The 72,089-nt window shown below is 44.7% G+C and overlaps 1 protein-coding gene across 1 annotated transcript; it reads left to right on the top strand.

Moving 5' to 3' along the window:
* Positions 1-12,476: 12,476 nt before the first annotated feature.
* Positions 12,477-60,234, top strand: grinaa (glutamate receptor, ionotropic, N-methyl D-aspartate-associated protein 1a (glutamate binding); the record flags this gene model as incomplete). The annotated part of the gene is made up of 6 exons (XM_084327053.1): positions 12,477-12,777; positions 34,396-34,511; positions 45,359-45,559; positions 46,080-46,208; positions 50,650-50,793; positions 60,097-60,234. 6 exons carry the CDS (start codon positions 12,477-12,479, stop codon positions 60,232-60,234), a joined length of 1,029 nt encoding a protein of 342 aa, XP_084183179.1.
* Positions 60,235-72,089: the final 11,855 nt, after the last annotated feature.

Raw genomic sequence — 72,089 nt, 5'->3', positions numbered from 1 at the left:
TGTTTACCGTTGAGTGCAGGAGGTGGCGGGGGGAGCGCCTCGATACGAGGGCCATTTCATGTATGCATGAGGAAGGATAATAATGATAATCTAGCGTTGATTTCAGGAAGATGCGATAATCAGGGTGTATTAGACCCATAGCTATAATATAAGATATATTTTAAGCATGTAGATTTTGATTGGGATGCACTGCAGTCTGGGAAAATGCTCGGTTATCCTCGCGCAACCCAGATCACCAACAGATTCATCAACATTTTGTTCACAGGACTTATTTAACCCCTAGACGATTTAATCTAATGGGTCTCAGACCTGACTCGATGTACCTTGTGTCCAAACGGTGCCACAGGAAAATGTGCTGGTAATGCCCTCCTGTTGAGATTGTTTGGGAAAATGTTACCTCTCAGCTCTCAGATATTTTCTCTCTGACCATACCTATATCTCCTTCTGTATTGTTATTGAATGATGTCTCAATTACCGACCTCTACACATGTGAAAAGACTAATTTTGGCCGGCCTCACAGCCGCAAAAAAATGTATTGCCTCACGTTGGATTCACCCAGACAAACTGCCCGAAGGTATGGATTATCACCTATCTTGATGTGATCTATCTGGAGATATCCACTGCACGTGTTATAGGGGTTAATTAATCTAATATCGCGATTTTGGTTGGCTGCTGTGGCAAAGTTAAAAGAACGCATATACATTTGGAAATTTTGATTATTGGGATTGGGAATTTATTAAATATTATAATTTTTTTGGATCGGGAAAGATCGGTATCGGTAGATACTCAAAATCACATGATCGGGATCGGATCGGGAGCAAAACAATTTGATCGGGACATCCCTAATTTTCACTATTCCTTTTTTTTTATCCACTTTTTCTCCCATTTTTCTATATTTTCTCCCATCCCAATTTCGTATCATCCAATTCAACCCTCCCCTGTCACGAACGCTGTTTCTTGCCTCCCACAAGCCGGCTGCAATGTGGACTAAGTCATACATAGCACAAGTCCCCTCCGGTACTTGAGGTAACAGCAGTCGCATCTTTTCACCTGCGCAGCTCGATCTCTCAGTGGCGAGGAGTAACGCGTGGGAGGCTCACGCTGCCCCCGACACTTCCTGATTCTACTGCGCAGGCGCACCAACCGACCTGTAGGAGTCGCTGTCCACAACGCCCGATCCCCACCCATCAGTTTCCCACCCCCTAATACGGCCAATGTGTATTAGTACGGACGACCAGCTAAACTGAAAGCAAATGTGGAGCGCTGGGCTCGAACAGGCAAGCCCAGCGTCTCCAGATTTCGTGGCGAGCGCCTTGCCCACTACGCCACGTAGCCGCCCCAATTTTCACTATTCCTAATCCAGAAGAGCTCTCTCTCTTTCTCTCTGCCTCTCTCTCTCTCTCTGAGCCTGTCGTAGCGGCCATCCCCTCCCCCTCTAACCCTGCTCTTAGTGACAACGGCAGAGAGAACTTAACGCTAAAAAATGCTACAAGTGCACAAGTCTTTTGCACGCAATCTTTCAAAACTCCTGCCGAAATTGCATCACATACAGTTTTACCGTTTCTTGTTGACCAAAGGCTTTCTGTTCGTCATCTTGGCTCAAGCTGAACTTAAACGCACCACTGTGAAGGAAAGGGATGCATGCGCTGGTTTTGGACAAGACAAAACGAGAGCATCATTACAAAACACAATAGTTTTATCTCAATTATCTTGTTTTTCATAATTGTTGGAAGACAAAATTGTAATTGAAAATAAAATTTGATTAAACACCCAGCCTATCCTGTACCCATGATCCTGTGCGAGGCTGAGTTTGTGCAGAAAGAATGTTAATAGGCCACAGTAACTTTTACAGTAGCACTCCGAGTGATTCTTCCTGATGTGGAAGACAATTCAGAATGTTTCCTTTCTAAAGAGGCCAGACTCATGTGCTAATAAATGGTTCAAGAATAGCTTTCAAATTACTTTGGGTATGCAATGGACAGCCGTTTTATGCTATATTTGCAGGACTTAAGAGGTTAATATGCTGATATTAACCTCTTAACAGGCACCCGGAAAAGTGTCCATTTTCTTTACTTGAACTTGAGGACTGCATCATTTTTTTGCAAAGCTTAGCTTTATACTTTATACTTATAGCACATGCATGAGCCTGGTCTCTTTTGAAAGATCACAGTCTGAATAGGGATGGGTACCAAATTAGGTACTTTTAAAGGTACCTACCGAATCACGTGAGATCCGTCTGTGCCAGATTTCGGTACTGTTAAAACAAAATCTTAATTTTTTTTAAACTATTTTTTTCTTCACGTCAACGTTCACACGCACAATATACGCTTACCTAGGATTTGACTTGATTCAACAACAAAGCAGTCGGGGCAATGGCAAGCCGAAAACGGTCGAAAGTGTGGTTATTTGAAGTTTGGATATTTTTTTTTACAACTGAGGTCGGTAGATTACACATTTTAGAGACGTTGGGTACCGGTACCGTATCGGTTCAAATGTGAACGGTACCCATCCCTAATTCTGAATCACTTTTAGTGATTTGGAGCTATAAATGGAGCTATAAAAGTGCATTTTTACAAAGTTGTGAGTTCTCTTATTTGGATTTCTTACCAGACTATAGGCCTATAAGATAGGTAATATTAAAACTGCGTTGTGTTCTGGTGTACTGTCAAGAATCAGGCAGGACTGGATATCAGGTTGTTTATTCACCCTGTTAACCCAAATAACACAGGAATTAATGTCTTGTCTTATCCCTTTTGGCCACAAGATGGCGCCTTGGTTCTTAGATTCTCTTAACAACAAGAGAGAAACTGGCGCGAGAGGGAAACACGCTCAGAAATGAGACGCGAGGGGAAATACGTCACTTCGGCAGGAAGTGACGATGTTTCAAAACAAAAGACTTTTGATAATAAAATAATAATAATAAACAAAACAATGAAAAAAGGGTGTTTTGGCGAAATTCACAAGAAGGACATATTAACCTGTTACATTCACCCCCCCCGAATTTCCCCAAAATCACCTAGCACCAAAGCTGCACTTCAACACTAAGGACGCGCATAAGACACCGCTCAATTCTACCCCTCTGGATCAGTCAACACAAAGATCTAATCTCTGAGTTCAGTTGAAAAAACTATCCGTAAACCAGATTAAAAGGCGTTACAGGTTGATCAAACCCCCAACCCTTCAAGAACATAGAGGTGCAGTCTACACCCCATTACACCCGATCCCCAGGCACTCATATGCGACAGCGTCCTATCGGTCCCATTTATAAATATGTGTATGAAGTGACTCTAAAGCTTTATGCCACACCATGCCTTGCGAGGCGGCAACAGACCCCAATTAACAGGTTTCTGAACCATGTTCTCTATGAGCCTATTGACTGGCTTGACCATCCTCCCCGCCCTTGTGACTACCCCACCCGCAATCGGAACTTGGACAGAATCATGCTCGGGCAACCCTGAGAGTGGTCTGTCATGTCGGCTGCTAAAGGTTTGAGATAGGTCGGGCTGAGGGCTGTCACGTCTGTGTTCAGAGGTCTGTGGCATGTCCGAGTCGACAACAGGAACAGTCTGTGTCTCTTCAGAGTCAAGTGGACAACTGGCCAGAGTGGAGGCTGTGTCAGTCAGTGCGTCATCCACGTGATCAGACGGAGGCGAGTCAATGACATCTGCCACTGTGCTTCCATCCTCATTTCGGTCTGAGTCAGACAGGACCCACGATGATGTCCGCTCCCTAGAAGACTCGTCGTCCAAGCCACTGAGATCACCAGCATCGGATGAGATGTCTGAATACTGATCCTCCAGTCGATCCCGAACAGGGAGGAAACTGACATCCAACAGCAGGTTCCTGTGGACGACCTTCTGCCGGCCTGAGACATCACAGATTTTGTATATATGAATCTTGGGGTTTTTCTCGACAACAGTGTACACCACAGGCTCCCACTTATCAGCTAGCTTCCTCTTGCCCCGTTCTCCCTTGTTGGCCAGCAGCACACGATCCCCAACTTGTAGACTGACGCCCTTGACCTTATTGTACTGACCAGCCTGGTGCGCTTGCTCTTTGGCGGTGTGCTGTTGAGCGATTCTGGCAGCCTCAGACAGGTAAGTCTGGAGGGTCTTAGAGTAGCTGCTAAAATCCACCACAACGGGATCATGCAGGGCAGACCTGAATACAACGTCCACCGGAAGCCTCGGCACACGCCCAAACATCAGGTGGAACGGCACATAGCCAGTGGTCTCATGGACGGTCGCGTTGTAGGCAAAGGTCAGCGTCTGGATCTGTTGAGGCCATTCTTGCTTGGCTCTGAGAGGGAGTGCTCGCAACATATTTCCCAGGGTGCGATTGAACCGCTCTGTGCCCCCGTTGCCCATGGGGTGATAGGCGGTGGTATGAGACTTGGCCACACCAGACAACTGCAGCAGCTCGGACACCAGTTCACTCTCAAAGTTGGCACCCTGGTCTGAGTGAATGCGCTCAGGGAACCCGTAGGTACAGAAAACACCGTCCCACAGCTTCCTGGCAATCTGTTTGGCCGTCTGGTTTCTGCATGGGAAGGCATGTGCCATTTTCGTGAAGTGATCAGTTATCACAAGCACGTCAACAGAGTTCTTGTTCTTGTCTTCCGCTGACCAGAAGTCGATGCAGACGAGTTCCATGGGAGCTGAGGTCTTTATGCTCTCCAACGGGGCTCGTGCTGCAGGTTCTGGAGTCTTAGCAAGCACACACCTCTCACAGCACCGAACATACTCCTTCACATCCCTCTCCATGTTAGGCCAGAAGAAACGTTGCCTTGCCAGATGGAGGGTTCTGGCCCGACCTTGGTGTCCTGCCAAATCATGCACTCCCTCCAACGCCTTGTCCATCAGACTTGCCGGCAGCACCAACTGAAGTATTTTTATCTTGCTTACTGGGTCTCTTGTCTCCCTGTACAAGACACTGTCTCGGACCTTGAGCTTCTCCCAATGTTTCAGCACAGCCAGTGACCTTGCATCTATACCACTTCTCTCCCGCCTGGAAGGACGTCGCTTGCGGACAACGAATGGCAGCACACCGGCGATGGCAGAATCTTGAAGCTGGTGATCCTCCAGCTCACGTAAGGTGAATGAAGGCAAGGTGTCTTGACCAGCAGGTTGCAGCTGCTGTACCTGGTGAACGAGGCAAGTAGCCCTGTTCTCTGCAGTAGCCGTCCAGTCACTGTGATGCAGCAGGGCAGCCCTTACTTCAGAGGAGCCGCAGGAACCAGCCATGTCCGGTGCGGACTCAGATCCCTGGACCACCTGAACATGCTGGATGCTAAGCCTGAAAGCATCCTGCACTCTGCCAGCTTCTTCACCCTCTGCTTCATGCACCAAGCTACTGTAGGGTTCCTGAATGAGACGCCTGCTGATGGGAGAAGTGAAGGGGTCACGGCTGAGTGCGCCTGCAACAACATTCTTTGGACCTGGGATGTATTTCAAGTCGAAGTTGTAGGCCGACAACTTGTCCACCCATCGCTGTTCATAGGCGTCAAGCTTGGGCTTCGTCAGTATGTGGGTGAGTGGGTTGTTGTCAGTCCACACCGTGAAGCCGTGCCCTTTCAGCCAGTGACTGAACTTCTCCGTAACGCTCCACTTCAAAGCCAAGAATTCAAGACGATAGGCGGGATATCTCTGCTGCGACTTGCTGAGGCTTTTGCTGGCAAAGGCGATGGGGCGTGCCTTATGCTCTCCAGCGGGTAGCTGTGACAAGACTGCCCCTAGTCCGTCCAGAGATGCATCGACAGACAAGATGAAGGGCCTCGAAAAGTCTGGATGAGCCAGCACAGCACAGCTGAGGAGCTCCCTCTTGAGCCTATGAAAGGCTTCCTCACATGCAGGACTCCAGTCTGCTGCGGTCAACTTCCTGAACATGCCGGCACTCCTTCCACCACGGCCCTTCCTCTTCTGGCCCCCTGTCAGGGCAAACAGAGGCTTGGCGATGGCGGAGCATCCAGGGATGAAGCTCTGGTAGAAAAATACCATGCCCAAGAAGGACCTAAGCCTCTTCACGGAGGGAGTGCAGCCATCCTCCATTATGGCCTCCCTTGGCATGTTAGAAATCACATCCACCTTTGTTGGGTCCACAGCAACACCACTCCGGTCGATTACGTGACCAAGGAACTTGACTGACTCCCGCAGAAGATGACATTTCTTTGGACTCAGCTTGAGATTACTGCCCCTCAGCTTCTGGAAGACCACTCGCAGCCTGCTAAGGGCTTCCTCTTCGGTGGGGCCAAATACAAGGAGGTCATCCAGGTAGCAGAGCAAACTGGTGAAGTTGAGACTGCCAAAGATATCCAACATCATCCGCATAAAGGAAGCTGGACTGTTGCAGAGTCCCTGTGGCATTCTGTTGTATTCGTACAGGCCAATCGGTGTCGTGAAGGCAGTGTACTTTTTGTCTTCTTCGCACATGGGGACGTTGTAAAACCCGGAGGTTAGGTCCATTGTGCTGAAGAAGGCATTGCCTCCGAGAGCTGCCAGACAGTCGGCTTGGTGAGGAAGCGGATGGGCATCCTTCAGAGTCCGAGCATTCAGCCATCTGAAATCTGTACAAATCCTCAGCCCACCATCCTTCTTCCAGACCATGACGAGGGGAGATGCATATTCGCTGATGGATTTGCGGATGATGTCCATCTCCTCCATCCCTGTGAGCACCTGCCGGAGATGTTCATAGTGGGCAGGGGGCACTCTCCTGTATGGCATGCGGAACGGCCGGTCATCTGTCAGGCGGATGCGATGCACAAACCCCTCTGCTTTGCCGCAGTCAAGTGAGTGCCTGGAGAATATATCCTGGTACTCTTCGACAAGCTCAACAAGCTCCTTCTTAGAATGGAAGCTGGCGTGGCACGAGTCGATGTCGAGGGCACTCAATCCGAGGGTGGAGAGCCTGTCCCTGAGGTCGGTATCTGTGGCAGCCGGCCTGATACCCTGTCCTGGCCTTCCTGCCTCCATCGTGCAGGAGCCCTGCTGGATGTCTAGGTCTTCCACCGCAAGGCAAGGTGAGACATCTGCGACCTTGGAGTTGCGTTTCAGGGTGATTGGTCTGGGTGAGAGGTTGATCATCCTCACAGGCACCCACCGATCTCCCCACATTGGCGTGATAACCCGCCCAACAAGCACGTCTCTCGGTCTGGCCTTAGAGGTGCAAGGCTCCACGATGACCGTGCTTCCTGGAGACACTGGCACATTGCTGGGCAGCCTGCCCCACACCAGGTATTCGCGTTGAGGGAGCAGCGTGATGGCATGGGGTAACTTCACAGTGCCGATCCTGTCGGGGGCCTCGTCTCCCCTCCATCTGGTGGTACATGACATCATATCCAAGAACTGCTCATGATCAGGCGGCGAATGCTTGCCTGCCGCAGATATGAGTTTCCAGTAGGTGTCACTACCTTTCATGACACTCATTAGGTGCTTGAGAACGTTTGATCCGATGATGAGGTCATCGCGCTGACCTGGGACCACTAGAACAGGGACGAAGCATTTCACTCCGTAGATGGTCAGTGTTAAGTCATATATGTATTTGGGGTGGGTCTGTTTTCCTCCACAGCCAACCAGCATAATCCTTCCTGCTGACTGAGGTTCTCCCACTAGGGCCCCAGCTTCTCTGAGCTTACATTCTGCCTCCTCATTCAGGGTGCAAGCCATGGATCCTGAATCAATCATGCCCTTCAGTCCAACTCTGTCATTCACTGTGACCTGAGTGTAGAACAATTCACTGAAAGCTGGCACCTCTGCTGATTTTTGAACCACGACTTCGCATTCTGGCATGGCTGAACAGGTGTTAACATAGAGAAGCTCGAGACTTGACTCATCTTCACTGAGGGTCTGCTGTCCACCCCCCACACTGCCCCTCTCTGAGTGTGGGTGTTCTAGTTTCCCGAAGGCTGATCCCGACTGGGGTCGCCCTGACCTGACTGCCTCTGTCCACGCCTGTTGCAGTCTCTCTTCCAATGACCTGGAGTGAAGCATGAGAGGCACAGATTCTCTCTCCTGCAGTGCATGAGCGTGGAGTGGCCGGTATCACCGCAGACCCGGCAGTTCCTCGTCTGAAAAGGACCCGGAGCAAACTGTCTTGGCGGGGCCGGTGCCGGTACATGGGCTGCCACCTGCACATTCTGCTGTGTCATCATGCGACCCAAGAGGCTGAATAGAGCACGCATGCCATCTACGTCGGCCTCTGCAGTGAGGCCCGGAGCCGGCTGGCGATGACCTGGCTCAAAACCAGGTTGAGCAGTGGCCACTGGTACCGGGTGAGGGGCGATTAGCACCTGGGGAAGTTGTGGAGTGAGAGCGGCTGTTGGAGCCGGAATGAACTGGGCTGCTGTGGGCGAAAGCTGTGGGGTTAGTGCTGAGACCGATGCCACATCGTATGCTGCCGCAGTTGAGACAGCTGAGAGATGTGAAGCTGTGCTGACATGCACTGGCGGTGGTCTCCATGTGCTGTGGTATGGCCGTCTGGGTGTGGCTCAGTACATGTATCTGCGGGGCTTGAGAACGGCCTTGCGATGACCTGAGCTCACGCTGGTGGCTGTCGATGCGCTCCTGAACCTCGCTGGTCGACCATTCTTCAGCCGCTCTGATGCTGAGCCTGTTAAAAAGGACCGGGTCTGGACAGTACTTGATGAACATCATCGACACTTCACGTCCTGGATCCTCCACACTACGCCCCTGCCTCTTTAGACACTCGTCTGCAATATCAATGGCATTGTTCAGTCTCACCCAGTACTCCATCACTCCCTCCCGCTGCAGTGGCTTGATATTATAAAAGTCAGCCATGGGCATGGATGAGTAGGATAGCTCACCGAAGTGCTGCTTCAGAATGTCAAAGATCAGGTCGGGAGTCTTAATGGGGTCGAGTGTGGGGTTGTGTCGTAGCGTAATTCTCACTACATCTTTCGCCCCCCCCATTAGCTTAGACAGTATCTCTTGTGACTGTTGGTGTTTCGGTGTGTTTTTCTTTATAAGATATACCCCCATTACTTCCACCCACTCACGAACGGAGTATTTATCACTGCCATCGCCCCTGAAAATTGGTGGCTCCTTAACATCGGACTGCATGACGAGCTTTACACCTGACAAATTCAACTCAGGGGCTCTCTGCTCCGATTTAGGGCTCTCTGCTGACATGGACCTATTAACACCCCTGTCACCCTGTAACTGGGTCGCAATCGACTGACCAATCTGACTGGCCAACTCTGAGATGAGAGCACTCAACTCTACGTGAGAAGCTGTTTGTGGGCTTGGTAATTCATACCGGGGGACCTGGCCACCAGTGGAACAAAACCGTGGGGTTTGCAACCCACCCGCCCTAGGCGTTTGGCCTTCATCTACATGAGAAGCTGTTTGTGGGCTTGGCAATTCATACCGGGGGACCTGGTCACCAGTGGAACAAAACCGTGGGGTTTGCAACCCACCCACCCTAGGCGTTTGGCCTTCATCACCCAAAAACCAACCTCTCCCAAAGCCCACCCCAGATAAACTCTCTCCTTCAGAGACCCCAGCCCCTTCTGAGTTAGCTGCTGGTTCCATGCCAATTGAGAAATTCAAAGAACTATACAAAAATAAAAATCATACGTACATAAGTATATATATATATAGTCACACAATATCCAATAATCCAATGTTCCTATTTGACACTTTAAAGTAATTATTCTCCTTTTTTTTCCAGCCTTTTCTCCTTTTTTTTTTTTGTATAAAACCTTATCTAACAAAGTATTTGGTTTATTCTATTCGACACTTTGAAGTAATTATTCCCCTTTCTTCAGTTGTCAATCTTTTCTCCTTTCTCCTTTTTTTTTTTTTTTTTTTTTTTTTTTAAACCTTATTCAAAATGCCCCACACGGCCAAGAGTGACCAACTTGAAACGAAGGCGATCTTCAGCTTCCCTCGGCGATCGAGATGACATCGATTGGCAGATGAATCCGAAGGTTGACGGCACCAATGTAACCCGATGGTTTAGCTTGCGTTGTGTTCTGGTGTACTGTCAAGAATCAGGCAGGACTGGATATCAGGTTGTTTATTCACCCTGTTAACCCAAATAACACAGGAATTAATGTCTTGTCTTATCCCTTTTGGCCACAAGATGGCGCCTTGGTTCTTAGATTCTCTTAACAACAAGAGAGAAACTGGCACGAGAGGGAAATGAATGAATGAATGAAAAACTTTATTAACAGATTGCAGAATGGGTACAGTGCAGTACAGCTCAATACATACAATTGTTAAGGGGATGCAGACCAGAGAAAGACTTTCGTCTTGTTTCCACCAGGGTCCCCCATTTCCAATTCATCGTACGAGCGAAACACGCTCAGAAATGAGACGCGAGGGGAAATACGTCACTTCGGCAGGAAGTGACGATGTTTCAAAACAAAAGACTTTTGATAATAAAATAATAATAATAAACAAAACAATGAAAAAAGGGTGTTTTGGCGAAATTCACAAGAAGGACATATTAACCTGTTACACTGGATTTGGACAAGACAAAACGAGAGCATCATTACAAAACACAATAGTTTTATCTCAATTATCTTGTTTTTCATAATTGTTGGAAGACAAAATTGTAATTGAAAATAAAATTTGATTAAACACCCAGCCTATCCTGTACCCATGATCCTGTGCGAGGCTGAGTTTGTGCAGAAAGAATGTTAATAGGCCACAGTAACTTTTACAGTAGCACTCCGAGTGATTCTTCCTGATGTGGAAGACAATTCAGAATGTTTCCTTTCTAAAGAGGCCAGACTCATGTGCTAATAAATGGTTCAAGAATAGCTTTCAAATTACTTTGGGTATGCAATGGACAGCCGTTTTATGCTATATTTGCAGGACTGTTAAGAGGTTAATATGCTGATATTAACCTCTTAACAGGCACCCGGAAAAGTGTCCATTTTCTTTACTTGAACTTGAGGACTGCATCATTTTTTTGCAAAGCTTAGCTTTATACTTTATACTTATAGCACATGCATGAGCCTGGTCTCTTTTGAAAGATCACAGTCTGAATAGGGATGGGTACCGAATTAGGTACTTTTAAAGGTACCTACCGAATCACGTGAGATCCGTCTGTGCCAGATTTCGGTACTGTTAAAAAAAAAATCTTAATTTTTTTTAAACTATTTTTTTCTTCACGTCAACGTTCACACGCACAATATACGCTTACCTAGGATTTGACTTGATTCAACAACAAAGCAGTCGGGGCAATGGCAAGCCGAAAACGGTCGAAAGTGTGGTTATTTGAAGTTTGGATATTTTTTTTTACAACTGAGGTCGGTAGATTACACATTTTAGAGACGTTGGGTACCGGTACCGTATCGGTTCAAATGTGAACGGTACCCATCCCTAATTCTGAATCACTTTTAGTGATTTGGAGCTATAAATGGAGCTATAAAAGTACATTTTTACAAAGTTGTGAGTTCTCTTATTTGGATTTCTTACCAGACTATAGGCCTATAAGATAGGTAATATTAAAACAGTTGAGTAGGCGTGTGTGGTGCATGAGTGCATGTGTTGAGTTTGAGCAACTTATAAGCGCATAGGGGAATGCTATGACATTACCTGCAGCCCAGATATGCGGCAGCAGCAAGCGAGCCAGGACGCTGTAGAGTGTGAAGCAGGGTGTAGACTCGTGCTCAGCGAACCTACCCTGGGGTAATTAAAGGCTAATTAAAACTAAAACAAAAAAGCTTACCCGGGCTATTATAGCAGAGTTAGGGGGGACTTTTTCCATCCAAAACCAGCTTACTTGTAGCAGGGGTTAAGAGCATAATTCTGTAATGGCAACGTAGCCAATAATCTTTGATTGAAGGTACCGTAGTGTTGGAGCAGAGCTTCTCGGACCGGACAGCGGACTGCCCTTGTGTTCACCCCCCCCCCCCCTTCTCTTCTCTCCTGCAGTTTCATCACTTGTCACCGTTCTAATCAGGCAGATGCAGCTTTTGTCTCTTTGCCAGTTTGGCCAAGGCGGTGGTGTAGTGTTGCTGCTGCTGCTACTGCTTAACTTGAATGTCTCGTGTCACAGACCGCTACTGTTCTGTTTTCCTGTGCGGTGAGAGAAACCTTTACCATAGCGGTGTCATGATGACAATGTTAAAGAATTGAGATGTGTTATGATTTGCAGTAACCCAGTGTTTCAGCCAAAAGAAATTCTCATTCATTACAACATTTGCATCTCCCAGCCCTAGCCGTACACTAGGTATAATAATAATAATGAATAATTACTTGCATTTATATAGCGCTTTTCTAGACACTCAAAGCGCTTTACAATGTAGGGTGGAAATGGCCTCCTTCACCACCACTGGTAGCACCCAACCTTGGGCTACGCAGGCTCAATGGCTACCATACACTGGCACCCCCGGCACACATCACACCACACAATGGCTGAACAGGTATGGTAATATTGTGCCGCCCGTCTACTTAATTCCTCTTTCTCTGTGTTCCACAGATTGCCTGTAGGAGCGCAGTCGCCACACCATGTCCCAGGACAAGACCGGCTTCCCCGTCATGGGGGAGAGCAACCCCCTCCACAACAACGTCTACGGACCCCCGCAGCCTGGCTTCGGCGCGCCCCCTCCCAACTACACTCAGGCCCCGCCGACGGGACCCTACCCGGCGGCGACTGGATACGGAGTACAGCCCAGCTTCCCCAAGGCGGGCCCCGGGTTCGCCGCCCCAGGTCCTTACCCCCAGACGACGCCCGACCCTCAGATGCCCGACCCTCAGGCGCCCTACCAGCAGGGGGCGCCACAGCCAGGCTTCCCACAGGACCAAATCGGTGAGTCAGTAGTAGAGCTGTCCCCCAAGTCTATTTTTGGGATTCGAACATTCGCCGGGGAGTTTTCCGAACGGACGTTTGAACCATCGTTTTTTAATCATGCACAAAATGTTCGCCTAAATACTTGTTGAATTGATTGATTTATTGAAAACTTTATTTAACAGATTGCAGAATGGGTACAATACAGTACGGCTCAATACACACAATTGTTAAGTGGATGCAGACCAGAGAAAGACTTTCGTCTTGTTTACATATATACATTTGAGGGGGAAGAAACTGTACATTGGAGGGGGTTGGGTGGGGGGGGGTTGGATATTTACAGGGGCCAGTTTCGAATTGCAGCCTCCCGTAGGTGCTCTTTGAGAGCGGTTGTTCTCGTTCAATACTGTCGAGTCTTGACTTTAGGCACATAGCGCACATTTCTGCGGTTATTAAGAGTAGTAGTACCTACTTACTGGTCACGGGAGGCTTCAATAACGTTTGGATGATAATCCATTTTGAGAATACATTTGTTGAAACAACATATTTGTTGGCCGACGGCTCCTGCTATCTTTTTTTTTTATCAACTTTTTCTCCCCATTTTTCTATTTTTCTCCCGTCCCCAATTTCGTATTGTCCAATTCTACCCTCCCCTGTCTCGAACGTTGTTAGGCCATGCCTCCCACAAGCCGGCTGCAATGTGGACGAAGCCTTGCATCACGTGTCCCCTCCGGTACTCGAGGAGGCAGCCGTAGCATCTTTTCACCTGCACAGCGCGATCTCTCAGCGGCGAGGGTCTGCGTGGGAGGGACACGCCGCCCTCGTCACTTCCTGATTCTACTGCGCAGGCGCACCAACCGACCTGTAGGAGTCGCTGTCCACAACGTCCGATCCCCACCCACCAGCTTCCCACCCCCTAACACTGCCAATTGTATTAGTATGAACGACCAGCCAAGCTGGTAGCAACGCCGAGAGCTGGGCTCGAACCCAGCATCTCCTGCGTTGGTGGCGAGCGCCTTGCCCACTGCGCCACCTAGCCGCCCCGGCTCCTGCTATCTTAATGTTAGCAAGCTAAAGGGCTGCGCTCTGCATATCTTAATTAACCTGCATAACATACCTGTGTAACGTTAAGCAACTTGTGTTCCGCTGGGAAAGCATCAGCATCACTGCATATACACTTTGTTTACAGTTTTTCTCAATTGCTTTGGTGCATTTCTCTGATCAGAATTAAAGTTCTCATAACTGTTAGTTCAACCTCAACAACATTTTGTAATTTGTGCACATCATAGTAGCAGTTTCTCATTCCTCCGAACAAATTGCAAATGCTTTTGGACATGCATCAATTGCTTTCATACAATTCTCTGCTGTTTTATAACATTATCATTTGCTTAGGTCATGTCAGTCAAAATGAACTATACTTATGACTGCTGAATAGTCATTCCCTATCAAACTAATAGTCCTCATTTCATTGCTTGAGTCATTACATACAAATATGTTGAACTAGTTGTCAAAATCTGTCAAGCAAATTTTATACATTTCTTTATAATTTTTCCCCTGAATGGAGCTGGATGCCAGGGAATCGCTGCACACATTCATATATGTTGATGAGGCGGGTTTCAATCTGGCAAAAGGTAGAAGGCGTGGAAGGAATCGCATTGGACAGAGAGCAACCACTGATGTCCCAGGCCAACCAGGAGGGAATATCACAATGTGTGCAGCCATCTCAGAAAACGGCATCCTCACCCATATGCCCCGCATTGGTCCATACAACACACAACATCTGCTGACTTTTTTTAGACACTCTTTACAAGGACATAATCCCTGAGAATGAGAGGGATCTAAATGGCGACCATCTGACCAAGTACGTTGTTGTATGGGATAATGTGCATTTTCACCACGCAATTCTGGTCACACAGTGGTTTGCAGCACATGAAAGGATGCTGGTGGAATATCTCCCTCCCTACTCCCCATTCCTGAATCCAATAGCCAGACAGACAGGAACATCTGGCTATAGTGGTTAACACTGTCGCCTCACAGCAAGAAGGTCCAGGGTTCGATTCCCGCTTGGGGACCAGGTTTCCATGATGCCAGTTACCCAGGTGGGGTATCTCCCAGGCCTTTCTGTGTGGAGTTTGCATGTTCTCCCCGTGCTCGCAAGGGTTTCCCCCCGATAAGATAAACCCAATGGAAAAACATGCACAACAACAAGATTGCTAACGCTGTGGTGTCCTTGACGAAGACGGACAGGAGCACTTGGATTGGTCCCCTGGCGCGGCTCACGTTGACGCCTGTCTGCTCCCGGCTGCCCTTGGGGGGGAAGGACGACGGGATGGGTTAATCGCAGATACGAATTGCATGCATGCATCGCATGTGTGCCAATTGATGACCTCGGAGCAGGTCCTAAATTATTATATTATTATTATTATGTGAATTAATGATTTACAGTACTGTGTATGTTGTATGTTCCAATTCAGTTCCAATATGTACTGCAATATTGTTTACAGTTGTGCACAGCTCTACCCAAAGGCCAAAGGGTGTTTCTTATGTTTGTTGTAAATTAGTTTGTATTTTTCTTTTGCACAATGCTGTGAACAAATTAAAATTGCAAAGAGCATATGCATTAAAAATGTGAAACATACGTGTCTTGTACTCATTTACCTCACTAAATACAGCAATGTGTAACTGTAGATTTCAAATGGCTGTGCAAATAGTGTATAGTGCTGTCTTGAGCATTTTCAGAAAGTGTCACCAAGATCTGACTTTTTTTGCATTGGAAAACACTTACAGAGTGAACTGTCATAACGAAAACATGGCAAAGCCATTTGACTATCTTGTTCATAAACAATGGTGTCAGGACTTTTCATTTTGATGACAGTGACACTTTCATTGACATGAATACTTGCTTTTGAGGAATGAATTATCCATTTTGAGCAAGTGACACACTTCTGCAGGTTATCACCTAGGTTTTGCAGTTTGTACTAATTGTTTTGAGAAATGCACTAACAGTTATGAGAACTTTAATTCTTTTTTTTTATAACTTTCTTTTTATTGTTTTTCACAACAAGCAAACAATCACAAACAACAAGACATAACAAAAACACAATCCCGGGCTGCATTATTAGTGTCACTTTACAAAAATATACTTTTCACATGCTGAGTTCTCAATTCTCTTACTTTCCCTATAGGTATGGCGAATATTCTTTAGGGTGGACGGTATAAACGGTATACGGTATAAACGGTATGAATTTGCTCTACGGTATGGATTTTGACTATACCGTATAACCGGTAGTGCAGCTCTAAAATAGCAATGACGTCATGTAACCACAGCGCGACTATTTCACTCGCATTTGCCCCTAAAAATAGATAGAATTAGTCATAGATAATAGATATGTGCGAACTAGAAAAAGTTATTTAGGAGGCTTCGCGCAGTGGGCGTGCCAGCCCCTCCCGCACGCATGTAAACACGGGTCTACTAGTAGTCTAGTGGGACGGGACGTCTCCCTGAGCTAACGTTAGCTTAGCTACCATTACAAAATGACCCAGTCAACTATTCACTTTTAGTTTAATACATGATGAGGCATTGTCTAACCGAACGGTATCTAGTCGGCCAGCTACCGATAGCTCCTGACATCAACAAACGCTCCATCAAGTCTAGTAGAGTAGACGTGTATGATAGCTCCGTTAGCCGTTAGCTCACGTTAACGCAAATTAGTTCACCGTTCAAAACGAAATGTCCCATTGAACTAAATAATTCACTGAGGCGTTGTATTAACGTTATATATCCGGCTAGCAGTAGCTACAGATAGCTCCTGATATCAATGTCTTATAACACTGATTCGATGCGTATTCGAGCTGAGGGCTTGCTAACGTTATAGTACCAATACAATAGGGTCCAGGTGCAGCGCCGGAGAATCCTGGCCGTAGCTCTGCTCGAGGCTACTAGAGTATAGGTCCAGGTGCAGCTCTGGATAATCCTGGCCGTAGCTGGAGGCTACTAGAGTACACACAGACAGTGGAGCTTGTTGCGTGGTGGCGATGTCTCGCAGATAATACAAGTACAAGTCTAATTATATAATATATATATTTTATAAAAAAAAAAAAAAAATTATATAAAATAAAAATTTTTTTTTATCAAAAACGATGATACCGTGATATATACCGTTACCGTCTATGCTTCAAATTATACCGTGATATAAATTTTAGACCATACCGTCCACCCCTGAACTATACATCAATACATCATCCACTGGTTGTCGTCATTAACATATAAAAGTCCCACTTTTCCCAGTACTTCAAACCTTTCTCTTCCTGTAATCTGAGAGTAAAAGTAAGTCTTTCCATTGTGTATATTTCGCCTATAATGGCCAACCATTTTTCTTTTGTTGGAGGTTCTTGTTGATACCAGAGACGCGTGATCGCTTTCTTACTTGCTGCTAAAAATATTTTCATCAAATATCTGTCTCCTACCAATTCGTCAGGTAAGTTACCCAGGTACAAATAGGAGAAGGTCTCCGGTATCTTAAAATTCAATATAACCTGCATGGTGGAGTGAACATCTTGCCAATAACGTTGAATTCCTGGACAATTCCAAAAGATATTAGAGTGGTTTGCCTCCCTCTGGCCGCACTGTCTCCAACATGGTTGCTCTATGCCTACTTGTCGGGATTTGATTTTGGGAGTTATGAAGAATCTAGTCAAGTTTTTCCAGCAGAATTCTCTCCATGTTTTTGAATTAGTCGAGCTACATTGAGTTCTGCACATGTTCTCCCATTCGTCTTCGGTTATTTCAATGTTTGATTCCTTTTCCCAATTTGTCTTAATGTAACTTGTGGAGTCAGTTCTGGCCTGAACAAAGCTATTATACAATTTTGACACAGTTTTACTCATCTTGTCCCTGTATGCCTGAATGAATATCTGAATAACACTGTCTATTGGGGTATTGGGCTCAGACACCTTTACCTCTTTTAGAAAGTACTGGCGTAGTTGTAGGTATCTGAAGAAGTCGTGTTTATCCAAACCGTATGTATCTTTCAAGGTTTGAAAGCTCACAAGTTCTCCATTCTCTACCATTGTGCTGAATGAGGTAATACCTCGGAGAGCCCATTCCTTAAATGTTTGATCATACATTCTTGGTTTAAATCCTAAATCGAAGGCAAACCACCTCAAGATCTTAATCCTTTTTTCTAACTTGAATTGTTTCACAATTTTGAACCATGTCTGTAGGGTGTGTACAATAAATGGGTTTAAGTTTCTATATAGGGTCTTGGCCTGCTGTCTATCACCAATTACTGTCTGGAGTGGTATATCAAGTGATTTCACTTCAATGTCCTTCCACTTCGCTTCGTAGTCCCTTTCACACCAACAGACCAAAGGTCTTATTTGCGCTGCATAGTAATACTCCTTCAGATTTGGGAGGGACATGCCTCCCTTCTCTTTAGGGAGTTGGAGTGTCCGGAACCTAATTCTCGGTTTTTTCCCGCTCCATATGAATCTAGAAATCATCCTGTCCCACTCGTTAAACTGTTTAGCAGGGATTTCCACCGGCAAGGACTGGAAAAGATATAGTAGTCTAGGGACTACGTTCATTTTTACTCAGTCTATTCTGGAGGTGAAATCCAGGGGGGCTAATGACCATCTTTCTATATCTTTTTTAATTTGTGTGTTTAGGGGCTGGTAATTTGCTTCATACAATTTTGTTAAGTCCTTAGTCAGCCTTACTCCCAGATATTTTATGGACTTCATGTTCCAATTTAAATTGTAGTTTTCTTTTATTTCTCTTGGGGGGGTATAGTTATATGTAAGTATCTGTGTTTTTCCTATATTTAGTTTGTATCCCGAATGTTGACCATAGGTTTCAATAAGGTCCATTAGTCTAGGGAGGCTCAGACTGGGGTTTTTTAAGTAAATTAAGACATCATCCGCGTATAATGCTATCTTATGCTCTGTTTCTTTTATATTAATACCCGTTATATTGGGGTCTTCCCTAATTGCTTGGGCTAGCGGTTCAATGAAAATCGCGAACAGGGCGGGGCTACATGGACAACCTTGGCGTGTACCGCGTTCTAGGGCGATCGGATTTGTTAACCGACCGTTTACTTTTATTCTCGCTGTGGGTCTTGTATATAGTGTTTTAAAACACCTAATTGCATCTTCCTTGAATCCTAACCTTTCTAGTACCAAGAATAAATAGTCCCAGCTCACACAATCAAACGCTTTTTCCGCGTCGAGACTTAATAAGGCCGAATAAACGTTGGTTTGTTTAATCTGATTCATAATATGTAGTGTTCGTCTTAAGTTATCCTGGGTTTGGCGACCAGATATAAATCCAGTTTGGTCCGTGCTTATTAGGTCTGGCAAAAACTGTTCTAATCTTTTTGTGATAATGGAGGCGTACAGCTTATAATCCAAATTAAGGATCGATATTGGTCTAAACAAACTACATAATTCCTTATCTTTACCCTCCTTGGGAAGTACTGTTATAGTCGCCTCCCTCCAGGAGGGAGGGGGGATGCCCTCTAAGAGTGTAGTTAAATGAGGCCACCAGCAATGGCATGATCTCCTGGCGAAAAGCTTTGTACCATTCTGCTGGAAGACCGTCACTACCTGGCGACTTGTTAGTTTTAAGATTAGATATTGTCCTGTCTAACTCCTCTATAGTGATTTCTGCAGTCATAATTTTGTTCTGCATTTTGCCAATTGAGGGCAGGTCAAGAGATCTCAGGAATGCAATAGTGGCTTCACTATCTATTTGTGCTGGTTGTGTATATAGGTTTTTGTAGTATGATTCAAAGGCCTTCTCTATATCTCCCAAATTACTGGACACTACTCCAGTTAAGGGATCTTTAATCTTATTAATTGTATTTTGTGTCTGTTGCTTTCGCAACCTTCTGGCCAATAATCTAGTAGCCTTTGGGCCTGATTCATAATATGTTTGACGTAAAAATCTAGATTTTTTCTCAATGTCATCTTTATAGACTTCGTCAATCAATTTTCTTGTTTCCCTAATTTTCTGTAGCAGCTGACTAGTTGGAGTATTTTTATGCTGTTGCTCTATAGATGTCAATTTTTGGGTTAGATCCTGATATTTGCGTTCTTTCGTCTTCTTCAGTGTTGCTGTGATGGCAATCATTTTCCCCCTTAGCACAGCTTTTGCGGCATCCCAAACAATCACTGGATTAACCTCACCATTGTCATTAATCTCTATATATGTTTTTAATTCGGTCCTAATACTTTCAACAATTGTTTTGTTGTTCAATATTCCTGTGTTAAGCCTAAGAGAACTTTAATTCTGATCAGAGAAATGCACCAAAGCAATTGAGAAAAACTAAACGTCCATTCGGAAACATTGTATTATGAAATTAGACGGGTGAGCCTGTGAGTCACTCAACTCTTTTTTGCATGATTGATTCATTTCCTGATAATGTATGACGGTGACCCCTCCTCATCCCGACTAGACTGTGTTGTTGTGACCTGTGTTCGCGGCTTCGCGCGTGTTTTTCGAATGATTGTAACCACAACATAGACAGTACTGTGATATTCTGATATATATATATCACATTCTGATATATATTTTTTGTGTAAAAGAAAAACTAAAGCGGAGGTTCGATTGCCAACGTAATGAACGAAGGTCCAAACGTTCGGGCTCAGCCCTAGTCAGTAAATGGACAGATGTCGGATAGGGACAGCGATGCAGTCGTGCACACGCGGTTACACGCCGTGTTAGTAGATCACCACTGAGGCAGAAGTACGCGCAATCGCGCACGGATGTGTACTCGCGTGTACGCGCAGTCGCGCACACAAAAATGCGCTGTACCCATTTGTTGTGAGCTGCACTCGACTCGTCGCATGTACCTGGCTACCTGCATAAGCATAACAATAGCGCACGGAATGCAACCCATTTCATGGTATTCACATTCACAGGTTTGGTGTGAATGGTGCTCTGCCTGAGTCAGACCATCGTTCACACACCAAACCTGAGGGGGAGGGGGCAGGGAGCTCTGTGTCTATCCTATCCAACCACTACACTACAGTAAAATACTTATGCACAAAAGTCATTCCATGCAGCACTGTAGAATGTGAAATGGGATTCAGCGCCATGAATCAAATGATCACCAATAATTTTCAAGTAAACACAAATTGTCTGATTATTTTAAGTTTGCTTTTGTGTTTGTGTGTAAAACAATTTCTTTAATTGAATTAACTTAAACTAAAAGTAAATACAAACTAAATGAACAATGTAACTTACATTGTTAATTTAGTTTGTATTTACTTTTCTAGTAATTTGAGTTGATTCAATTAAAGAAATTGTCATTGTTTGTTTTTCAACCATATCTGTTGACAATATAATTTCTTTATATATTGAAGGCTACATCCTGCTACCTTTTTCAGCTTCTCTATTTCAAGACAATATATAAAAAAAAAAAAAAAAAAATCTGTTCTGTGCGCATGCGCGTGCACGCCCGTACCCGCGCGTGCACGTGGCATGTGGGCAGTTCCCATATTACGACTGCACCACTGGTCCGGATGATACCGGTATGGGATTGACCAATCTCAAGCCCCGCCCTCTTCTTGATAATGGTTGGGGCCAGTTAGAAAATAGACTCAACCTTTTTCATTTAGTTTCATGTATGAAATCTTGATCATGTCGTCATTGTCAATTTGAAATGTGTCACAACTAGGGCTGGGTATCGATCAAATTGCTTTTATACTATCGAGTATCAAAAAATATTGTATAGAATTTTGTATTGAATGACACTCGAGTGTCATTCGATACCAGATTTCGATACCTAAGTAGTTAATCTCATTGGTGTCAGTGAGCCAATAGGCATTATGGATTTTCCACTGCATAGTGTCCTCACGCTGTACAGTACAGCATGCTTTTCCATTGTCTTTTGTCCACGCCTCAGCCGTTTGGGTACAACTTAAAGCAGGCTGGCATGGCACCACCCAAGTATCTGATACCGGCCCCCTTTGCAGCTACATTATGCAATCAGAGATGTAGTGGAGGAGGGTAACCCCACCTAAACTCAGTTCCCCACCTGTTTTATTTGTGAAATAATGTATGTAACCTTTTTTTATCAATTTTTTTTATTATTACTTACATGAAAACAAGACAACACAATAACCACAATAACAATACACAGAACTTCACAGGGAGATAACAGAAACAATAATAATACAGAAATAACAAATTATATAAAAAAAAAAAAAAAGAATTTAAACTTAAAGGGGTACTATCTCATAAATGGCCTTTCCCAGTATTCAGCACCGTTTCCCGGCCGTGTGGCCCTATATTAATAAAACTTATGTCTCTAATTCTCATAAAGGCGTATTCTTCCAATTCACCTCACAACATTCACCCTCACCGAACTGAGTCATCTCAAAATGTGCATATCAGTGATGTCAGAGATTTCCCAGCAAAAAAGGAGGAGGTAGGGACCGCACTCGGAATATCGTTGTTTTTATTTTCAAGTTGTTATAGCGCACAAAACGTTTTCAGCCATCCGGCCTTCATCTGTGATTTCCCAGCTGCATAACAATGTGGCAGTTGCCACCGGGCCACACAGTGGTTGGAGCCCAGCCTCAGAACGGCCTAAGGTCCTGAGGTAGAAAAACGCTGCTTTTGAGTACCCGAATAGAAATACAAAACAATGAACCTTCTTGAAAAACAAAAACCTACAGAGGTGTTCCATAGACTCACAGGAACCGTGTAAAAGTGCCCAAATAGTGAAGAAATAGCAAAATAAAATCCCCCCAGTTAAAGTCAAGAGGACAACACAAAAGACAAGACAGACAAGACAATAAAATCCCCCCAGTTAAAGTCAAGAGGACAACACAAAAGACAAGACAGACAAGACATTTCCTCCTCCCCCTCCCACGAGACCGCCGGACTCCCCCGGACAAGCACCCCAACCCCGCTCAGCCGCACACGGCGGTTCTGACCTTTTCAGCTGCTGCGACCCACAGTTCAATCCCAGCCTGCCCCACCCCAATCACCCGCGCCGTGGATATCTCAAGATAAATCACATCCAACAGTGTTAGGGACCAGTTAATCACTGTGAGCTTCTCAGGCTCCTTCCATCTCAATGCTATTAGCTTCTTCGCTGCTGTGACGCCTGCTAGGATAACCCTTTTTTGTTGTACGGACGTGGGTAGTGTTGTTATATCGTTCAGGAGTAGCGGAACAGCTGTGAATGGGATTGTTAAGCCATTTGTCTGTTATTGATCTCCAGAAGCGGGCTACTGGTGGGCAATCCCAATATATGCATATAAGTGCCAGTGGCCCTTTGAGAGCACAAAGTGCACCGAGAGTCGGTTACCAGTCCCATAGCAAATAGCTTCCTAGGTGTAAGATAGGTCCTATGAATATAATTCAAATTAATCTGCTGGTCACCAACACCGGGAGACACTAGGATTCGCCTGTTCGAATCCAGCTCCCGGCGTTGCTATCAGCTTGGCTGGCCTCTCACACTGATACAATTGGCTGTATCAGGGGGTGGGAAAGCTGAAGGGTGGGTCCTGGGCGTTGTGGACAGCGACCCCTACAGTTCGGTCGGGGCGCCTGCTCAGCGAAGGTTGGAACTGAGGAGAGATAGTGTGGCCTCCCACACGCTACACTCTCCCCGGTGAGAACCTGCGCGGCCAGGTTGGCCTGCCCCAGGCTGCACATGCGTCGGAGGAAAGCATGTGACAGTCTCCGGTCTCCCGGACCAACAGTAGGGGAAAGTACGCGACAACCAGGAAGGGTGGGAAAAAGGAGGGGAAGAAAGATAAAAAAAATTAAAAATGAATCTGCTGGTGATTGGGGTTGCGGGAGGACAATGCCACATTTGTCCAAACCTCCCTCATCCCAGTCAAACTCGCGGTCCAACTCCGGGATATCCCCACGCCAAATTGTATCCAATGATTCTGTAATGGGAATTATTAAAGGACAAACGATGAGCCGTTTACATTAATCATTCTGAGTCATTCATAATAATAAAAAGGTTTATTCAATAAAGAAAGGTTATGACAGCGTGGCCACGCTGCCAGGCCAGTCACCCGCCAGAGACAGACATGTTAACCCACTAGCGTCTGACAGGGGACTGACCCAGAGCCTTGGTCAGACATACAATTGAATACATGAAATGACGTAGAAGAAAACAAAATGGCTGGTTAGAGAAATTAATAATACGACTATGTTATGGCTAAGCCTGGAAGGAAAACAGCTCCATCTTACAGTTCCCATGACCTTGGGTTATGGCTCTATGGCAACTTCGTTATGACTGAGAGAATATCAGAGTAATCTTAAAGAGACATACACACATTAACCAGTAAATCTGGTCGGACTGAAACTCAAGCTGTATGACATGATAAAATAACAGAGACTCATAATGACATGATAATATATTCCACGACAGTTCCCTCCTCTTGATAATTATTAATCACAATCATTATCATTTCATAAAGACAACAAAAAATATTATCATTCAAACACAGATTATAATAACCAAGCAAAAACTATTTTTATTATCTAAAAAACAGTCACTAGAGGGAGAACGAAATCCACACATCAATGAATGATGACGGATGACAGGTAAACAGGTTATCTCCAGCAAAACCCCTGTCTCGATGGTCGGGATTTCACAACACAGTGTCCCGGCTCTGGGCGCTCAAGGCCATACTTCACCCACCACCAAGCTGAAAAATTGAAATCACAAAAGAAAAAACAGGGCAGTACCTTGCAAGATAGACTGCGCTCACGAAATATAACACTGGGTGCATTACTAGAAGACAAAAAACATTCTCACAAAACTCATAGCGAAAACAGAATACACGTGACTGCATTCTCACAGAGGCCGGGAGATAGCCAAAACAAAACTACAATTTGCAAACAAACATCTCCATTCTTTAACAAAGTTCAGTACATCGTTACTTAATATTTCCGAGACAATGTAATGTGATGTGGGTCAGACTTGCCTCTTAATCAGTTGTTGAATCTTAGGCAGGTCCCCCCTCTCCTCGCACCAAACACCCCCGGGCCGATCCAGTCTGATGGTTCCCTCGTCGTTGCAGATGGTCTCTCGCACTGCCCCTGGTTCGTTTTCACAACTGAAAACAGGCTAACTGTCTTATCCTCCGACGTTAAAAGCTTGTTGATGAATCGCAGTTAGGATTGAACTGTCTCTTAGTTCTTTATCTTCTACCAATGATTCGGCCAGTGATGGCCCAGCTGTGGTCAGCTGTTGGGCAGTGTCTGATGTAGCTCATAGCTGCGTCGTCGTGTCCAGCTGCAGGCCAGAGCAGGCTGGCATATACCTCTCCGGGCACAGCTTCCTCTCACTGGGCAGTAGTAGGGCCGGCGGGCATTGGTTTGGCACAGAGATGGAGGACCCCCCCCTGAGAAACTACAAAGGAGAGGGGTACATACATAGGTGTATGTGGGAGAGAAGAGACAAAGGAAAGATGTGAGTGGCTGGCTGTATATCTCACTATTCCAATCTCTTTTTTTTTTTTTTTTTTTTTCTCTCAGCCACGCTTAAAAAACATTTGCCCGTTATCACACATTATAGACAGTTACACACTAAAACGGTAGAAAGGGTCCACTCCAGGCTTGAAGTTAGGACATTCTATAGTACCTCAACTTCAGCTCCAACGAGCAGGGCAGATTCCCTAAGTCATGACAACAAAAAACAACGTCTCTAAGAGTCTCGTCGGCAAACGGGTCATAATGATTTCTGCAGGTCACATGAAATTAGATGATCGCCGTTGCTAGCAGCTACTAAACATGCAAGTACTGAACAGGTCAAAACAGACTGAATGGCAAATGACGGTAGGTCTGAAAAACATAGGTAAATTCTCCCGACTCACAGTCCCGCGTTCCCGCCTCTTGTGAGAAAAAAACCTTATAGTACAGACAAACAAAAATGGAATTAACCCTCAGAGCACTGCCTCCCCTGTCCATGACCCCATGAGAAAGTACCCTTATACCCTAGTTCTAAAGATAATCAACCCCTGTGGAACATACTGACTCTTTTTCCCTTTACGGCAGGATCACCTATTCACAGCGTTCCAAAGGGCCCTTTAAAACCCCAAAACAAATCCTCTCTCAGGATCACCCTTAAACACAGCTATCTCCCTCTACTAACAACAGCCCTCATTTACAATCCCACAGCGCAGTCCAATTCCTGCCCCTATGTGAAAAAGCCAAATACAGAGCCTGCAGAGCGAAACTAGCGCTATATATAATTTTGAAGCCCAAAAAACCCCCACCCCTCTTCTTCGGGATGCAGACTTGAACTCAACATATTTTATTATACTCATGGTAGGCCCCCGCACCCCGTCTATAAGGCACAAGCCTAATCCCTGCCTAATACATTCGGGACGTACCAAGATTGAGAAACTATAGAAAAAACCATCGCCAGTCTACCAAGCACAGTAATACACCAATACAATGAAAAAATAACCACTGCAGAGCACATAGTAATATACATTTAAAAAATAGCTCTGACCGGCACCATGTTCTTGTTTAGACCTCTAATTATAAATTTAAAAACAAAAATGTTTTAAACAGAAATCAGAATGTCAACAGCTCACCGAGTGTTCCTTATCACGCGTCCCCAAGGTTCATGCCGGAGGTGACAGCCAAGCGGACGGCGCAGCTGGTTCTCTCCCCTCGGTGTCTCGCACGGAGGAGCCTCGAGACAGCGCTCCCCCGGAATTCCAGGATTCACCCTTTCTGCAGAGTCCGTTTGGCGGCCGACCTCGACACCCATCGGTTAAAAAAACATCTCTCGTCGCCATCTGTAATGGGAATTATTAAAGGACAAACGATGAGCCGTTTACATTAATCATTCTGAGTCATTATTCATAATAATAAAAAGGTTTATTCAATAAAGAAAGGTTATGACAGCGTGGCCACGCTGCCAGGCCAGTCACCCGCCAGAGACAGACATGTTAACCCACTAGCGTCTGACGGGACTGACCCAGAGCCTTGGTCAGACATACAATTGAATACATGAAATGACGTAGAAGAAAACAAAATGGCTGGTTAGAGAAATTAATAATACGACTATGTTATGGCTAAGCCTGGAAGGAAAACAGCTCCATCTTACAGTTCCCATGACCTTGGGTTATGGCTCTATGGCAACTTCGTTATGACTGAGAGAATATCAGAGTAATCTTAAAGAGACATACACACATTAACTAGTAAATCTGGTCGGACTGAAACTCAAGCTGTATTAAGATTAAGATTTGTTTATTAAGGACAATGCAAATTAATGAACATCATTTACATGTGTATGCATAACATCACAGCATGATAAGGACGTAAATATGCCGGGAATAGCACAGGGCTAATTTCCACCCGTAGTCCTAACATAAAACAAACACAAAACGGACCATACATAAAACGTTCATTCATAAAAACTAACATCACTGACATGACCACACTAACATGACATTCAGTCAGTACAACATCACTAACATCCCTAATGAGTGCATATTTGGCTGTCTAACAGCCATTTCCTGAGTTGGCCCTTAAAGGTGGACAGGGTGGGACATTCCCTTAAGGGGACCGGAAGGCTGTTCCATGTTCCACTTCCCTTTATCGATAGACAATTTTTGCTGAAGGCGGTCTTTCTAAAATGGACCTCACAATCCCCTCTGGTGTTTGATCTAGTGGCTAATCCAGTGTTCCTTTTCTCGTGGATAAACTCCTTGAGAGGGGGAGGGGCTAATCTGTGCAGGCATTTATATACAAAGCAGGAACTTTTATAACGTCTGAGGTTTTCAAAATTTTATGACATGATAAAATAACAGAGACTCATAATGACATGATAATATATTCCACGACAATACTTTTTTATACATGGATTGAATTAAGAGCGTATAAAAGTCTGAGACAAACCCTCTGGAGGTTGTCCTGTCCACTATGAGCCTGAGGAAGGGGTGTGGGTGCAAAGCTTGAGCCCACGGCACGCCATGCGCCCTCAGCGCTGACCTTAGTTGAAGGTAAAGAAAGAAGGACTCGCCGGGAAGATCATAAAATTCTTTTAAGTCCTGAAACGCTCGAAGGCCGTTCTTATCATAAATATCCCCCAGAGTATGAACTCCCCTCCTTTGCCATTGAGGAATATTAACCGGTTTGTGCCCAACAAGTAGTTGCTGGTTATAAAAAATTGGAGAGTCCAGGTGCCATGGGCATTTAACCGCACACGACTTCTGTACATTACGCCATGTTTGGATCACGTGAGTTATGATCGGTCCATATCTTAGTCGGCATTTTGAAATAGGGATAGTGGAGTATACTACATCCTGTAATCTTAGCGGTGAGACCGCCGCCACTTCTAAGGAGCGCCAAGATACAGCATCTACAGGGTCTAGCCAGCACACCAGAGGTCTCAGTGAAAAGGACCAGAAATAAAGCTTAAAATCAGGGATTGCGAGGCCCCCATCTTGTTTCCTACGTTGAGTGGTAGCTCTTTTGATTCTCGGGCGTTTGTTATTCCAGATAAACTTAGATATCATCGATTGTACCTTGCGCCAGTGGTCTATTGGAGGGGGCAGGGGGAGCATTGAGCTAACAAAATGTATCCTAGGCAGGACGTTCATTTTGATTATGGAAGCCCGGGCTTGTAAGGAGTTAGGAAGGGACGACCATCTATCTAGATCCTGGTGTATTTTATCATAAGTACCTGTGAAGTTGTATTTAGTAGTTTGACTTAGTGTGGGGAATATCTCTATGCCTAAGTATTTAAAATGTTCCACTATGGGGATATCAGCTGGTAGTCGCACCACCTTGGCCAGCTCATTAAGAGGTAGGCAGGCTGATTTGTTCCAGTTAATCTTAAAGCCTGACAATTTACCAAAGTCGTCGATTATTTCCAGTAATTTTGTGGCCGACTGGGAGGGGTCATTCATAAAAATCAGTAGGTCATCTGCATAGAGAGCAATTTTGTGTGGTGTATTATTGATCATTATGGGGACGATGTCCTCCGATTGCCTAATAAATTGGGCCAATGGTTCGAGGGAAAGCGCGGATAGTCCTGGGCTCAGAGGACAACCTCTAGAAGATCTGGAGACTGGAAAAAGTGTGGAACAGTTTTTGCCTGTCAGTATCATCGCCGACGGCGAGGCATACAGGACTTTAATCATATGAATAAAACTATCCAAGTCCCATAACCTCAAGTACCTTCCACAGGTATGACCATTCTAGTCTGTCAAATGCCTTCATGGCATCCAAGGACAGAACTGTGGCCGGAGCTGTATTGTCTTTACTGTTATCGATTACATGTAACAGCCTCCTAAGATTATCTGCAGCCAGGCGCCCCGGGATAAAACCAGTTTGATCACAGTGTACCAGTACCGTCATAAACTTTTGCAGGCGGCGGGCCAGTACCTTGGCAAACACTTTTAGATCGGCCCGAGAAGACTCAAGGGCCTATAGCTACCACAGTCATTGGGATCTCTATCCTTCTTGAGAAGTAAAGAAATCAATGCCATGTTGACATCTCTTGAGAACTCCCCTTGTTCGATAGCGCAATTGATCATATCGAGCATCAATGGACCCAATTGGTCCCAGAAAGCTAAATATACCTCGGGTGGAATCCCATCCCAGCCTGGTGCCTTACCCCTTTGCATTTCAGCAATCGTCTCCCTAAGTTCCATAAGAGTGATCGGTTTCCCCAGTTCCTTAGCCTCTTCCTCAGAAATGTGGGGTATCTCAAGCCCGCCAATGAACGATTCAAATTTAGAATTATCGAAATTAACCTCTGAGCTATATAACTGTGAGTAAAACTCCTTAAAAGTGTTGTTGATCTTTTTCGAATCAGTAGTGACTGTTCCCTGTCGCGTCTTGATCGAAGGAATATCCGAGAAATGATCATTCGAGCGTATTTTCATTGCCAGTAGATGGCTAGGCCTGGAACCGTGAAAGTAGTAATTTTGCCTTGTCCTATGTATCAAGAACTCAGATTGTTGTTTAAGTATGGAGTTTATTTCTTTCTTGACTATCTTGCGTTGTGTGTTTAGTCGTTCACTATAGTTAGCTTGCAAAGATGTGTATAGGTCCGCATATAATGTTTCCAGTCCTTCTAGTTTTTTTGACCGGGATTTACGCAAATTGGAGGCGAAAAGTGACATGACCCCTGATAAATCCCTTCAATGCGTTCCACAGGACCCTAGGGTCTTCGACTGTTCCGACGTTGATCTGCAAGAATTCAACTAGTTTACTCCTGAACTCAGTACAGAAATCATCGCTTTTTAATAAGGTTGAGTTAAAACGCCACCTGGGAGCTCTCGTGGAGAGCTTGCCAAAGGTTGCTATAAGGGAAATCCCCTTGTGGTCCGAGAGAGCTAGGGGAACCAATGAGACGTCGAAACTATCAAAAATATTAGGGGACGCGAACGCATAGTCTATTCGAGAGAAGGTTTTGTGTCTGGCTGACAGGTGAGAGTAATCCTTGAGGGTGGGATTGGATATGCGCCAGAGGTCTGCGAGCCCCGTGTCCTGGGCCCACATCCTGAGGGCCTTAGAGGACTGTTTTTGGTCACGTGTTTCAGAGGACCCGGACCTATCCATCTCCGCATCCCAGCACGCATTAAAATCGCCACCCACAATGAGAGCGTATCCAGTAAGTTCCAACATATTCCTTGTGATTGTTTTATAGAACGCTGAATCAAATGTGTTAGGGGCATAAAATGCGATTATTGCTATCTTCCTATGAGAAAACTCAACTTTTGCTATAGTAATCCTTCCCTCCGTGTCCGACCACACATCCAGGACTTTGATATCAAGGTTACGTCTTGTAACTATAACGACTCCTTTTGTCTTATTGTCGGCTGAGGATGAGGAGATAACATGATATTGTCGATTTGCTAGCCTTGATACATCACTCACCAATAAGTGCGTATCACTAAGAAGAGCAATGTCAATACTTCTTCTCTTCAATAACCAAAGGACACTGGTACGCTTGTGTGGGGTGTTAAGACCTCCTGCGTTCCAAATTAAAATATTCAATTTAGCCATGGTCGAATTTGTCTAAATGCGTAGAGAACATACCAGTGCAGCCAGGCTGAGGACAGAGGCGCTGATCCAGGTGGGCCCAGACGGTCAATCCCAAGAGTTTAGAGGAGGAACAATTACACACATATAGGACAACAGTACAGAAAACACAGAAAAATACCACCCCAGTTACAACCCCCCCTACTTCTACTCTATACACTAACCCACCCATCCTAATATTAACCTTCCTATACCCACTCTCCAATCCCCTCCCTATGCTCCATCCACTAAGGATGGTCATCTTCCTATCGTTTCCCACTGGAATCATGGATCCAATAAGACGCTCTTCACTCTGACCCCCTCTCTAGATAAAACCCTGATTAAACCCCCCACTAGTCCAAGAAACAAAAATAAAAATAAAGTTATTGGTCAAGGTGCAAGCATTTCACCGTCCCTCTGGTCAGGCACATAGGCTGGAATGACAAAATCCTATATAAGAATAGGAGTAAACCTTCATTAACTCGGAGGTAGTAATAAGCTATACCTGACACAACCTGTTATTATATATTATATATATATAACCAACATTCAATGACCGGAGCCTAAGGCTCAAATCCGGCCAAACCCAAAAAAGAAAAAAACCTAGAAACACAACAAAACAGATCAACCGAAGGTATTACTAGTGAAAACAAACGTGAGCATTGGCCCTAATATGAGCCAACTATAAGGGAAAAATGTGCTATTATTATATAATAACTCAACGCCATCCCTGTAACCAACTACTTCTGAATCTGCGTATCAACGTCGCAATGCTTCAGCACAAATAGATTAAAAAAATTAAAAAAATTAAAGCATACCAGAAGACAGTTAAGGCAGGACCCGATCACAGTTAAATTGTGCAAACAGATGTCATTTAAACAGCAACAATAAAAAAAAAATATATGTAAGCCTCCGGTTACCACAGTACGTTGCTCCTGTATGATCAGCTTTTAGCGTCCCACTACGGACAAATACAAATGGATATAAAAAAATAAAAGCATACAAGAAGTTAGTTAAGGCAGGACCCGATCACAGTTAAATTGTGCAAAACGATGTCACTTAAACAGCAACAACAACCAAAATATGTAAACATTAACGGATCTCGAATGTCCCGGTACGGGCGATAGACATAGCATGCTAGTTAGCCCGAGGCTAGCGCGTCTGCTAGTGATGAATCTAGCTAGCACGCTAGCATCTGTTATGTACATTGTCCAGCTAGCTCGCTAGCATTCATAGAGGCGACACACATGTACGACCACAAGGTCAGCATTAGCAAGTAACAGAAGTCATAGAGATGCCCCGCTAGTTTGGATGGGCAAGGACCAGTTAGCCTGTTTGGGCATGACATTATACATTTGTGATTAGTCCGCCATATCAATGTATTTAGGCCCACATCGCCACGTCACTCACCCGACACAGTTATCAAGCTACGGTCTCGGCTATCCCCCCGAGATATTCCTCCACTTTAGCCATCGACCAAAAAGATCGACGATCATCGCCCTTACACAGCACAGATAATCTCGCGGGGGAGAATAGCGTAGGCCTCAGGCCCAATTTCCATAGCCTGGCCATGACCACTCTGTACCCGCCTCTCTGTGCTTGAACCTCCGGCGTAAAGTCTTCGAAAATGGCCACTTTGTGATTGCCGAGACCGAGTTCACCCCTCCTGGCACGGGCCGACCACATGATGAGCTCCCTCTGTTGTAGCCTGTTTAGCTTAACAATGATGGGCCTCGGCTCCTTGTTCCCTCCAGGACTGGTCTTGCCCGCTCTGTAAGCCGACTCGCACATGGGTGGGCTGGGGAGGACATCCTCCCCCAGGATCTTTTGCAACAACTCCGGCATGGTCTCCGAGGGACGACCTCCCTCACTGCCCTCCGGGACACCAACGATCCTGATGTTGTAACGCCTCTCCCGGGACTGCATTTCAACAATTACCGACTGTAGTTTGGCAACGTCAGCCTGCCTAGCCAGCAGGGAGCTCTCCAGACACGCCACCCTCTCGCCCTGTTGTGAGGCCTCTGTCATTAGCGAGGCTAGTTCGTTAGCATTAGCCGTGGAGGCAGCGTGTAGCGACTCCATCTTCTCTCTCAACGGGTCGACCGCCAACCTAATTTCCTCCGTCACTGCCCGATGAAGGGTATCAAAAAATTCCGCCTGTGCTTTTCTTTGCGCTTCAGCGAAGCGTACTTCAAGGTCTGCATGGAGTTTGGTCATGAACGAGAGAACAGCTTCACTTATTTCAGTGATTCCGGGCGAAGGCGAGGATGGATTCGGTGACAGTCTGCCGGCTGGCGTACTCATGGCCCGGGTCTCCATTAACAACGCAAAAAGTTGAAAAAAGTCGACGAAAGTAGTTGACACTCGACGACCCAACAAGAAAACCAATAACAAATAAAAATAAAATAAAGACTAATGGGGTGAAAAGTGTATTTTAGCACGTTAGTAGGGAGCTCTCGTGAAACACGTCTTACTCCATGAATGCCTGGCTCCCCCCCCCAATGTATGTAACCTTTTAAGGAGATAATATCTTTATGGTTTAAATGTAGCATGTAGATATTATTTTAGAAAGTATTGAGTCTTTTATTAAAGGCTGGCCCCAATGCTCCCAGTGTTTAAGTCCCATCTTAAAACACATTTGTTCTCCCTAGCTTTTAAAATAATGTAGTCTGCTGCTGTTTTGTTTGTAGTTCTGTGTACTTTGTATTGTGTTTATGTGTTCTTTTTACTATATTATGGTTTTTACTGTCAACCATGTTGTTTTTAAATGTGCTATACAAATAAAGTCGGATTGGATTAAAGGAAATTAATATAAATATACTATTATTCTTTAGCTAGCTAGCCAGATAACGGCTAATTAATTTTCTAGCATACTTCTAGCAAGTATTAGCTACTATTTAGCTAGCTGGTTGTCTGAAAATACTTTTCTTTTAGCTAGCAGAAGTTCCCAGGTACCGGTATTGGCACAGGTATCAACATTTTGCATTTCAAACTATACCCTGCCCTAGTCACAACAAGACATAAATAGTAACTCATTATTGCCATTAAGATTTCATGCAGATTTCTCTACCATTCCAAGAAATAGCCTACCAGTATGTACATCAGCATAAGGAATGATTTGTATCAATAATAATCTAACATTAATTTAAATAATCAGTGTGACATTAGGCACATCACCGTGTTGACCGGCCTAGTCTACAGTGACACATTAGTTTTTCTTTGTGCCATTTAGTTGTGTCTTGGCAGCACTATGTGTGTCCATCCCATAATACACCACCACAAGGTTAGGTAGGCCTATATTATATGACCAAAACTCTCCAGCTGTGTTCCATGAAGCAATTTGAAGGATGGAATTCTCCCTATTTAGGTCACTGTGTTTTGATTTTCCACTTTCAAGACAGACGTATCATTTCCTAGATTAATAATCCTGCAAGCTGTACCATTTTTTCACAGTCTCATTAACCCAGCAGTCACTGGGTTGCACTCTTGGACGACTGGGTAATCAATAACAGGATCAACGCTTCGATCAGATAGCCTCTGTTGAAAGCAACACAGACTCGTCTGATAGTATTGCCCAACTAAAGTGGTTTGCTTTGACACTCGATGTTCTCCTCCAGCGCCCGTGGGCAGCCCTGGTTACCATGGCAATGGACCTCCATCCTACTATGACAACGAGGAGTTCACCAACTCCGGCTTTGAGGACAAGAACTTCCGACAGGCCTTCATCAGGAAGGTAGGTTTACAAGAACATCCGACAGGCCTTCATCAGGAAGGTAGGTTTACAAGAACATCCGACAGGCCTTCATCAGGAAGGTAGGTTTACAAGAACATCCGACAGGCCTTCATCAGGAAGGTAGGTTTACAAGAACATCCGACAGGCCTTCATCAGGAAGGTAGGTTTACAAGAACATCCGACAGGCCTTCATCAGGAAGGTAGGTTTACAAGAACATCCGACAGGCCTTCATCAGGAAGGTAGGTTTACGGGACTGAGGTTTCCCCTCATCTACAGTGACATCGGGTTAACATACACATATAAGCAATGATAAATACAGCATAGAATTCACATAGCGGCATATACAATCACAGCAAGTCAAGGGCAGACAAAAGCAAGGATAAAAAATCAATTAAAACCTGATCGACAATGATAGTTGGAGTTCACAATGAAATGCACATTTACCCTTTTCCGAGCAAACTCGGGGGACCTCAAGAACCAGCCAATCACTAGAACGGGTTCCATAGGTTCCAACATTCCATTCCAATAATGAATGATGTGATATAAGGAGGTAGCTGGCCAGTAAGGGTCTTAAAGATGAACAAATACCAGTGTTTGCTGCGCCTCTCCATCAGAAAGGGCCAACCAACCTTCTCATGACGGGACACCGTGGTGATATGTACATTTTAAAAAGTCTTACGAACTGGTGACGAAGAAAGAGGCTTAAAGCCACTGGAAACCCTAATCCACAATAGCTTTCCAACTTTGTAATTTAGGGTCTTATTATGTACATAATAGTAAGCATCTAAATAGTATTAGAAATACATTTCAATTCAAAATATTGTCATTTGAGTTTTTGTAAGCTTTCCCGGGTTTTGGGAATGGTTAACCGTTCATAAAGATCACTCCACCCTGTAGGAAAACAATGCACTGACGTTTTCTTTGCTTGTAGCTACAGTGGGTTAGATTGAGCTTTCAAAGTAGTCTGACGTGGTTTGAAAGCGACCATGTTATGCTAACTAGCAGACGGGGGTACACCACCCAACCCTGTATTATTATCACAGAGTTGAAAAGTAGCTCAAAGCTGTAGTATAACAAAGCTAACCGTTTCATGTAAGTGAATGGAAAATGCAAAAACGCATAGCTTCTTACTCTTACTTTATTGAAACGTTGGTGGATGCTTAATATGACGGTTTGATATGATGTATTTGACAATTTTTTATGCTCAGGGTATATAGCCTGGACACGCCTCAAACGGATGATAAACAAGGTAATTTGATAATTATGAGATTAATTCCTTTTTTAGAATGAAGAGTGTTGCGGCTCAAGTGGAACAGAGTGCAAAATAATGAGAGGGGTTTAAGAATGATATCGGTTATTGTGATTATAGGAAATATGGGAAGTGGCCGTAAATATGTCACAGTTAGACGTCTTAAGCTAATAATGCCATATTTCCCATTTGGTAAATGGTGAATGTGTTTTGACAGTCAGGGGCCCTTGTGGTCACAGCATGCAGAACTTTAATTGACGGAACTATTGTTGGTATGGAGACGGCGTAGTGCAGAAATTATTTAACTGTTGATGGATGAAAAAAACTAAAATCAGCTGCAGTCTACTTTTTGTAGGCAACAAACAAACTGGTCGACTGTCCTCTTTTTGGCAGAATGGGCCACAAATGAATGCAATATCCAGTGACTGATTGATTGAGTTAGTTTGTACTATGGATGCTTTGATACCGATACTGGTATTGGATATCAGTGCGATACCAGGTTAAAATAGGGTATTGTATCAGAGAATTTCCCCCGATACTAAAATCTGATACCAAATCTGATATAATATGCATTTTTAACACATAGAATCATGTTAGAACTCTAATGGAGAAACATTTATTATACATCAATAGTTTTTGTCCAATGAATGACCCCTAACTGACTGTACTGTTCAGTAAAACCGATAATCTGGGCACCCAAGTGGCGACCCATGTAACGCGCTGCGTCGCGAAGCGGCCGACCCGGGTTCGATTCCCGGACCCGGCGTCCTTTGCCGAATGTCTTTCCCCCGCTCTGTCTCCCGTTCCCCCTCTCTCTCTCTCTACCAGAGTGCCCGGTAGTACAAACAAATAAGAGTCTACCAAAAATAAAAACGATAATCTAAGACTGTTACAAAGGATCAGATTAAACCGAATATATATATTTATTGATTGATATATATTGCATAATATTTGTATATCGTTTGATATCCCTTGTATATTCCTTGTACATATACACGGAATATCCCTTTAGCCTAGTACAGACCATAATATTTCATTCTCCTATTGGACAGCGGTCCACAGGCGCCAAGGCCATGCCTCCAAAGTCAGGTTCAAAGTCACCGCCGGGGACATGCCTGGACATGAATGGTATTGCGCAAGGATATGAGACAGGAATAAAGCTGGTACTAGTTTATTCATCTAAGCGTATAAATACGGCGCAGGTGAATACAGAAGTATGTTACCCAATAAGTTGAAGCCTCACCCACGATACGACGTGCGGTGAAGTATGGCCTGTTTGGCCCCAAATAGAGCATTGAGACCGCGTGCGAATTAATAACTGAAGTGTCAGAGTTTGGCGCTATACCGTCGAGTGCGACATATTCTATTAAGTCAGTAATAGTCTAATTGTGTATAGTGTATCGTGCGGCTAAAGTTCTACAGTGACCAGCATCACCAACGTTTTCCTCGTATCAGCTAGAGTGCTTATCCAGGCTGGGCTGCTTTCATGGCGCTTTCACCCGAGGAGCCCTAGACGAGGACCGTGTGGACATGTACACTGGATTATCTACCCGACGACTGCATAGCCCTTTACGGCTGGATTATATTTGCTTTTGATCCTGTGATTAATGGAGCGGAGAATCGCAGACGCCCACACGTGTGTGGGATTTACCCTGTGAGGAGCCACGTCGAGTCTGCCCCTCAGAAGCCTGAGGCAGGCTAGCTTTCTTCCCTGTGGAGCTACAGGCTACGGAGAACAGCTGTATTCGTCTGTGGATCAAGATCTTATTGCACCGTCTCCCGTACTCGGAGTCTCCTTATCATCGTTGACCCAGACTCTATTACCGACAAATCCTCTACCCTTGCTGGCTTACAACCGGGGGGACCCTTCCAGTATCTCCCGCTATATTACTAGTGTACCATAGATATAATTCCCTAAGATTCAGGTTGTATAATTACCTCCTGCGTAACCAGAGAATGGACATTCGTTATTGATTTGCCTACGCACATTCCTTTGCCTTATAAGCGCATTCAAAGTGAAATAGAGAAGTATATTATGTACCTTTTGCTGCAATAAATACTTAATTACAACTTTGTGTGGAACCGATTTCATTGTGGGAAGTGTTCATCATTATATATATCATGTACTGTATGGCCAGTAATTAAAGTGCATAAGACGGTAGTGGTTTAATGATACCATACTTATCAATACAGTCAGGGAATTGTACCCCTCAGTTACAATTGGTCCTTCGAGCCGGAGGGTAACTAGTGTAATATTAATATAGTGGTATTAATATTGACATGGCCAATGATGAACACTCCACAAAACGGTTCTCCTAAAATAGATCGCCCGCAGCGTAGACGGCAGACACCTCAGTACTTAGAGGATTACGTTGCCAATATACTACCTAGCTTTCTACAGACGGTAAACGCGGAAAAAGTAGATAGTAAAATTATGTCCGACCCTATCGACCAGGCTACCCCGCCTATAGAGGCCCTAGTGGGTTCTAACGTAACTGACCAAGCTCACGGAGGGGACCAGGAGGGACCTGACATGACTTTACCCCCCGCCAAGACCGAAGAAGTAGTCCCCGGAGAGCTCCAGGATAAAGACAGCCCTCCAGGGATGGAACTCGACCCACTACAAGAAGAGGCGAGCACCCCGGAGATGGATCTCCTCGACTCGCCACAGGAGAACGGATCTCCAACGAGTACTACCAGGAGCGGATCACCTCAACCAGCGTCTTCCCCCAGCGAGGCGGACAAGATGCTGGCACAGGCCTTCCTCGCCAGCCTGGCAGCCTCAACAGAGCGCGATCGACTCCAAGCACAGACGCTTAGTGAGCGCGAACATTCTTCCATGGAAAGAGAACGCCTTCAAGCGCAGCAACGGAGCGACGAAGATCGTATACGTCTAGAGATTAGACGCCTTCAGACGGAAGAGAATATGGGAAGAGACCGGGCCGAAGCCCAGCGCGCCGCCGCCGAAGCCCAGCGCGCCGCTGCCAGTGCCCAAAGAGAAGCAGAGCGCGACCTCGCTCTCACCAAGCGCGAAGCCGAGCGCGACCGATTACAAGCGCAGATAATGGAGCAGCTGATCACCAGGGCAACACCCCCTCCCTCCGCACGGGGCTCCAGGGCCTATTCAAGACAAGGGTCAAGGGCACCCTCCCCTACCCGATCAAGCGACCCTGAGCCCGACCACCAGAGAGAGCCTATACCCCCCTCCGAACCCCTTCCCCGTCCGGTCCAAGTGAGACCCAGCTACAAGGAAGAAACGGTCTACACCACGGAGAGGCTAAATAGACGACTACAGGATCTAGATGACCTGCCAGAGGAAGAAGAAGAGGGAGAGGAGGAGAGTCAAGCCCAACAGCAGCACAGTACTCCACAGGACCAGGAGGTCCAGTACAGCCCAGGCTTGACCCCCGCGGCTCTGCGCTACAGACCCCCGACTCAATTCACGGGTGAGCTTGACGCACGACCAGCCCCGAGGAACAGCACCTGGATCCAGCAGGTACCAGCCCACCAAGAGGCGTAAGAGGAGACTCGCCTAGGAGGCCTCTCTTCCAACGCTCACCGATGTGCCAGCCATCCATGGCATCATACATTGGCACACCGACGTTCCCGGACTTCACACACGAGAACAGAGCACAGTACACAGAGCTACGAATGTGCTTAGAGACAATGATGTCCGATGTAGCTGATGAACCGTACAAATATGCTATCCTACTGAAGCACCTCAAGGTGCCCCGAGCGCACAATATAGCGCTGGCCTATGCCACCTCTACTACCCCATACACCGCGGCTCTAGCAGCACTCGACCAAAGATATGGACGCATATGGGACTACGTAATACAAGAGATAAGGCATATTGACCGCCTACCCCCAGCCACAGACAATCGCTCACTAGATGACCTGTCTATCAAAGTACAATCCCTGGTAGAGATGCTGGGGGCGCAAAGAGAAAAGGGTATGCACGAACTGTACGCAAACTCTAATGTCGAGAGGATTTTAGAGAAGCTTCCGCCCGCCCGACAAGAGCGCTTCAGGCGGCAAAGAGACCACCGTGATCCTAATGGTCCCGAGCCATCCCTCCTAGACCTAGCCGACTTCCTGGCGAGAGAAGTCAACAGCCTACGGTTGGATACGTTCATGCGGAGCACACCAAGCTCCAGAGAGGGACCTAGGAGAGCAAACGATGGCCGCAGATTGGTGACCGTCATGCACCAATCAGAATCAGTACCGAGCAGCAAGAACCACAGTACCCCCTCGATGAAAGAGAAGTGGAAGATGGTGTGCCCGTACTGCGAAAATGAACACTGGCTGTCACAATGTGACACGTTCAAGAAGATGACCGCCGACGAGGTGAGTCAATGGATAAAGGCCAACCGACGCTGTTACCGATGTGCGCGCAGTCACATGGCAGCCGATTGCCGCTTAAAGAAGAGGTGTAGTCGGTGTGACGGAGCCCACTTAGACGTCCTACACGACAGTAACAGAAGAAAGCCTGCACCCTCAAGCAGCACAAAGGCAAGTGTTATGTACATTGACCCCGCCAGCAGCGGGGGCGCCCGGGTGCTCTTAAAGGTGGTCCGCGTAACATTGAGTTACCAAGACAAGGTCATGGACACTTACGCCGTCCTTGACGACGGGTCAGAGAAGACCCTTCTCCTCGCGTCCGCTGCGGCCCAGCTGGGGCTGCGGGGGAGCGAAAACCAGATGACGATTCGGACAATAAGAAGAGATCTAAAGACGATAAAGGGCGAGAATGTCTCCTTCACTATCGCAGCAAGCGGGCAGCCAGAGAGACGGTATAGGATTACTAACGCTTTCACCAGCCAAGAAATAGGCCTGTCGCAGTACACCTACCCCATCGCCAAGCTGATGGATAAATATGTGCACCTGCGTCAACTACCTATACCGCTCATAGACGGTGCCACCCCGACCCTGCTGATAGGCTCCAACCATGCAGACCTCATCGTCCCGATGGACCGGGTCCACACAGGGCCCAGAGGCTGTCCTGCAGCAGTCGAGACCCGCCTAGGATGGACACTACAAGGCCCCCTCGCTAGGTCCCTTAACCGAACAGCAGCCACTAGCTGCCTCCACTCCAGAGTGACAGAAGAAGACACCACCCTCCTACAGCATGTCGAGAGGCTATGGACACTAGAGACAATGCCCTTTAAGAACGAAAAGAAAGACATTCGTTCCAAGGAAGACATTTACGCTATAGCCCTCCTCGAGCAGGGGACAAAGAGAGTCAAAGTCAACGGAGTGATGAGATACGCAACTCCACTCCTGAGGCGAGAGGGTATGCCTACCTTCCACGCCCCAAAAGAAGCGACGGAGCGGTATCTATTGAACACAGAGCGGCGCCTAGCCAGAGACCCCGCTCAAGAGACTGTGTACCGCGCTGAGATTAACAAGCTAATCACAGCGGGACACATAAAGAAAATTGACATTAAAGAGGCCGATCAGACGACCGAATCATGGTACGTGCCGCACCACAAAGTCCACCACAACGGCAAGGATCGTATTGTGTTCAACTGCAGCTACCAGATCGGATCACAAAATCTGAATAAAGAGCTCTTGCCCGGCCCAACACTAGGCCCCTCTCTACTAGGCGTGTTACTACGTTTCCGCCAAGACAAGGTGGCCATCAGCGGCGACATCAAAGGGATGTTCCTGCAGGTGAGACTAGTGGAGGAGGACAAGCCCCTGCTGCGGTTCCTATGGAGAGAGAGGATCGGGGACGAGCAACCAGCCATCTATCAATGGGAAGTCCTCCCTTTCGGAACCACATGCAGCCCATGCTGTGCTACGTTCGCACTGCAAAAACACGTCGCAGAGGACCCAGCAGCTGATGAAGAGGTCCGACAAAGTGTAGGAAATAGTTTCTACGTGGACAACTGTCTGCAAAGCGTCTCGACGCCAGAAGAAGCCGAGGCCCTTCTACTCAAGCTCCGCGCCTCCCTGATCAAAGGCGGCTTTGATCTCAGGCAGTGGGCCAGCAGCGACCCGCAAGTATTGCGCAGCCTCTCACCAGAGGACAAGGCAGCAAGCAGCGAGACCTGGATGGCGACCATCCCAGGAGAAGCCCAATAAATGACATTAGGACTAGTCTGGCGCTTCAAAACAGACTCGCTCCATTATAAACACACACCCCTGACCAAGGAGCAGGGAAGGTCGACTGCACTACCGACCACCAGACGGAGTGTATACAGAACACTCGCCAGACAATATGACCCGTTGGGATGTATTCTACCTTACACCACCAGGGCAAAGATGATTGTAAGAGCGTTATGGGACAAGGACCAGGGCTGGGACGACCCCATACCCGAGCACCTTGCATCCACATGGAGAGCGTGGGAGACAGAACTCAGCTCACTCCCAGGTGTCAACATACGCCGCAGCTACTTCCCACCCACAGTGAGGCCGGAGACGTGCCAGATGGACCTGCACGTCTTCAGCGACGCCTCCGAAGTAGCCTACGGTTCGGTGGCCTACTTGCGTGCCCGAGAGGAGGGAGGAGAAATACATACTGCCTTCATCCTGGCTCGCTCAAGAATAGCCCCACGCAAGCAACAATCTATCCCGCTGTATGTAAAGAAAGGAAGAGGAACCGAGAAGCGGTGGGGTATTGTATTCAAATGCATGACCACCCGAGCGATGCATATAGAACTCCTTCCAACCATAAGCACAGACTCATTCCTTATGGCCTTCCGAAGATTCACATCGCGGAAAGGCAAACCGTCTATATTATTGTCTGATCACGGGACAAACTTCAAAGGCGGAGAAAGAGAGCTGAGAGAGAGCTTCCAAGCTATGGGCCCAGAACTTAAGACCCACCTCGCTCCATCCCAGATTGACTTCCAGTTTAATCCCCCGAATGCACCTCACTTCGGTGGAACTTGGGAACGAGAAGTACGTTCAATAAAGACAGCCCTGTACGCCGTGCTTGGGGCCCAGACCGTGGCGGAAGAAGTCTTAATGACAGTCCTCACGGAGATCGAGGGAGTATTGAACTCAAAGCCCCTCGGTTACGTCTCAAGTGATGTAGCAGATGTCGACCCAGTCACCCCCAACACACTCTTGATGGGGCGGCTGGACCCCGCGCTACCACAGACAATGTACAGGCCTGAAGAAGCGAACGGCCGAAGAATGTGGAGGTACAGTCAAGTATTGGCTGACAAGTTTTGGAACAGCTTCCTACTCCACTATTTACCGTCTCTACAGACCCGCCAGAAATGGGTGAAAGAGAGAGACAATTTGACAGAAGGAACAGTCGTCATGATTATCGACCAGTCACTACCCCGAGCTATGTGGCCGGCTGGCCGCGTAAGCAAAGTGATCACCGGTGCCGACGGAAAGGTCCGAGCAGCCGAAGTGCTCGTCCAAGGGCGGATCTACACCCGACCCGTGGCGAGGCTAATAGAGTTGCCGAGGCTCCCCGAGACTATTGATGACGACCATGACCCATGACTTTGTGAACTGCCCTACCCCTCACAACAGACATTGAGTAGTGGACAGTGCGGTTAATCTGTCTCTGCTTAGCTAATTAGGTGGGACTAATTAGGAGGCGGCTGTTACAAAGGATCAGATTAAACCGAATATATATATTTATTGATTGATATATATTGCATAATATTTGTATATCGTTTGATATCCCTTGTATATTCCTTGTACATATACACGGAATATCCCTTTAGCCTAGTACAGACCATAATATTTCATTCTCCTATTGGACAGCGGTCCACAGGCGCCAAGGCCATGCCTCCAAAGTCAGGTTCAAAGTCACCGCCGGGGACATGCCTGGACATGAATGGTATTGCGCAAGGATATGAGACAGGAATAAAGCTGGTACTAGTTTATTCATCTAAGCGTATAAATACGGCACAGGTGAATACAGAAGTATGTTACCCAATAAGTTGAAGCCTCACCCACGATACGACGTGCGGTGAAGTATGGCCTGTTTGGCCCCAAATAGAGCATTGAGACCGCGTGCGAATTAATAACTGAAGTGTCAGAGTTTGGCGCTATACCGTCGAGTGCGACATATTCTATTAAGTCAGTAATAGTCTAATTGTGTATAGTGTATCGTGCGGCTAAAGTTCTACAGTGACCAGCATCACCAACGTTTTCCTCGTATCAGCTAGAGTGCTTATCCAGGCTGGGCTGCTTTCATGGCGCTTTCACCCGAGGAGCCCTAGACGAGGACCGTGTGGACATGTACACTGGATTATCTACCCGACGACTGCATAGCCCTTTACGGCTGGATTATATTTGCTTTTGGTCCTGTGATTAATGGAGCGGAGAATCGCCGACGCCCACACGTGTGTGGGATTTACCCTGTGAGGAGCCACAGGGTAAAGCCTCAGAAAGAAGCCTGAGGCAGGCTAGCTTTCTTCCCTGTGGAGCTACAGGCTACGGAGAACAGCTGTATTCGTCTGTGGATCAAGATCTTATTGCACCGTCTCCCGTACTCGGAGTCTCCTTATCATCGTTGACCCAGACTCTATTACCGACAAATCCTCTACCCTTGCTGGCTTACAACCGGGGGGACCCTTCCAGTATCTCCCGCTATATTACTAGTGTACCATAGATATAATTCCCTAAGATTCAGGTTGTATAATTACCTCCTGCGTAACCAGAGAATGGACATTCGTTATTGATTTGCCTACGCACATTCCTTTGCCTTATAAGCGCATTCAAAGTGAAATAGAGAAGTATATTATGTACCTTTTGCTGCAATAAATACTTAATTACAACTTTGTGTGGAACCGATTTCATTGTGGGAAGTGTTCATCATTATATATATCATGTACTGTATGGCCAGTAATTAAAGTGCATAAGACGGTAGTGGTTTAATGATACCATACTTATCAATACAGTCAGGGAATTGTACCCCTCAGTTACAAAGACTGTACTGTTCAGTAAAACCGATGGATCAGATCAGTACTCACAGGTGGTATGGGTGCCTCCCTAGTGTACAGTATGCACCGTTAGGTATGGGTGCCTCCCTAGTGTACAGTATGCACCGTTAGGTATGGGTGCCTCCCTAGTGTACAGTATGCACCGTTAGGTATGGGTGCCTCCCTAGTGTACAGTATGCACCGTTAGGTATGGGTGCGTCCTAGTGTACAGTATGCACCGTTAGGTATGGGTGCCTCCCTAGTGTACAGTATGCACCGTTAGGTATGGGTGCGTCCTAGTGTACAGTATGCACCGTTAGGTATGGGTACCTCCCTAGTGTACAGTATGCACCGTTAGGTATGGGTGCCTCCCTAGTGTACAGTATGCACAGTTAGGTATGGGTGCGTCCTAGTGTACAGTGCGCATCCTCAGAATTAGGAATGTCCGATATTATCGGCCTACCGATATTATCAGCCGATATTGGCATAAAATGTAATATCGGAAATGATCGGTATCGGTAAAAAAAGAAAAAAATGATATATATATATATAACCCTGCATATATCGGTATCGGTTGATATCGGTATCGGAAATTAAGAGTTGGACAATATCGGTATATGAGATATCGGTAAAAAAGCCAATATCGAACATCCCTACTCAGAATGAATCCCTCTCGCTCTCCCTCTTCCTCCTTCCTCTCTAGGTCTTCATGGTCCTGACGGTCCAGCTGTTGGTCACCTTCTCGTTCGTCGCCATCTTCACCTTCGTGGAAGAGGCCAAGCTGTTCGTGCGCCGCTACCCATGGACGTATTGGTTGTCTTTCGCCGTCTTCTTCGTGGCTTTCATCGTCCTCCTCTGCTGCAGGGACTTCCGCCGCAAACACCCCTGGAACCTGGTCGCATTGGTACGACCCGTCTGCCCACACAACCCCATGTACCCAATAGGTTATTTATGACTGTTTTCGACCAAAGTCTTGGTAGATTTGACATGCTATACTTATTTTAGACGTATGGTTACTTTAAAAACGAATGGACACTTTTTAAAACTTTTTAATTTATTTAATTTATTTTATTTTAATTTATTTTATTTATTTTATTTATTTTATTTATTTTATTTATTTTATTTATTTTATTTATTTTATTTATTTTATTTATTTTATTTATTTTATTTATTTTATTTATTTTATTTATTTTATTTATTTTATTTATTTTATTTATTTTATTTATTTTATTTATGTTTGTCTTTCTCATGGTGAAAACATCTCATTTAACCCAAAGTGCTGAAATACGCCTGCTTCATCAAATATCCTATGACGGAAATCGCAGTTTGGTATTGTATCGTATCGTCGTATCGTATTGAAAAGCGGTGGCCATGACGTTCTTTTTCAGCGAAGTAAACCCACTTTGTCTGCCCCTCTCTCTCAGTCCATCCTGACCCTGAGCCTCTCCTACATGGCGGGAATGATCGCCAGCTTCCACAACACGGAGACCGTCATCATGGCCGTGGGCATCACCACTGTGGTCTGCTTCACCGTGGTGCTCTTCTCACTACAGGTCAGCGCACGCGCACGCACACACACACACACACACACACACACACATACACACACACACACACACACACACACACACACACACACACACACACACACACACACACACACACACACACACACACAACACACACACACACACACACACACACAGTCTCATCAGAAAACGTAAATAGGGGCGGCTGAGTGGCGCAGTGGGCAAGGCGCCCGCCACTAACGCAGGAGATGCTGGTATCGAGCCCAGCTCTCGCCGTTGCTACCGGCTTGGCCGGTCGTCATACTAACACAATTGGCAAGTGTTAGAGGGTGGGAAAGCTGGTGGGTGGGAAAGCTGGTGGGTGGGGATTGGACGTTGTGGACGGCAACTCCTACAGGTCGGTTGGGTGACGCCGGTGCGGCGGAAACAGGAAGTATCGGGGGCAGGGTGAGCCTCCCACGTGTTACTCCTCGCCACTGAGAAGATGCGACAGGCTGCCTCCTCGTGTAATGGAGGGGACACGTGATGCAAGGCTTCTATCCTCACTACAGCCGACCAGTGGGAGGCATAGTCTAGCAACTTTCAAGACAGGGGAGGGAAGAATTTGAAATACGAAATTGGGATGGGAGAAAAATAGAAAATGGGGAGAAAAAGTGGTACTACGATCACAGGAAAAAAGGTACTGTACATAATGTACTTTGTTATAGCCATAAGTAATATTGTAATATTAGTAATATATTTACAGTATGTCTTTTATAAGTGACAGTAAAACAAACACTGCGACCGGGAGTCAAACCAACAATGATTGTGGCCACGGGCGAGTGCTCTCACAACTAGACTAAGACACCCACCCTGATACAAACACAGCTCACCACTAGACTAAGACACCCACCCTGATACAAACACAGCTCTCACCACTAGACTAAGACAACCACCCTGATACAAACACAGCTCTCACCACTAGACTAAGACAACCACCCTGATACAAACACAGCTCTCACCACTAGACTAAGACACCCACCCTGATACAAACACAGCTCTCAGCACTAGACTAAGACACCCACCCTGATACAAACACAGCTCTCACCACTAGACTAAGACACCCACCCTGATACAAACACAGCTCTCACCACTAGACTAAGACAACCACCCTGATACAAACACAGCTCTCACCACTAGACACACCCACCCTGATACAAACACAGCTCTCACCACTAGACTAAGACACCCACCCTGATACAAACACAGCTCTCACCACTAGACTAAGACACCCACCCTGATACAAACACAGCTCTCACCACTAGACTAAGACACCCACCCTGATACAAACACAGCTCTCACCACTAGACTAAGACACCCACCCTGATACAAATACAGCTCTCACCACACTAAGACACCCACCCTGATATAAACACAGCAATACTATGATGATAATTACAGTTACAGAACGTTTCAATGTCCGCTTAACGGTTATGGTTAAGATATGAAGTTAGGGTTCAACGGTTATGGTTAGTTTAAGGTAACAGTGTGGTTAGGGTTATAGTTAGTTTAAGGTAACAGTGTGGTTAGGGTTATGGTTAGTTTAAGGTAACAGTGTGGTTACGGTTAGTATCACTCCCTCCAGGTAACAAGCAAAGGCCATGGTTCAGATACTGGTGGATTTATCCATTCCCCTTAATTGGCTGATATCAATCCCTGTCTCCTGAGCCGTTCAGCCATTGTGTAGTGTGTGATGTGTGCCGGGTGCCGGTGTATGGCAGCCATTGAGCCTGCGTAGCCCAAGGTTGGGTGCTGCCAGTGGTGGTGAGTCAACAAAGTCTGTGGGTCAACAAAGTCAGTGTCCCGTTCATTGTCAGTGGAGCAGCTCCAGAATTTATTCCTGACGATGACACAAGATGACACGATGACACAAAAACAAATGCTCAGAAAAAGACGGTAATGTATAGACCAGTTGCTTATTGGAATAGTATACAGAGAAATATAACTATGGTAAGGAACAAATGTATCTTTAAAAAAAAAAGTTAAATAATTGCGCTCAGGAATAACAAGTACATGACATGCTGGTGCTCTAGTGCGACATCTAGTGGCTGAATGTTATCTCTATAGTACCTTTAATCATCCAGACCAAGATCCTTTTTTTTCAATTTATTTTATTTTAAATTTTCTATTAAACAGAACACAACATAATACAGTGACACAACAATAATACACAGGACATCACAGGACAGTACTTCAACAATAATAATCATAATAATGACAAGACAATTAGAAATAATAAATACAGAATACAAAATAAAATAAAAATGTAAAACACCACAAAAGCCATTAGACATCTCCTCCCCCACAACATGAAAATAGCTGATGATCAGCTAAACTTAAATGTCGGTATATTGGCAACAGTTTAAATTAATTTAAGCACCTTGCTATTCAAGATTTTAGATTTTTTTTGTCATATATTCTTTTATCTATTCAATTCTACCATTTTATTGCATTGCACTATTTTACTCTGTCTATTTTATCTTACTATTTTTATTATTGTCTATTTAAAACTGAATCAAACCATAAACAAGGTGGCCTGTTGGGATGTTAGATCCTAATGTGAAAAACTGTGATTTTATATGTCTGCACTTTATGTGCTCATTTTATGCCTGTCTTTTTTCTGTTGTGAAGCACTTTGAGCTGCAGTTTCTGTATGAAAGGCTATACAAATAAAGTTTATTATTATTATTATTATTATTATTATTATTATTATTATTATTATTATTATTATTATTATTATTATTATTATTATTATTATATGCACATTTAAACAGACAGTTCCACTGTACAATGAAAATACAGGAACAAACTTAATATCTTAAATCAAACCCTGCTGCTTGCATGAGAGGAACAACCCAGTGTACAGTAATCCATGAATTGCAGCCGTCAAACCATATCATTGGACATTGTCAGCTAACTCCACGGTCTAGAGCTCCCATTTCATCTGTACTCCCAAGGACCAACATAACTCGCATGGCATGCATATTGTGTCATCGTTTTGGAACATTACGAAGGTCTAGGCTATATACGTTTTCAGATGAGTAATGTTTGTTTATAAACTTTGTTGCCTAAAGACTGCATGTTCAGGCATTGCGCACACAGCCATACAGTAGTTATAAACCGTAGTAATGGATGGGTTTTTCAGATGACCGTATAACATCTACACACTATAACAACAACTATTGAGGTATATTATATTAAGTATGAGAGCTGTTGGAAATATGTATATTTGAAATGGACTCATGGGTTCTTCATACGAGTGTCTGTCTGTGCGGCTTCCTTACATTCATTCCAAGAAATTCTGAATAGTCGAACCTCTCACCTTTTGATTCGATTGATTTTTGTTTTATTGTGGATCCCCATTAGTCTACACCAAAGTGAGACTACTCTTCCTGGGGTCCAAACATTAAAAATACAAACACACACAAAAAAAAGTAAAATAAAAATATAAAACCACAAACATTAAAGTACTCACAAGAAAACATCACAACGAACAAAACGGTGAATAAAAGCTCACTCAATATTCATAAGTTAGATATCACAATTCTCAACCATAAAATACAAATTACATATTCAGTCCATAAGAACAAAACAGATCAAAATCATATATATGATTTTAACTCATATTATAGCATAACTTTTCTCAAGTCACCGATCACCTTTATATTTCCATACTAATTTCCATAATAAGTCAATGACCAAAATGTACCGTACTTTTCGCACTATAAGCCGCACCTGACTATAAGCCGCAGCAGCTAAATTGAATGATGTGTACATATATAAGCCGCACTGGACTATAAGCCGCATGTGTTTTAATGTTAATTACCATATGTAAGGAGTGGAGCCTGCGGCTTAATTTGACTCAACACGGGAAACCTCACCCGGCCCGGACACGGAAAGGGTTGACAGATTGGTTGCTCTTTCTCGATTCTGTGGGTGGTGGTGCATGGCCGTTCTTATATTGAGCTTTAAGTTCCCACCTCTACAGAGAATGACTCCCATTGGGACACAATTTACAAAATAAAGATAAATAACATTTCAATGCAGTAAAAAAAAGCAATATTTCGATTTTCGGGTTTTGTCCACATAAGCCGCACCGTTATATAAGCCGCAGGGTCGAAAAATGGGGGAAAAAGCCACGGCTTATAGTCCGAAAAGTACGGTAACTCATTATTCATGAGCGCAATTTTAAACTTTTTTAAACATACATTTGTTCCTTACCATAGTTATATTTCTGGATATTTTATTCCAATAAGCAACTGCTCTATACATTACCGTCTATTCGATTGATGACTGCTTTGTCCTCCTTAAAGTGTCTCTCGTCTTGTCTCCGTGTCTCAGTGTAGTCTCTGGTCCCAAGCCTCTGTCCCCTGAGCATTAGCGGTCTTCTTCTAACGTGACTTTTTCTTTTGCCCCGCCCCCCCAGACCAAGTACGACTTCACTTCCTGCCATGGCGTGCTGTTCGTGTGCCTCAATGTCCTGCTGGTCTTCTGCATCCTCTGCTGCATCATCCGCCACAGGATTCTACACATCGTCTACGCCTCGCTGGGGGCCATGCTCTTCACCTGTGTAAGTCTCGTACCTGTCGTCGCGGGGGGGGGGGGCGCGGGGGGGGGGAGCTGTTCACCTGTGTAAGTCTCGTACCTGTCGTTGCTGGGGGGGGGGGGGGGGGGGGGGGGTGCTGTTCACCTGTGTAAGTCTCGCACATGACGTCGCTAGGGGGGGGGCTGTTCACCTGTGTAAGTCTCGTACCTGTCGTCGCTGGGGTGGGGGGTGCTGTTCACCTGTGTAAGTCTCGCACATGACGTCGCTGGGGGGGGTGCTGTTCACCTGTGTAAGTTTCGTACCTGTCGTCGCTGGGGGGGGGTGCTGTTCTCCTGTGTAAGTCTCGTACCTGTCGTCGCTGGGGGGGGGGGTGCTGTTCTCCTGTGTAAGTCTCGTACCTGTCGTCGCTAGGGGGGGTGCTGTTCACCTGTGTAAGTCTCGTACCTGTCGTCGCGGGGGGGGGGGGGGGGGGCTGTTCACCTGCGTAAGTCTCGTACCTGTCGTCGCTAGGGGGGGTGCTGTTCACCTGTGTAAGTCTCGTACCTGTCGTCGCGGGGGGGGGGGGTGCTGTTCTCCTGTGTAAGTCTCGTACCTGTCGTCGCGCGGGGGGGGGGGGGGGGGCTGTTCACCTGCGTAAGTCTCGTACCTGTCGTCGCGGGGGGGGGGGGGGGTGCTGTTCACCTGTGTAAGTCTCGTACCTGTCGTCGCGGGGGGGGGGGGGGGGCTGTTCACCTGCGTAAGTCTCGTACCTGTCGTCGCTGGGGGGGGGGGGGGGGGCGGGGGGTGCTGTTCACCTGCGTAAGTCTCGTACCTGTCGTCGCTAGGGGGGGGGAAGGCGGAGCCCTGCTGTTCACCTGTGTAAGTCGTACCTGTCGTCGCTGGGGGGGTCAAGGTCAACTTTATTTATATAGCACATCAACCGAAGTTGTACCAAAGTGTGTACAATACAAAAACAGAAATACTAAAAGAAATATAAAATACAGAGTACACACACAAAGTCCTATAACTACAATAAAAACAAGCCTCAGAAAGCCAATAAAAACAGGTTAGTCTTCAGCTGTGCCTAAAAACTCTGTAGGGTCTGGGCAGACCTAATCGTCTCGTTTTGATTGATTGATTGAAAACTTTATTAACAGATTGCAGAATGGGTACAATACAGTACAGCTCAATACACACAATTGTTAAGGGGATGCAGACCAGAGAAAGACTTTCGTCTTGTTTACATCAGGGTCCCCCATTTTCAATTCATCAGGACATATATGACATACATGACATACAGATAGTCAGTACTGCTACATCTATACATTTATGACATACCAGATTTGCAAATACAGTATTGTTTGTGATACAAAAGGAGTCAAGAAAAGGGAGTATATACATTTGACGTAGAAACTGTACATTGGAGGAGGTTGGGTGGGGTTGTGTGGGGGGGGTTGGGTACATTGGGATATTGACAACCATACTGGGTAATTTACATTGGAGGTGGTTGGGGGGGGGGGGAGAAACACTGTATAAACAAGCAAGACTGTACATTGGGGGGGAGACACTGTACAAACAAGCAAAATTGTACATTGGACTATTGACAAAACCATACTAGGTAAATGACTGTACATTGGAGGGGGTTGGGTTAGGACATTTACAGGGGCCAGTTTTGAATTGCAGTCTCCCGTAGGTGTCCCTTGAGAGTGGTTTTGAAAGTGGGTAGTGATCCACATTCCTTTACAGCTTTGGGTAGGGCGTTCCACATTGATGTGGCATAATTGCGAAACGTGTTTAGTCCCTTATTTGAGCCGAATCTGGGTTTAACATGATTTGTGGAGCTCCCTCTGGTGTTGTGATCGTGGTATTCACTGACCTTTGGGAAGTATTTTGACATGTACATGGGTACCTTGGTCGTGTAGTGTATCTTGTAGACCAGGCCCATTGCAAGTTGCTGTACTCTGTCGTCTACTCTAAGCCATCCTAGGTTGTCAAAGTGGGCAGGGGTGAGGTGGGTTCTAGGAGTAAGGTCAAGCAGTAGTCTGACCAGTTTGTTTTGAGATGTTTGTAATTTTGTTTTTAGCGCCTTCGATGTGCTTTGGTACCATGAGGTGCAAGCATAGTCGTAGTACCCTTGAATGAGTGCTCCTGCCAGAGTCTTCAGGGTATTCTTGTTTACCAGAGAGCAGATCCGGTACAAGAATCGAGTTCGTTGGTTGACTTTTTTTATTACATTGGATGCCATTTTGTCACAGGAGAGATTAGCCTCTAGGATGGAACCCAGGTAGGTAATTTCATCTTTCCTTGTGACAATATTGTCACCCACTGTAACTGAAAAGCCGTCGGTCTTGCTGAGTTTGTTATTTGAACCGAAGAGAATGGACTCTGTTTTGCCCATGTGTAATGATAGTTTGTTATCAGCGAGCCATATGCAGATTTTGCCTAGTTCCGAGCTGAGGGTTTTTTCAACCTGTAACTTGTTCTTGTCAGAGACCAGCAGGGCTGAGTCGTCCGCAAACAGGAACAAGTTGCAGTCACAAGCTGACGACATGTCATTTGCATAAATTAGGAACAGTAGCGGTCCTAGTATGCTTCCTTGTGGAACACCACAGCTCACTGTGAGGGGGGGGGATAGGGTACCGTTTACCTCCACCATCTGTTCCCTCCCCTCAAGGTAGGATTGCATCCAGCTCATTGATAGACTATCAAAACCAATTGCTTTTAGCTTGTCAATCAGAATGGAGTGATTGACAGTGTCGAAGGCCTTTTGTAGGTCCAGCATGACCATGCCGCAGTATTTGCCCGCGTCCACCTCTTGTTTCATGTGGTCATTCAAATAGAGAAGGCATGTGTCAGTGGAGTGGGATGTTCTGAAGCCAGATTGGAATTCGTAGATTAGATTTTTTTCCGCTAGGTACTTTTCGACCTGTTCGTAGACTATTTTTTCCATGACTTTCGAGATGGAGGTGAGAATAGAAACAGGGCGGTAGTTGCCTGGGTCTAATTTGCTGCCCTTTCTGTGCAGAGGGGCCACCCTCGCAATTTTGAAGTCCTTGGGGACGTGTCCCTGTTTTATGGAGAGGTTTATTATGTGTGTGATGACTGGGGTGATGGCGGCTGCTGAGTCTCTGAGGAATTTGGAGGGGATGTTGTCATGGCCAGTGGCCTTGTTAGGTTGGAGGGCGCTCAGTTTTTTGAGTACCTCATCTGTTGTTACCATTTCCAGCTTGAAGTCGTCCTTGCGGACCCCTAGGTTTTTGTAGTAAGCTACTATGTACGTACCTGTCGGCGCTGGGGGGGGGGGGGGGGGGCTAACCTCGTCACCGGGGAATTGAGTTATCTCAAACCCTGCCCTCTTTCCTCCATCCTCCAATTGCAAAACAGTTTTTGTCCGAGGGAAGTGACGGTTGTGATTGGAGAATCGAGAAATGAGGGCGGGGTTTGAGAAAGGTCAATTGTATGCTATGTGAATGTTGACTGTTCTGGTAACTGTGTACATGTCAAAATTTTACACATATTTGTTTTGATTGTTTAGGATGATATTAAAGGAACACGCCAACATTTTGGGAAATTAGCTTACCATCTTCTCCAGAGAGAGACAAGAAGATAGATACCAGTCTCCTCTCTGTGCGTTCGGTAGAAAGCTATCTGGCTGCATGTTAGCCTAGCTTAGCACAATGAATGGAAGCGGACATGGCCGGTTAGCCTTCGGGAGAGGTGTTAGTTGGACAATGCCTAGGCTAATATAATTGCACTAGTCATGTCATAGTCATGGGAATATTTGTCAGTTCTGTATCAGTGATGTCCAGGTTCCATTAATCTCAAAGGCCCTTAAAACTTCAATCTGTTAGTTTGAATGAATGAAATTAATGAATTTATTTGACACATCTTCGAAGTGGGTCTACGGTCATTAGCTCTGAAGGAGACTAAACGACACAGCAGACACATGAATGTGAATGAGAGAAAACGTGTCATGGATAACTCAGGAAAGCCTAGGCCTTGTTTCCATTGTGGTCCTTTGATGTAGAAAAGGGGGAGAATATAAAAAAAAGAAGAGAGAAGAGGAAGAATAAGGTCATGAGGATCCCTGGTCACTGACCTCAGATCAGATTCTCTGGCTGGAGGCTGGGTGAATATAAGGCCAGTAGTCTGGACATTAGAGCGGATTATCGGGTTGTCATCATCATCACCACTGGCACGGTCCCCGCCGCCACCTCAGTGAGCCCCATGCCGCTCGTTCTGGCCTAACTTCTTCTGCAGACTGGAACAAAGTAGAGAGCCAAGCAAAAACCCGAATAGGAACAACTTTATTATCCCCCTGGGGTGGGGGGGGGGGGGGGTCGTATTGTTTTCAACAGCACTGCACACAGCACGGTCCTAAGAGAACGTACAAAGGTAAAAAAAAAAGATAAGTATAATAAAATAAGATATAACATAAGAGAAAAGAGTTGGAAACATGCGATCCCTATTTGCACAGCCGACACGGGGGGGGGGGTTTGGAGGACAACATCTGGCGCGTGGCACATTGACGGATGAAGCAGATCCGCTGGCCTGGAACAAACCACTGGAGGCGACTGTGGAAAGGCTGACGTGCACAGTTTGCACACCGTACAGAGACGGAGGAGACGGGGCTGTAGGAGGACGAGGCTGCTGCACCGGACGAACCAAGGATGGGGTCCCGTTGTCTCGGACACAGTTGAGACTAGACTGATTGGGGAGGGTGGGGGTGGGGGGGGGGGGGGGGGTGGACAGATGTGAAAGCAGTGCTGCTGTACTTAAAAAGCCGCGATCCGGAATCCATGTTCTTCATTATTCAAAGACCATGCTTTTAAGCGTTTCATCTGTACATGGAACATGACGACTCTCTTAACCCTTTCACTGCCACACTACAGAAGGTTAACCGTGTCTGTAGTGTGGTAGTGAACCTTCTGTAGTGTGGGTAGTGAAAGGGTTAACCCATTTGTAAATCGTACCGTAGGTCTGTTTGTACTGCAGTGTTACGAACGTAACGTAAGAATGTACCCGTTAAGTGTCGGTCCTCGATCAACAGCTCAGGCCACTAGACAAAGGCTACAGTCAGACTGCAGGCACAAATGGCCCACATCTGAATTTATTTATTTATTTTATAAAATCAGATCAGATCAGTTTTTTCCATGACAGTGTGAGCAGCACAAATCACATGGAATCTGATCTTTTCAATTCTGATTTGGGCCACTTTCATATATGGTCCTAAATCAGATACAGGTCTGATTTTTCGCAGTTCAACCTCAGTCTGAACAGTCATATCAGGATTCATGTGACTTGTACGTAGATTGACATTCATCACAATTCTGCGCTGGCGGGAGTCACTCAGTGAATACAGACATGGAGGACAGCTGTGATGGAGGTGGTCAGTGGATACAGACATGGAGACAGCTGTGATGGAGGTGGTCAGTGGATACAGACATGAAGACAGCTGTGATGGAGGTGGTCAGTGGATACAGACATGAAGACAGCTGTGATGGAGGTGGTCAGTGGATACAGACATGAAGACAGCTGTGATGGAGGTGGTCAGTGGATACAGACATGAAGACAGCTGTGATGGAGGTGGTCAGTGGATACAGACATGAAGACAGCTGTGATGGAGGTGGTCAGTGGATACAGACATGAAGACAGCTGTGATGGAGGTGGTCAGTGGATACAGACATGAAGACAGCTGTGATGGAGGTGGTCAGTGGATACAGACATGAAGACAGCTGTGATGGAGGTGGTCAGTGGATACAGACATGAAGACAGCTGTGATGGAGGTGGTCAGTGGATACAGACATGAAGACAACTGTGATGGAGGTGGTCAGTGGATACAGACATGAAGACAGCTGTGATGGAGGTGGTCAGTGGATACAGACATGAAGACAGCTGTGATGGAGGTGGTCAGTGGATACAGACATGAAGACAGCTGTGATGGAGGTGGTCAGTGGATACAGACATGAAGACAGCTGTGATGGAGGTGGTCAGTGGAGGGACAGTGAGGTGTTTACCTTATTGGTGTTTAGGGTGATACTTCTGTACAAGCAAAACTTGAGGGGACATATTATAACCGATCTGTATTATTGGAAGAACACATGGCTCTTTCTCCTCCTCCTCGCCCTCATTATCATTTGCTCATGATTTATCTGGCCTCCACTGCACATCAACTTATTTATTTTTTTATTGATCTTTTTCCCCCTCCTTTTTCCTCCGATTTTCTCCCATCCCAATGTTAGTCGTTATGCCAATTCCCAATCCCCTTCCTGGTCGCTCCGCACTTACCCCCCACAGTCGGTCTGGGAGAGTGGAGGCTATCACGTGCTTCCTCAGACACACGTCTAGCCAATCAACCGCTTCTTTTCACCTGGCAGCGCGGACTCTCACTGAGAGGGTGTAACGTGTGGAAGGATCACACTACCCCCCTTAGATCCTATCCGTGCTGAGCAGGCGCCCCGACCGAACTGTAGGAGTCGCTGTTTACAACGACCCGGACCCACCCCTCCATCCCACCCTCTAATACAGCCAATTGTATTAGTGTGAACGGCCAGCCAAGCTGGTGACAACGCCGGAGCTGTGAGCTGGATTCGAACAGGCGAATCCAGCGTCTCCGGCGTTTGGTGACGAAGGCAATCTCCGCTACGCCACCTGACCGCCCTTGCACATCAACTTATAAATTAAACCATAAACTGTGACTTCAGTGTCCTCCATGTTTATGTCTATCTTTATTATTGTTCATTTGCGCATGCGTGACCAGTTCACACTGGAATCTGATATTGGCCACATAAAAAAAATAAAAACAGCCTGAGAAATAAATCATAATTTAGCACTAAGGCTTGCAGTGTGAACACAGCCTACGTCTCCATTCCAATCTCTTATTTGCGGCGGTGGGGGCTACCTGTTTCTTTACGTTCAGAGCAGGAATTGGCTAATGTTATAGTAATTTTGCACGAAAGGAAGCATTTTATACTGTGGGCCAACATCACCACAGAATGTTGATATAGGCTACTGTATAACGTATGAGCTTGAGTGGGATATTGCTTTTATGAAACAGGTTTTTTTTACGATTAATTTTACGATAGATTTAGACAAATTTAGATTTTGCTGCTCCAACAACCAAAGCAACAGTAACATGAACAGACTACTGCTTGACCTGAATGAATGAATGAATGAAAACTTTATTTAACAGATTGCAGAATGGGTACAATACAGTACGGCTCAATACATACAATTGTTAAGGGGATGCAGACCTGAGAAAGATGTTTGTCTTGTTTCCATCAGGGTCCCCCATTTTCAATTCATATAGACATTTATGACATACACAACATACATGACATTTATGGCATAGGGACATATAGGTATTTAGTACTGATACATTTGTGACATAACGGTATTCAAATATACAGTACTGTTACCCCTAGATCCTGACAGAGTATATACATATGATGGGGAGGGGACTGTACATTAGGAGGGGGTGGGTGGGTGGGAGGGAAATATACATACGGCGGGGAGGGAATATATACATGCGGTGGTGAGGAGACTGTCTATTAGGAGGTGGTGGGGGTTTTGGGCATTTACGGTGGCCAGTTTCGAATTGCAGCCTCCCGTAGGTGCTCTTTAAGAGCGGTTTTGAATGTGGGCAGGGATTCACATTCCTTTCGCAATTATGCCACATCAATGTGGAACGCCCTACCTAAAGCTGTAAAGGAATGTGAATCACTACCCACTTTCAAAAACACTCTAAAAAAACACCTATGTGAGACTGCAATTCGAAACTGGCCCCTACAAATGTCCTAACCTAGTTGTACAGTAAATTACCAAGTAAGGCTTTGTCAGTATTCCAATGTACAGTGTAAAATGTGTGTGTGTCCCCTACCCAACCCCCCCCCCCCCCCCCCCACCTCCAATGTACAGCCCTCACCCACCCACCCAACCCCACCCCACCCACCCAACCTCCTCCAATGTACAGTTTCTACGCCAAATGTATATACACTCTTTTTCTGGACATTTTTGTATCACAAACAGTACTGTATTTGCAAATTTGATATGTCATAAATGTATAGATGTAGCAGTACTGTCTATCTGTATGTCATGTATGTCATATATGTTATGATGAATTGAAAATGGGGGACCCTGATGTAAACAAGACGAAAGTCTTTCTCTGGTCTGCATCCCCTTAACAATTGTATGTATTGAGCTGTACTGTACTGTACCCATTCTGCAATCTGTTAATAAACTTTTCAATCAATCAATCAATCAATCAATGAAACAGTCAGCTGCATACAGATCCAATATTTCAAACTGAATGTAAACTAAAGCGTAATGATGATACATGATGTCGGCACTCATTGCAAGTGTGTAACTAGAAGCAAGCCTGTTATTCAAATAATAATAATAAATAAAAATTTGTTTTATTTTATTTACGTTTTTTGAATTAAATTCTCAACAGTGAAAACATGGGAGTCCGTTGATCACTTCCTTGTTTTCACCAAAGTCTAGAGACGCTGGCCATGTTTCCTTGACAACAATGACATTCAGTGTCCACAGGATGGAGCCATGGCAGCGCTGGGACCAGGATTCTATTGAAGTGAATGAAAAACATTGAATGCTGGTCCCGGGTTTACTTCCACATCAGTGACCAAACCCTCTTTATCTTAAGAGGCCTAGTTTTCCCACCCCAGCCTTTTCTGTTTGACCGAAGACGTAAATCCTGATGAATAAACAGAGGAGGCGGATCTCTGTCAAAGAGACAAGAACAAACTGCAAGGTGTTGTCAACCTTAGCTAAAAAATCATCGGCAGAGACACAAAGATCCCTAATGCAGTTTTACAATGCTCAAGTGCTCAAGAAAGCACATAAGATAATTGATGACTCCACACATGTCCTTCATGTGTGTTTTGACCTGCTGTCCTCAGGAAAGCGCTTTAGACAGCCTGCCTGCAAAACAAACAGAAGACATTTTGGGTTTGTACCAGAGGCCATTCGACTGGTGAATGGCCACAGTACAAGGAAAGGTCAGTTTACTAACGTGCACCCTTTGACCCCTTGATTTGAATTTTTGACTAAAGTGCACTTTTTTTATACTGACCAAATCTATTTATTTATTTATTTATTGGACTGACAGATCAGCAGTGTAGGGATCCCGTTCTGGCAGTGTCGTGTCTCTTGTGCTTTGAAGTGTCATGTATGTCTCTTGTCCCTGTTTTGTCCTGTTTTGTCTTGAATGTGTAGAAATGCAGCTGTTTGCCGTATCATGCTCTAAATTGCCCCTTGCGGGACTAAGTTTTTTAAATTAAATTGAATTGTAAGGCAGGCAGACTAATCCCATCCTTCTCTCCTCTGCAGTTCTTGGCCGTGGACACCCAGCTGCTCCTGGGCAACAAGAAGCTGGCCCTGAGTCCAGAGGAGTACATCTTCGCCGCCCTCAACCTCTACACCGACATCATCCAAATCTTCCTCCACATATTGGATTTTTCTTCTTAAACCCTTTTGCTCTTTGGGGAGCATAGGTCATTCATGAAATCTCTCCAGCTGGTTCGGTGTTGGACGATTTTCTCTGCTTCCTTCCATGATATTCTTTCTTCCTTGAGATCCGCCTCGACAGACCTTCTCCAGCTGTTTCTGGGTCTTCCTGGCTTTCTCTTCCCCTGTGGGTTCCAGGTTAAGGCCTGCCTGGTTGTGTTGGAGGATGGTTTTCTCAGGGTGTGTCCAATCCAGCCCCATTTCCTGCGTTTGATTAGGGTTTCAAGTGGTTCTTGTTGAGTGGTTTGCCAGAGCTGTTCGTTTGTGATGGTGTTTGGCCAGTAGATTCCCAGGATGTGTCGTAAACATCTGTTTATGAAGGTTTGCAGTTTGTTTGAGGTTGCTTTTGTTGTTCTCCATGTTTCTGCTCCGTATAATAGAACTGATTTGACATTGGTGTTGAAGATGCGGAGTTTGGTCTTTGTGGAGATGTGGTTTGAATTCCATGTTTGCTTCAGTATTAAAAATGCTGTTCTTGCCTTCCCTATTCTTGCTTTGATGTCTTTGTCGCTACCTCCGTCCTTCCCCACGATGCTTCCCAGGTATGTGAAGGTGTCCACCTCGTCCAGTGCTTCTCCGTCCAGTTGTACGGCCTCTTCTAAATTGTGGTTCATCTTCATCTCCTTTGTTTTTGCTTTATTGATGTGTAGTCCTGTGGTAGCTGCAATTGTGGCAAGTTTTGTGAGTTTGGTCTGCATTTGTGTTTGTGTGTGTGAGAGGAGGACTATGTCGTCGGCAAAGTCTAAATCCTCTAATTGAGACCACATTGTCCACTGAATGCCCAGATTTTGTTGGGCTGTGGTTTGTTTCATGATCCAGTCGATTGCCAGAAGAAAGAGGAAAGGGGACAGTAGGCAGCCCTGTCTGACTCCCGTCTCTACTGTAAAGCTGTCTGTGAGCTGGCCGTTGTGTATTACTCTGCAGGATGATTGTAGGTACAGCTGTTGGATGATGGTTATGAACTTTGTTGGGATACCGTAATGTGCCATGAGTTTCCATATAGTGTCTCTGTCTAGACTGTCGAATGCTTTGTGGAAGTCGATGAATGTGAGGTGGAGAGATGTGTTCCATTCCAGGGTCTGTTCTATGATAATGCGGAGGGTGGCAATGTGATCTGTACATGATCTGTCCTGTCGGAAACCTGCTTGTTCTTCTCGGAATTCTTTGTCCACTTCTTTGGACAGTCTTTCCAGGATGATCCTGCTCAAAATCTTCCCTGGCACAGATGTGAGCATGATGCCCCTGTAGTTGTTACAGTCCTTCAGGTTGCCTTTTTTGGGGAGCTTCACCAGGTATCCCTCTGCCCAGTCGCTTGGCACCTTTTCTTCATCCCAGATCTGTCCAAAGAGTTTGTGGAGTAGTGTTGTTGCCATTTCTGGGTCTGCTTTTATGGCCTCTGGGGGTATTCCGTCAGGTCCTGGTGCTTTATTGTTTTTCAGTTTTTGAATGGCCTTTTTTATTTCTTGTTTATTGGGCTTGTTGGTATTGACCGGTAGGGAGTGTACCGCTGGATGGATGTTGGCTAGCGCTGTCGGTTTGGGTCTGTTCAGTATGTCTCTGAAATGTTCTGCCCATCTCTTCAGCTGAGCCTCTTGCTTTGTGAGTGTTTTTCCTTCTTTGTCTAATATTGGTCTGTCCGGAGTTTTGCGTTTATTAGCCAGTTTCCTTGTGATGTCGTAGAGTTCCTTCATGTTGTGTTGAGCTGCTGCTTCTTCTGCTTGAGTTGCCAGGTTGTTGATGAATTGTTTTTTGTCGTTCTTGATGCTCCTTTTTACCCGCTTGTCTGCCGTGGTGTAGTCTTGTTGTGCTTTTACTTTTGCAGCTCTTGTGCGACTATTGTTGAGAGTGTCTTTGGCTTGTTTGCGAGTCTGAATTTTCTGTAGTGTTTCTCCCGTCATCCACTCCTTGTGGTGCCTTGTCTTCCTCCCACATGTGTCCTCACATGTCTCCGTCCATGCCCTCTTCATGTTCTGCCAACGTTCATCGATGGATTGATGTTCTTCCAGTTGGCTCAGGGGGTGGAACCGGTTTGAGAGACTGATTTTAAATTTCTCTCTGGTGTTCTGATCTTGGAGGAGGCTGACATTGTACCTTGTACTGACTTTTTTTGCAGTGTTGGTGAATTTCTTGAGTTTTAACCGGAGAGTTCCTATCAGGAGGTGGTGATCTGTAGCTGCATCGGCTCCTCTTTTCACTCTGACGTCTTGGAGGGATCTCCTGAATTTCTGTCTGATGCATATATGGTCAATCTGGTTATCTGTTTTGTGGTCCGGTGAAATCCATGTGGCTTTATGAACTCTTTTGTGCGGAAAGACGCTGCCTCCTATGACCAGGTTATGGAATGCGCAGAAGTCTGTGAATTGTTCACCATTGTTGTTCATTTCCCCTAGACCATGTTTGCCCATTATTTGCTCTTTTCCTGTGTTGTCTTGTCCTATTTTTGTGTTGAAGTCTCCTGTCAGGATGATGATGTCTTTCTTTTTCTGCCGGTTGATGACTTTCTGTAGTATATCGTAGAAATTATCTTTTGCTTGCTGTTCTGCCTCGTTAGTGGGTGCGTAGCATTGTATGATTGTGATTTTTTTGCTTTTGGTGAAAAATCTAGCTGTGATGATGCATGCATTTATTGCCTCCCACTCCATGAGGGACCTAGCTGCTTCTCTTGAGAGCATGAGTCCTACTCCCTCTGTGTGTGGGGCATTGTCTTGCTCATGACCTGAGTATATTATTGTTTCTCCACTTGAAAGTTGTGCTTTTCCTGATTGAGTCCATCTTGTTTCACTGAGTCCTATTAAAGAAAGGTTGTACTGTTTCATTTCCGACGCTATCTGGGCGGCTTTACCGGCTTGGTACATTGTTCGAATGTTCCAGGAGCCGATCTTTGTAATGTGTTTAGTTGTGAGAAGGGGGATCAGCTGGGCAACATCCTTTCGGCTTGAGTTGTCCAGCACCATACTTGTCGGTGGAGAGACACCTTCCACGTCCAAACTTCGCTGTGTATTTTCCATGAATGTTTCTGTAATCATTTTGTTCCGCTAAGCGGGTGATTGGCCCACCTAGAGGTGCTTTTTTGTCTGGGTATTGCTCCCTTAGCCCTTTGCCCTCTCAGGCCCACCGGGCAGTAGTGATTGATTGAAAACTTTATTAACAGATTGCAGAATGGGTACAGTACAGTACAGCTCAATACATACAATTGTTAAGGGGATGCAGACCAGAGAAAGACTTTCGTCTTGTTTACATCAGGGTCCCCCAGAGTTATTTGACAATAATATATAACAAAAACAACAAATAACAAACAAAAAAACTAGACAAAACAAAACAGAAACAAAAACAACAAAACAACAGAGTAAGCAACGCCAGCCAAGAAAATAAAGTAATCCAAAGATAAAAAGCATACAACAGTATATCAGCAACAACAACACAACGACAAGAACATGAACTGTAACACCAGCAATGTTTAATCTATCTAATATTATTCTATTGAGGTCCAAAGCATAGGCAGATAGTCTCACCATGAGAGGACAACATATTTTTAAACAATTTAAAAGATGATGTTGATCGGATGTGGACAGGTAGATTGTTCCAGTCGGATGGAGCTTTAAACATAAAATATTTTTTACCAGCTGATTTAAAGGTTTTTGGAACAGAAAAAAAGTGTTGAGTACAATGACGAAGTTGATAATTAGAAGTGAAAGGTACCATATACTGTTTAAGGTAATGAGGATAATTAAAGTAAATACATTTAAAAATAAACTGTAACCAATGTTGTTGCCTTCTTATTGTGGGAGAAGGGAAGTTGAGATTTCCATACATGATACAGTGATGAGTGTTGTATGAACAGCCAAGAACAAATCTGCATATACGATTGTAAATGGTGTTAAGTGGAACAAGGGTAGTTTTGGCTGCAATCATATATACTATATCAGCATAGTCCATTATGGGTAGTATGAGTTGTGAGATTAGTTTTTTTCGGACCGTAAATGTAAAACTATTTCTATTGCGGTAAAGAACACCCATGCTAAAGTTAATTTTCCTCATGATGTTATCTATATGACATTTGAAAGATAGTTGTTGATCAAGCCATACACCAAGGTATTTGAAGTGTTCTACTCTACGCAGTGATTTTCTTTATATATATATTTTTTTTTGATCATATCGTGATGAAATTACAGTAATGTGATCTCTTTAGTACAATTCTGTTGTCTAGGTTAATGACTCCATAACTAATAAAAAAAAATGGTTATGGTTTAAAATCACACTTTATACCATTTCTTGTGATGGACACGAATCTGAATATTTAATGTGTGGTTAAATTCATACATGAGCTGATATCGCAATCTTTTTATTTATTTTTATCGATTGGCGTGATGTGAATTTCTTCCGTATCGCCCAGACCTACTAGAAACATCCCCCTAAGCTTCTCCCCCACCCCACCCCCCTGGTCCCTCACCCACCTTCTTCTCAACCTGCCAATGTAAAGTAACTGCATGGCAACTTTTAAAAACGCCCAACTGATAAGATGTATGATAATGATTCTCTAGAACCACCAGGGAGGTAGACCACCTCTCCTGGCCTGCTTGTTACCGTAGATGTAAATAGTCCAGTGTGTTACTGTATATGATGCAGAAGTCCCTAACCTCCGAGCTGAGCTCTAGGCACGCTGGAGCGAGTCGTACGCCTGTGGTGCTTAATGGGGAAAAAAAGATGTACTCTTGACATCACAACTTAGCTAACCCCCAGTACAAAGAACTCTTTTTAATGACGTATAAAGATACAAAGTTTTGTGTAAACTTGGATGTACATGACTACACACAAATAAACACATGAATATATAGCCTCAATATATATATTCTTACTGGATTTATCTTTTTTTTGTCAAATTAAAGAATTTGATGATTTGAAATAATTTTATATGATTCCTGGGCTGATGATGATATTTCCTTGGCTTCTTTTGATTTTCAGTTTCATTTAACTAATTCCTTTCCGTCTGGTCTTCTGTGTAAAGTGAAGGTTAGTGTGTGTTTTTTCCCCCTTCATTATAACAAATGTGAAATATTGAAGTGTTGGAATTTCTGACCACTTTTATACCAAGCTGTTTCAAGTCACTAGTTGTTTTCTTGGTTTCTACAAAGCTAATAGGAAGTATGACACAAGGGTTGATGGGACAACTGGAAGAAGATATTGTGAATCTATTTATTGAAGTTACTTACTGTATAGAGTATATGACTGCTTTAAGGTTAGTATAAGCCAGGGAACTTGACACATTTGAAAAGAGGTACTCGTTGGAAATGGCAGATGATAGAATCGTTTACTGTTGTTTCCGTGAGGCCTGTTTTGAATCTTAGCATGTCAATATTTGTATCTCGAAAAGCAAAGAGTTTCAAAGTTGTTAACTGGAGGAAATGGTGAAAATATGAAATATTGGGTTTACACTCCGACATCACAAAAGGAATGAATTTGTGCTCTCAGCCAAAATTATACGACTTTCACTAACAAATATGAATGACATGTTGATAATGTGTTATTACATCTTTTAACCTGTGAATTCCATTTGTATTTTATCGCTTGTTGCACGACCCTCTTCTCACATTTGCATGTGCTGTTGATGCACACTGTATACTGGCTTTCTCTTGACACACACCACGTGTTCAAAGTATTGTTTTGGCAGCCCTATATTTTATTTTTTGAATTTTATTTAACTTTTGTGTTTGTATCTAACTAATGTGTATGTGTATATAAACTCCTCAGTGGTTTGACATGTATAGATAGAGTAATGTTGGGCTTTGTAGGTCTGTTTGCACTGTATATTTGCATTAAATGGAAATTGAATTGCATTCCTCTACAGTACACTGCTGTTCGCTTTTCATTAAAAGAGATAGAATGGGCGGTTAGGTGGCCGAGCGGAGATTGCGTTCGTCACCAACCCCGGAGGCTCACAGCTCCGGGGTTGTCACCAGCTTGGCTGGCCGTCTGCACTAATACAATTGGCTGTATTAGAGGGTGGGAGAAGCTGGCGGGGTGGGTCCGGGTCGTTGTAAACAGCGACTCCTACAGTTCGGTCGGGGCGCCTGCTAAGCGCGGATAGGACTTGAGGGGGATAGTGTGATCCTCCCACAGAGTCCCACACGCTACGCCCTCTCGATGAGAATACGCGCTGCCAGGTGAAAAGAAGCGGTTGATTGGCTGGACGTGTGTCGGAGGAAGCACGTGGTAGCCTCCACTCTCCCAGACCGACTGTGGGGGGTAAGTGCGCAGCGACCAGGAAGGGACTGGGAATTGGCATACGACTAACATTGGGATGGGAGAAAATCGGAGGAAAATGGAGGGGGAAAAAGACCAATAATAAAAAAAAAAAAATAGATAGAATGGAGAAGTGTGTGTTCCTTGTGTTTATTTCATTCACTTTTCACAGACTGGCATGGCAAATTTTAGACAACAAAATGAGTGTATTATGACTTTGTCATTATTATACTGTACATCCATTTTGGACGGGACTGGGCCATATGGTTAGTCTTACTCTTTTTTTTTTATCAGTGGAGAAAAAAAACATGCAGGCTGTGACTCAATCAGGAAGGTTTTTGTCATTACAGTATTCATTCAACCTTTATTTAAACTAGGGACACTGACGTTTCCCTCATTTACAGTGATGTTGTGTATACAACTAAAAGATAGAATAACACAAAGATAAAAAGTTATCTGCACGATTAAAATAAGATAAAAACGAGCAATTACAAAATGATGTACAATGGTTATTAATCAAAGCTAAAAAAAAAGATTGTCCTAAGGTTGGAATAGTATTGAACTTTAAAGTGCATTGAAGGGCGTTCCAAGAATATAAATGAGAAGGCAGTTTTTCCAAAATTACATATTAGTATAAGTGTTTGGGTGTTCGGTCTTCATAACAGAGCAAGTTGGAGTTCAAACCCCATGTGATTAATGAGAATTGGAAGAAAATATGTCATTTGTAAACCCTGATTGTCTGCTTGTTTTGCTGATGTGAATGTAGGGGAAATGTATGTAATGGACTGATTTTTAAGTCTCTAATCAAAGTTAAATAAATGGCAGTGGTGGAAAGTAACTAAGTAGTCATACTCAAGTACATACAATTTTGATGTATTTGTACTTCAGTATTTCTATTTTGGGGGACTGACTTTCCACACCACATTTAAAAGAAAATAGGCCTACTACTTTTTACTCCACTACTCCGTAATCTACATCACTTGCAAGTTCTTTAATAAAAATATTTTGCATACAATCAATTCATGAAATACTTCTTTATGATGAATTGAAAATGGGGGACCCTGATGTAAACAAGACGAAAGTCTTTCTCTGGTCTGCATCCCCAAATTGTGTGTATTGAGCTGTACTGTATTGTACCCATTCTGCAATCTGGTAATAAAGTTTTCAATCAATCAATCAATCAATCCACCACTGATGTTGGATGTTTTTTCCAAAATATTATTACTTTCATACAAGTAAATTATAGTTTTCATTTAATTTATTTACTAGTGTTGGGGTGAAAAAATAGCAGGAGACATTATTTCAGGCTTTCATGACGTCTTACTTTAATCTGGTTATAAGGTCAGAACAGTTCTGTCTGGTGTCAGGACAACTGAGTACAGGCTGTTTCTGTTCTGTCCGAAAACATAACTTATCCTCCAGAGATAGATCCGAGAAGCCTGCTAATCATGAGGGCGTCAGGAGGTGAGGCGTGATCAGTAATATCATATTATCATATACAGTAGATGATCTGGTCTCTGACAAGAACAAGTTGCAGGTTGAAAAAAACCTCAGCACGGAACTAGGCAAAATCTGCATATGGCTCGCTGATAACAAACTATCATTACACATGGGCAAAACAGAGTCCATTCTCTTCGGTTCAAATAACAAACTCAGCAAGACGACGGCTTCTCAGTTACAGTGGGTGACAATATTGTCACAAGGAAAGACGAAATTACCTACCTGGGTTCCATCCTAGAGGCAAATCTTTCCTGTGACAAAATGGCATCCAATGTAATAAAAAAAGTCAACCAACGAACTAGATTCTTGTACCGGATCTCCTCTCTGGTAAACAAGAATACCCTGAAGACTCTGGCAGGAGCACTCATTCAAGGGTACTATGACTATGCTTGCACCTCATGGTACCAAAGCACCTCAAAGGCGCTTAAAACAAAATTACAAACATCACAAAACAAACTGGTCAGACTACTACTTGACCTGAACCCCAGAACCCACCTCACCCCTGCCCACTTTGACAACCTAGGATGGCTTAGAGTAGACGACAGAGTACAGCAACTTGCAATGGGCCTGGTCTACAAGATACACTATACGACCGGGGTGCTCATGTACATGTCAAAATACTTCCCAAAGGTCAGTGAATACCACAACCACTACACCAGAGGAAGCTCAACAAATCATGTTAAACCCAGATTCGGCTCAAACAAGGGACTAAACACGTTTCGCAATTATGCCACAACAATGTGGAACGCCCTACCCAAAGCTGTAAAGGAATGTGAATCCCTGCCCACATTCAAAACCGCTCTTAAAGAGCACCTACGGGAGGCTGCAATTCGAAACTGGCCACCGTAAATGCCCAAAACCCCCACCACCTCCTAATAGACAGTCTCCTCCCCACCGCATGTATATATTCCCTCCCCGCCGTATGTATATTTCCCTCCCACCCACCCACCCCCTCCTAATGTACAGTCCCCTCCCCATCATATGTATATACTCTGTCAGGATCTGGGGGTAACAGTACTGTATATTTGAATACCGCTTATGTCACAAATGTATCAGTACTAAATACCTATATGTCCCTATGCCATAAATGTCATGTATGTTGTGTATGTCATAAATGTCTATATGAATTGAAAATGGGGGACCCTGATGGAAACAAGACAAACGTCTTTCTCAGGTCTGCATCCCCTTAACAATTGTATGTATTGAGCCGTACTGTATTGTACCCATTCTGCAATCTGTTAAATAAAGTTTTCATTCATTCATTCATTCATTCATTCATTCATTCATTCATTCATTCATTCATTCATTCATCTCACTGCTTGTAATGTAACTAGCTAATGCTAAGAGCTAACAGTTAGCTAGCATCACGTTAGCTACACCGATAGCGCGACATCTAATAACTAATATACCAGACAGACTTTTAATTCTACTTTCTCTTTTCTTTACAGGTTTCAACATCGAGGATATTGTTACACCAATGAGAGAATGTCGGTCAGGTAAAAACTAAAGTTACTTTCTAGGAAATAAAACCGTTCATCCTATAGAGACTAGAGAGGGTTTCAACTTGACAACCAAAACAAACAGAAACCAGAACTCAAGAACCGACGAGATTATTGATTTCCGACTTGTTGTCAGTTATTATTATTAGCAAACGCTGCAACAAATCCAACAGCAGATCAATTGTAGTCCAAGCAATTCCGTGGACATGAAACACATTGCCAAAGCCATAAACCAGAGGAATGGGGCTGTTGGCCTGATGTGTCATCAATAACAAGTGGATTCTGGAGCTGCTTCATAAATAATGACTGTATTGATAAATTGATAAAGATGCTAAAAGGTGACTGAAAACAGCCAGTTAGGCTAGATTGTTTCTCAGATATATCTCAGATATTATATTGCTCATTATTACAGACATGCTATAGAATAGGCATAGCTCAAATGAGGTGTTTGGGAAAAGCAGATAAGATAAGGCCAATTCATTCACCATTTCTCACCATTGCATCTGTTTAAGAGCAAATTAAGTTAATACGATTTTATTTATAGACATACTGTAAGCATAGCTCAAATTAAGTGCTAAAACATATAAATTCCTTGTATGTGAAAACTAATATAGACCTTTCTGATTCTGATTCAGACTCGAAGCAATGTTTTTTGTAAGCTATGTTGACAGTAAGAAAAATATAAAAAGCCCTATCCTTTAGGCCGGGGAGCAGCTCTAGATTTTCCATCATCCTAGGTTCAACTTCAGTCTGGTTTACAGCTTTGGGACACAATGGTTCATGTTCACAAACAATGACTGGTTTCTTAACCTATAGGTCAGGCCCAAAAATGGTCCGTGGCCAAGCCTTCTTGGGTCGCCATGTGACAAAAGTAGTAATATCACGTTTATCTATGGTTCACTATGGTGCTGAGGGAGAAATATATAATTTGGGTCCCTGACATGACCATGACCACAGGAAGAGCAGGCTATACATTCTTACACTGAGTGCTGTTCCACTCAAAGTTCACTTCTCATGACTTGTGACACACAGGTGGTGGAGACGTGGAAGAGCCTAAAGTTGAACAGCTGTTTGTCAAACTAAGAAAGATCCAGCAAGGTAACCTAGATAAACTTAAGTATATTTTGAAGGTAGGTAACCTCATTTGTTACATTGACCGATTACTTAACATTGTAATTACTTAATTAAAACGTTGTTTGTGTGTGTGTGTGTGTGTGATAAAAGACAACTAAATGAAAGGAAACAGTAAGGAAGATTTAAAGTAAAAAGACATCTGGCAACAACTGAATACAATTACTGGAAAATAATCAAAGACATGATTACTTGAGTGGTGATAATGATGTCGACACTACAGCATTTAAAGCTAATTATTGGAACAGTTTATTGGGTAGGACTGGGATCATAGATACAAGTGATTACACACGAAAGACCTGCTCAATAGCGACATCTGCTGTCTCAGTAAGGAACGCATGAGTTTCCCCCCTCGGTCTAGTTAGAATCTCTTTCCTCGCGTGCGTGTCAACAGCATTGGCTTTACTTTGGATGCTCGGGGCGTCAATTGCATTATGGCTGCTTTTTGATTGTTGCATTACTATATAACCCTTTGTTTGAATTCATGTTTGAGAAATTGGTGTGACGAGCATCACAATTTACTCAGTCTTGGCTGTTCTTAGAAAGGGATTGTTGAGGGGAGCACAGCCTCGTGTAAACCCACAATGCTTTGCGCCGATATTAGCATGTCGTCAGCACAATGGTTCCTATTGGTGTATAACGCTACAGGACAGTTAGCGCCACCAATAGGAATCATTGTGTTGACGATATGCTAATATCGGCGCAAAGCATTTCGGGTATACATGAGAGAATATCCGAGGCACGCAACGCTACTTTATAATATCATAAATTATCCGGATTAGACCCAGAACCATCGATTGAAATCGATACAGCCAAACGTAACGTGCATTTGATCGAAAATGCAACTAATCTATACAAATACACCACCATAATGTAGATGCCTTGACCTGCACATATACCCTGTCGTGACGCCCAGTGGTAGTTATCGTCAGTGAGGTACATCCTTACCTGTTACTTCAGCAATGAAGTATCAGAACATGATGAATGGAGTTGTATGAGATATGATTATTATCTCTGGCTTGTAGGGAACTGCAACACCCTACGAGTACCATTCTGATTTGATTGATCTTTATTATGTCATAAATTAAACTCATCACTACATAAACAATGTTGATTGTTATTTTTATTGCAGTCACTCAATGATTTCACGGAAGTGTAGATAATAATGTTAATGATGATAGAATGACACTTATAAAGTCAAAGTCAGCTTTATTGTCGCTTCTCATAATGTGCAAGACATACACACCACGGTGTATAACCAGATAGTTTCTCAGATAATATATTGCTCATTATTAAAGACGTGCTATAGAATAGTATTAGGCATAGCTCAAATTAGGTGTTTGGAAAAAGCAGATAAGGCCAATTCATTCTCAAGTTTCAAGTTTCTTTAATAGTGTCATACAGAAGTACAGAATACTTTCATACAAAATGCTTCTTACTGTTACG

This window comes from Notolepis coatsorum (genome assembly GCF_963971535.1).
Source record: "Notolepis coatsorum genome assembly, chromosome: 13".
Classification (NCBI taxonomy): Eukaryota; Metazoa; Chordata; class Actinopteri; order Aulopiformes; family Paralepididae; genus Notolepis; species Notolepis coatsorum.
The sequence above is the reverse complement of the archived record's forward strand: the minus strand, read 5'-3'. Positions and strand labels throughout refer to the sequence as shown.